Here is a 63,697-nt window from a genome sequence, read left to right on the forward strand (position 1 = left end):
GATGCTCTCCACATAAGGCTTGGCTCTCCAACAAGGCCCCTCTCTTTTCAAGAAATTAACACAATTAGGGTGGAGCGAATAAGCAAGAAACACTGGAAAGTGGAGCTGTGGAATGTGAGACACGGTTGCTAGGTGACAAAAGGGTGTGTTGGGCAGACGCAGTTCATCAGCCCCCCCAATAATAAACATTAGGTAGGCCTTCATTTTACCCCAGCTTAAGCATATATGAGTCAGACAAGAACAGACATGCGGGCCCTGTTATCATGTGTGTGTGTACTGCTACATGGAGACCTAAGTACATGTGTGGGGGAGGGCCCTTTTGTGTGTCTAAGACCCTGTTCACATTTAAGATTTAGATAAACAAACAATTAGCTACATAAATAACTACATAATTCCCACTGTCCGACTGCACATCTTAAATATTGAATAATTTAAGTATGACCTACTGCAAAAGAAGGGGAATGGTTCGTTGTTTATGCACCTGTCAACAAATACCTGGTCATAGTGAGGAAGATTGGAAACCCAGAACTCGGAACAGTCCTCAGAATAATTGATTTCCACATTCACCTTATTTTTAATGTCCTTCCTCGGTTATCTAATCTGAGAATCATAAACAAAGCTATGATAGGTTTTGACAGGCAGACTGCTTAGTGTGTGCCTGCCCTAATGCCACAAATTAGTTCTCTTGTTTTGTTGTTTTGAAGACTAAGAATAAAATCACATGGGGTTCAATTAATTCTCCTGTTACCTGAGATACCACATCAGCTGCCGTCCCTCTTGGCTTATTTACATAACTCACAGTATATCAGGTTGCAGTGCATAGGCTTGCTTCTCACAATACCGCACAACTCTCAGTGATTTGTGTAGGGGAAGATATAGAAGAGTAAGAATGGATATTTTTTCTGTTCTGGAAATCAACTTCCTTTCAGTCTTGATAGGTTTCTTGTGCATCATCTTGGTTTTGATAAATCGATGTAAACAGAGTTTAAACAGCAGGCTGCCCCCTGGTCCTTCTCCATTGCCCATAGTGGGGAACTTGTTTCAAATGGATGTAAAACAACCCTACAAGTATTATCTAGAGGTGAGTGTCTATCACAATTTTTTTGTATGAATGATTTGTTTGCATTTTTATTTATAATTTCAAGTTAAATATAGACCCATGTGTGAATCTTAATTTGAATTGTAATTATTTATTACAAACAATCGATAGACCCGTGTGTGATTCTTAATTTGAATTGTATTTATTTATTGCAATTGTTTTATTTTTAATAATTTGGCATGATTTCGTTTTATTTTCATTTTTAAAATCGTATGTTACATATTAATTAATAATCGAAAACATACATAATATAAACAAAGTAAGTAACAGTAAAAGTAATGAACACTACTAGAGCAAATGTTATTTTCAGACATTTACAAGGACAATACAATTATTTGTGTTAATTGTATGTGACGGTCTTGCAATATAGGAGAAACTTGGCAATGGTTAAAATGTTCGTAGAGACATAGGATCTGTATTGTATAAAATGCCAGCAGTGCAATCAATTAATATAAAACATTGTACTTAAACATTAATGTGTTTGTTATAAAGAGTTTGTAGTTTCCAAACTACAAAGACCGAATGTGTTTCGTGCTGTAAAAAGGGCTTATGTTTTCCAAAACCAGCACTTGTTTTGCAAGTACGCCATAGTAGATTATAAAAATCCAGTTAATATGCACACGACTGGATCACATTTCGATTGCAAGTACTGAACTGTAGCGACCTCTGGCGTTCATTGCTGTATAAATTAATCCGTCAAAACAAGTTAAGACAGTTTACACAACGCATCTTGAAACACTCACGACTAATTGAAGTACTGTAAGGCACAGTGCACCCAGTTTCGCACAGCAGCCACGTTACGGCACGGGGGATGTGTACAAGGGTGTCACTGCATGACATTAAGGTTAAGGTTTGTATGTAAGGTATGTAAAAAAATGTATGTAAAAAAAAAATAGTTTCCGAACGTTTAACATACACGTTTATAATGTGAAGTTGTAATGTGTAACCAATGTGAATTGTAAATTGTGTAAATGTACAACAATTTACAATATTTTAGTAGAATAAGCACGGTGTAACACCTTTGACTGAAGTTGTTCCACTGAAACTAAGTAGTAATAGGCCTATAACATTTATTTCAGAAATATACCAAAATGAAAAAATAAAATAATAATTTCAAATATAAAAAAATCTTTGATTTTTTTTGTAACTTTTTGAAATTGAAATAAAATATTCAAATATTTCAAAAATTAAAAACATCAAAAATGTAAAAAATCTAACAATTTTGAGTGTTTTAAATTCTTTTTTTTTTTTTGACATGTTTGAAAGTGTTTTGATTATTTTTTAAATTTGCTGAGTCCAGTTCTTATGTTTCTGATGTGCTTTTTCCACTTACATTTGTATGAAAAAGTTTGGGCAGCCCTGGCCAAATCATATTTTTTTCTTTTGTTGATTTTTTAAGTGAAAAGAAGTTAACATAATCTCTGCAGCAAACAAACTTAAACAACATATTTCTGCAAATGTTAATGCAGTTACTATTTATTTGCTGAATTTAACAGATAAAAAATATAAAACAGTAAATGTGGCATGTGTAAACGTTTGGGCAGCCTTCCAGTTGATCCACTAGTGTTATTGTTTTGTAAGGTCTCCAAACTTAATTGACTTGTTAGGCCTTAATCTAAGTCAGGTGATGCCAATTCCAGATCTTAATCAATTCTCTGACTCTTTGAACTTCTCAGGGTGTTGTGCTTTATACTCAACAATAACTATGGGCTCCTCTGAGCAGCTGACTGAGGATCAGAAAGTAAAGATTCTTACAAAGCAGAGGAAGGCTTTAAATATAACTAAACGCTTCCTGCTTGACATTTCCACTGTCTGAAATTCCATTAAGAAATTGACGTTAAGGGGAACTATTGAAGTCAAGACAAGGTCTGGAAGACCAAGAAAAATCTCAGATAGAACTGTTCGTAGACTGGTCAGGAATGCAAAGCAAAAACCCCATATCACTGCAAGGAGCTGCAGGAAGGTTTAGGAGTAGTGGTGGAGCATTGCATGCACAAATATGATCTGCATGGTAGAGTCACCAGAAGGAAACCTTACCTGTGATCTCATCAAAAAAGGCATCTGAAATATGCAACACAACACTTAGATGAGCTAGAGGCATTTTGGAACCAACTGAAAGTGAACCGAGTAAAAATTTAACTCTTTGGCCACAATCACCGAGGTATGTTTGGAGAAAAAAGGAGAAGCATTTGAAGAAAAGAACACCTTGCCAACTGTTAAGCATGGGAGTGGATCTATTATGCTTTGGGGTTGTGTGGCAGCCAGTGGCACAGGAAATATTGTACGGGTAAAGGGAAAAATGGATTCTACTAAATATCAACAAATCCTGGAAGCTAATGTCCCACAGTTATTGAAGAATCTGAAGCTGAAAAGAGGTTGGATATTACAACAATACAATAATACAAAACATGCCTCAAAATCAACCATGAACTAGATTTAAGGTTTTGGAAAGGCCAGTTTCAGACTTCTATTGGAAATCTATGGGTAGATCTCAAACACGCAGTGCATGCAAAACCTAAGAATATTTCTGAACTAGAAAGTTCACCTTAATTGAAGTCAATTCAGTAGAATTAAAGTAAATAGGTTGAAGGAAAGGTGATTTAGTCTAGGATGAGCAGGAATTCTGTTCCAGGTGGAGCCAGGTGGAGATAGTTAGGTGTGAATTGGTGGCAGGTAGACAAAAGGTACTTAAAGCAGCTGTGCTGTTTCTCTGTAACAAAAAGCCAAAGAGTTGACTACGGCACTGCCCAGGGGGTTTGCAAAATATTAAGGGGGAAAAAAAGAAAATCTCCAAAAACTTTGAGAACCCCATGACTAGGGAACAGAAACCAAGAGACTGGAAAACTGTAACATTTAGAAGCATGTGACCACTACATTGTCAAGTTTACAGAATTATTACCTTTTGATTTAATCTGTGAACGTTGTCGGCATGTTGAAATCCTAGAGATCAAAGTCTGTGATCTTGAGGCTCAGCTTGCTGATCAGCGCTGTATTCGTGATATGGAAGAATTAGTCAATCAGCCCATTACAGAGATGGTGTGCATGCCAAAACCTAGGAAGGTTGAGCCCTTAGAGCAGGAAAGTGTACAGAATTGCTATGTTACAGTTGGCCGTAAACGCAGAAAAGGGCGAACACACCACTTAGGAGAGACAACCCAAGAGCTAGAAATGCTCAACAGGTTCGAACTGCTGGACACCTAGTTGGACAGTGACATCTCAGAGAGTGATAGGAGGCAGTTGAACACCAGCGCACCACTGTGCCCACTCCCCCGCAGAACAAGGAGGTAGATTACACAGTGTGTTTTAGTGATACGGAGACCCGTATGGTATCTTGCCTGCCTGGTGCTCAGGTTGCAGATCTCCCTAAACTAGTAGACGGGCTACTGGCCAAAGCCGGGGGGAATCCACTGGTCATGGTCCACATTGGAACCAATGACACAGGAAAAGGTAGGGCAGAGGTTCTGCAACACACATTTTAAAGAGTTAGGAAAGAAACTAAAGAGAAGAACGTCCATGGTAGTTTTCTCTGAAATACTTCTGGTACCACGTGCCAGGCCAGGGAGACAGGCAGAGATTAGAAAGTTTAACACGTGGTTGAAATCCTGGTATAGGGAAGAGGGCATTAGATTTATGTGGCATTGGTCTTTCTTGTGGGATAGATGTAGACTGTCCGGTTTGTACAGGTCCCATCTAAACAGAAAGGGGCTAATGCATTTGGAGAGCATATGTGCAGAGTAATTGAGAATCTTTTAAACTAGGGACCAGGGGGGCAGGGAGCTCTGACAATGGGAGATGTTCCTCTAAGGAAAGAAAACCAAGGGAAACTGCTATTAGGAAAATCCTGAAATGTTTGTACCTCAATGCCAGGAGTATAAGGAACACGATGTTAGACCTAGAAGCCACAGTGCTAGTGTGTGACTATGATGTTGTAGGAGTGACAGAAACATGGCTAACGGAAAATGATGGGGATGAATACAAATTGAAAGGATACACACAGTTTAGGAGAGACAGGCATAATCGAAGAGGTGGTGGGGTAGCATTATATGTCAGAAATTACGGCAGAAGAACTCAAATTAGATCCTGATAACAAAATTGAATCATTGTGGGTTAAACATTTGAATAAAAGATCTGGAGGATTAGTGGTAGGGGTGTGTTACAGACCACCCAAATCAGATATTCAGAAAGATGTTGCATTGTACTGTGGAAGGAAATACATTCCTTTCTCACAATGTTTTACTTCATGTATACTTAAGAAAGGGTCAGGCCAGAATGTAGTTTTACCTCTGTTTGAGATTTATGATGTACATCTTGGAGACAATGTCAAACAGTGTGATTTAAGCGTCTACTCCCTAATTCATGTATTGACTAGTGAACTGTTACATATAATGATATATATTCTGCTTAGGTAGCTTTTAAGATAACAGTAATTACTTTTTAATTGTTACCAAATCTTTTGACTTCTGTGTGTAAAAAAGCCTCTGACCTTTTGAGTGCAGTCAGGGCAACTTTGTAATCTCCTTGATTCGTTGTTCCTCTCCACATTGCATGTAATAAAGGCATTACAAAGAATGCTCTAACCTGATTGAAGGCTGAGTCTCTTCCACAGTACAATGTAATCAGCACTGCATGTAGCAAGGGTGTGGCTGTTACAATGGGGAATTTCATATTGGGACTACAGAAGCAGAAATACAAATGGTTGAGATGGCAAATGACCAAGATAGTCAGAGGCACACTAGTTAGAGAACCAATGGCAAACTGTGATCACAATATGGTTAGCTTTGAAGCATACTTTAAAAAATCATGGACCAAGTCTAAAACAATGGTCTACAATTTTAGAAAAGCAAACCTTGAATGTATGAGGCGGCACTATGAAGAGTTAGACTGGGGCACAATGGTTATATTTTAAGAATATACTGCTTGAGGCTCAGGAGTAATTTTTAACAAAACTTAGCAAATTGAGGACCATAAAACATTGGCCAAAATGGTTTAATAGAAGTATGCAGAAAAATATCAAGAGAGAGAAAATGTTGTATAGCACATACAAAAGGGATAGAGACGAAACAAAATACAAATAATATATTGAACTGCAAAGAGATTTTAAGAGAGGGATCAGGAAAGCAAAGAGGGAAATAGAAAGAAACATAGCTCTTGGCGCTAAAACTAATGCAAAGAGCTTTTTTCAATATTACAACAGCAAGCGGTCAATAGAGGAAGTGAAACAGCTAAAGGGCAAAAATTGAAGTATCATGGAAAATGAACAAGATGTGGCAAATGTTCTAAATGAGTATTTCATAGAGGTCTTTACAAAAGAAAAATCGGATAACATGCCACAGGTTAACAATCAGTCCAGTCAAACCCTAAGAGAGATCAGGATAAATGAGGAGGAGGTACTAAAGTGATTAGCAGAATTAAAAACAAACAAATCACCTGGGCCAGATGGTATATTACCAACAGTACTTAAAGAAATTAGGGAAATTATATGTAGGCCGCTAACTAATATGTTCCAAATTACAACAATTTATTCTCTTGTTCCCCCAGATAAGCAGGAAATACGGCTCAGTGTTCACAGTGTGGCTAGGCAGTAAGCCAGTGGTGGTTCTCTCTGGTTATGAGACCATCAAAGATGCCTTGGTGAGCCAGGGGGAAGAATTTAGCGGTAGGGCCAACTACCCTGTTCTGATGAAGGTCACCAGAGGTTACGGTGAGTGTCCACTTTTACCGGGAACCCATGCAAAATAAATAACCTTTGGACTCCTGGGGAAAAAAAATGGTGTGCATCATGAAAACAGACAGGTCGTGGCACAGTGTTACAGTGTTTCTCCAAATTTTCCCCATCCTCAGGGTTGCTGGTGAGCAGTGGAGCGAGGTGGAAGGAGCTCAGGAGATTCTCAATCACAACTCTGAAGAACTTTGGCATGGGGCGGCGGAGTCTGGAAGAAAGGATCAAAGAAGAAGCCACGTATCTGATCGAAGCCCTTAGGAAACATGGAGGCATGTCTAGAGTTTCATTGATCAATTTATTTTTGTTTCAGTTCCAATCTGGATGCAAATTTTAACTGAAGACAACAAATGGATTTAAGTTTATTCCAAACTGAATGTTGCTGAAAGTGTAATGTTTGTCTGGCACAGACTGATTTCACAAAACATTTTAGTGTTCAAGGCTTATCTATCTTCAAGCATTTTTGCTCAATCTGAATCTTTTGCAAGAAAAACTAAAACTACCAGTTGTATACACACCCTTGCAGGCCCAATGAGGTTGAGGTTGTCTTGGGATTAATTATGTTCAAATGGATGTCACAGTCATTTTCATCGTTTTTGTGGAGATGACATTAAATATTTTATAGGGACACAACCCCACCAAAGAAAACAGCTTGACATTTTCTATTTCAGATTAATTGAGTGTTTTATTACAGTGTATTTTCATAGACAGCAAAATATCCTATTCTAAAACATGTTACAGTAAATGTCAAAACAATACTTCTATACTATTCATTTTATTGATTTATTATTAATTTGATAGACTGATTTAGCAATGTACAAGGCTTACAAGAGTATAATGTACAGTGAGGGAAAAAAGTATTTGATCCCCTGCTGATTTTGTACATTTGCCCACTGACAAAGAAATGATCAGTCTATAATTTTATGGTAGGTGTATTTTAACAGTGAGAGACAGAATAACAACAACAAAATCCAGAAAATGCATTTCAAAAAAGTTATAAATTGATTTGCATGTTAATGAGGGAAATAAGTATTTGACCCCTTCGACTTAGTACTTGGTGGCAAAACCCTTGTTGGCAATCACAGAGGTCAGACATTTCTTGTAGTTGGCCTCCAGGTTTGCACACATCTCAGGAGGGATTTTGTCCCACTCCTCTTTGCAGATCCTCTCCAAGTCATTAAGGTTTCGAGGCTGACGTTTGGCAACTCGAACCTTCAGCTCCCTCCACAGATTTTCTATGGGATTAAGGTCTGGAGACTGGCTAGGCCACTCCAGGACCTTAATGTGCTTCTTCTTGAGCCACTCCTTTGTTGCCTTGGCTGTGTGTTTTGGGTCATTGTCATGCTGGAATACCCATCCACGACCCATTTTCAATGCCCTGGCTGAGGGAAGGAGGTTCTCAACCAAGATTTGATGGTATATGGCCCCGTCCATCGTCCCTTTGATGCGGTGCAGTTGTCCTGTCCCCTTAGCAGAAAAACACCCCCAAAGCATAATGTTTCCACCTCCATGTTTGACGGTGGGGATGGTGTTCTTGGGGTCATAGGCAGCATTCCTCCTACTCCAAACACGGCGAGTTGAGTTGATGCCAAAAAGCTCGATTTTGGTCTCATCTGACCACAACACTTTCACCCAGTTCTCCTCTGAATCATTCAGATGTTCATTGGCAAACTTCAGACGGGCCTGTACATGTGCTTTCTTGAGCAGGGGGACCTTGCGGGCGCTGCAGGATTTCAGTCCTTCACGGCGTAGTGTGTTACCAATTGTTTTCTTGGTGACTATGGTCCCAGCTGCCTTGAGATCATTAACAAGATCCTCCCGTGTAGTTCTGTGCTGATTCCTCACCGTTCTCATGATCATTGAAACTCCACGAGGTGAGATCATGCATGGAGCCCCAGACCGAGGGAGACTGACAGTTATTTTGTGTTTCTTCCATTTGCGAATAATCGCACCAACTGTTGTCACCTTCTCACCAAGCTGCTTGGCGATGGTCTTGTAGCCCATTCCAGCCTTGTGTAGGTCTACAATCTTGTCCCTGACATCCTTGGACAGCTCTTTGGTCTTGGCCATGGTGGAGGGTTTGGAATCTGATTGATTGATTGCTTCTGTGGACAGGTGTCTTTTATACAGGTAACGAGCTGAGATTAGGAGGACTCCCTTTAAGAGAGTGCTTCTAATCTCAGCTCGTTACCTGTATAAAAGACACCTGGGAGCCAGAAATCTTGCTGATTGATAGGGAATCAAATACTTATTTCCCTCATTAACATGCAAATCAATTTATAACTTTTTTGAAATGCATTTTTCTGGATTTTTTTTTGTTATTCTGTCTCTCACTGTTACAATACACCTACCATTAAAATTATAGACTGATCATTTCTTTGTCAGTGGGAAAACATACAAAATCAGCAGGGGATCAAATACTTTTTTCCCTCACTGTATAATCTGTACCAAAGTGCATGCCCTTTACAATAAGCTTTTATAACTCTTGCTCATCTGTGTTCCGTTACAGATTCTGCTTTCAATCCTAAAGAGTTACTGTGCAATGCGGTCTCCAATATAATTTACTCCATTGTCTTTGGCCAGAGGCTAGACTACGATGACAATCAGTTCAAGTTTCTGTTGAGCGTCATTGACCACTATTTCCGTTTCCTGAGCAGCTCCAATGGACAGGTACATTTGCCTATTAAAGAGTACAGATTAACTAATACTAAAATTAAAATTAATGTCCCCTTAAGTAAAGAATTCCAAGGAATTACTGTGAACATTACATTTATAGTCCTTGAGATAAACCCCCACCCTCCTTCTATTTTTTTTTTTTTCCAGCTCTACAACATGTTTCCCTGGGTTTGCCAGCATCTCCCAGGTCCACATCACCAATTGTTTGAAGGGCACAGGAAACTCCGTGAGTATGTGAAAAAAGAGGCTGATCAACGACTGGAAAATCTTGACAGAGAGTCGCCAAGAGACTACATTGAAGCTTTCCTTGTTAGAATGGAAGAGGTAAGACAGGGATTCCCGCAGCTATATTCAGGCCACAATCAGTGCCACCTGGCCAAACAAAAGTGTGAATGTAATAAAAAATGTACTACTGCAGGGTTACAGAAATGAAAAAATAAATAAAGCGGAGAATAAAGTGTACAAGAACACTCACTCTCACTACCCAGCCAACTGTCAGAAAACAATACAGTAATTCATATAGAAATGTTATGAACTCTACCATTTTGTGATTGGTACACTACAATCAGTCAAGAACATCAATGACATCCTTTTTTTAATTCTGAACATGAAATCCTGAATATTTAATACTGAATATGTGGTTTGTTATTCAGTAGTCTGATCAAATAAAATTTTGTTTAAAACTGAACATGTTTGTGTATTTGGGTTTAAAATATAATCTGTGCCTAGTGACTTCTGTTTGAATAATCCACCTTTTTGGTAATTCTATAGGGCCTCTTATGCTTCACATGGTTTAAGGCCTCAGTATGTCATAATAGGCCCTGGTCAAAGGTTTTGTTTACCCCGTTCTGTCACAGTTCCCTAGCCCTGACCCTCTTTCCCCACTAGAGGCCACCAATGTTCCCTTGCCTTATCCTGCTCCCTTCACTGCTTTCCTTTTTTCACTCTGTCAATTAGCATTCTCTCCCGGATCAATACTGAGCCTTGTTTCATTTTGCTTAACCATGTATTTGACCTTTTGCTACCCTCTCTCGTTTACCCCTTTTTGGATCTCCCTACTAGCCTGTTCGCCTGATCGATTGACCTTGGACTGTCCTTGTTAACTCTCTCTCGTTTTGCCCTTATCGGATTATCTGCTCCATATCTAAGCCTGCACTTGGATCCTTTCCTTTGGTGCTTGAGGACGTCACACGTTCACACCAATGTACTCTGTCCACTGTCAACAGCCTTAAACAGCATTTCAAATATACAAATATACCAGCATTTATTTTTGATTCCATGTTTTCACAGGAGAAAGGCCAACCTCACAGTGAGTTTGTCTACGAGAATCTGGTGAGCAGTGTGTGGAATCTTTTCTCAGCGGGAACAGAAACCACCTCATCCACACTGAGACACGGCCTGCTGCTCATGCAGAAGTATCCTCATGTTCAAGGTGGGCCACCTTCGTACTGCTGTTTCCAGCAATAAGCAAGCAAACAAGAAAGTGCCCTAGAAGCCTGATGAGAGAACCAGCAGAATTTCAAGATGTGTCAAATGTATATACATGAAGTCTGATTGTTTTAATCTTTGGAATTCAGAGAGGATTCAGAGGGAGATCGATGATGTGATCGGTTCCTCACGGAGCCCGTCAGTCCAGGACAGACAGAACATGCCGTACACCGACGCTGTCATTCACGAGGTCCAGCGATCTATGGACCTCACTCCCACGGCTGTCCCCCATAAAATGATGCGAGACACAGAGTTCAAAGGCTACTGCATTCCTAAGGTGAGCAACAGACCTGTATGTAAACCCAAATATAAAAAGTTTTGGAAACATTTATCTCTGTGTGATTAAGCAGATGTTTTGGTAAATTCAGTACATTCAGGATCATTTGGAATTTGCATCTAAATAAGCCAGAAGACCAGAGTTTCCCGAGCTGACCAAGTGACTTGTACTTGCTTCATCAAACACTCACTAACAGTGCTTCCAGGCTTTAGAATTGGTGCTATTTGAGTTAAGCGAGACAACTAATTGGTCAAGGGTTTCCAGAATCAGGGATGGAGACTTCTGTTTCCAGTTTCCATAACAGGTGTCTGACCAGCACATTAACAGACTGCATGACTTTACCACAGGATACGATGGTCCTTCCTCTTCTGTCCTCTGTGTTGTCCGACCCCAAGCTGTGGAAGAACCCGCACACCTTTGACCCCGAGAACTTTCTGGCTGAGGATGGAAGCTTTAGGAAGTCCGATGCTTTTTTAGCATTCGGACTGGGTAGGTTTTTGTATGATTTCAATTCTCTGAATTGTACCCAATGTATGCACTCATTTTTACACACTCTTAGCAAAATCAAATATTTTATGGCCACAAACTTCAGCATTGTGAGCAACTTGAGCATTACACGTTTAATATACAGTGAGGGAAAAAAGTATTTGATCCCCTGCTGATTTTGTACGTTTGCCCACTAACAAAGAAATTATCAGTCTATAATTTTAATGGTAGGTGTATTTTAACAGTGAGAGACAGAATAACAACAACAAAATCCAGAAAACCGCATTTCAAAAAAGTTATAAATTGATTTGCATGTTAATGAGGGAAATAAGTATTTGATCCCTTCGACTTAGTACTTGGTGGCAAAACCCTTGTTGGCAATCACAGAGGTCAGACTTTTCTTATAGTTGGCCACCAGGTTTGCACACATCTCAGGAGGGATTTTATCCCACTCCTCTTTGCAGATCCTCTCCAAGTCATTAAGGTTTCGAGGCTGACGTTTGGCAACTCGAACCTTCAGCTCCCTCCACAGATTTTCTATGGGATTAAGGTCTGGAGACTGGCTAGGCCACTCCAGGACCTTAATGTGCTTCTTCTTGAGCCACTCCTTTGTTGCCTTGGCTGTGTGTTTTGGGTCATTGTCATGCTGGAATACCCATCCACGACCCATTTTCAATGCCCTGGCTGAGGGAAGGAGGTTCTCAACCAAGATTTGACGGTACATGGCCCCGTCCATCGTCCCTTTGATGCGGTGCAGTTGTCCTGTCCCCTTAGCAGAAAAACACGCCCAAAGCATAATGTTTCCACCTCCATGTTTGACGGTGGGGATGGTGTTCTTGGGGTCATAGGCAGCATTCCTCCTCCTCCAAACACGGCGAGTTGAGTTGATGCCAAAAAGCTCGATTTTTGGTCTCATCTGACCACAACACTTTCACCCAGTTCTCCTCTGAATCATTCAGATGTTCACTGGCAAACTTCAGACGGGCCTGTACATGTGCTTTCTTGAGCAAGGGGACCTTGTGTGTGCTGCAGGATTTCAGTCCTTCACGGCGTAGTGTGTTACCAATTGTTTTCTTGGTGACTATGGTCCCAGCTGCCTTGAGATCATTAACAAGATCCTCCCGTGTAGTTCTGGGCTGATTCCTCACCGTTCTCATGATCATTGAAACTCCACGAGGTGAGATCTTGCATGGAGCCCCAGACCGAGGGAGACTGACAGTTATTTTGTGTTTCTTCCATTTGCGAATAATCGCACCAACTGTTGTCACCTTCTCACCAAGCTGCTTGGCGATGATCTTGTAGCCCATTCCAGCCTTGTGTAGGTCTACAATCTTGTCCCTGACATCCTTGGACAGCTCTTTGGTCTTGGCCATGGTGGAGAGTTTGGAATCTGATTGATTGATTGCTTCTGTGGACAGGTGTCTTTTATACAGGTAACGAGCTGAGATTAGGAGGACTCCCTTTAAGAGAGTGCTTCTAATCTCAGCTCGTTACCTGTATAAAAGACACCTGGGAGCCAGAAATCTTGGTGATTGATAGGGGATCAAATACTTATTTCACTCATTAACATGCAAATCAATGTATAACTTTTTTGAAATGCGTTTTTCTGGATTTTTTTGTTGTTATTCTGTCTCTCACTGTTAAAATACACCTACCATTAAAATTATAGACTGATCATTTCTGTCAGTGGGCAAAAGTACAAAATCAGCAGGCGATCAAATACTTTTTTCCCTCACTGTATATTATCACAACTCATTATAACCATAAACTACAGCAACTATTATTTTTGTATTGTTCTGTCAATTGTTTAAAGTGTTTTACAATAAGTTATGTACCTAAAATATAATGTCTGCCTGGCCAAAAATCTGTGCCACCTCTCAAAACAAATTTGTGAACGGTGAAAAAAGTAAAAACAAAAACAAGCAAACAAAAAAACCTTCACCCCCTATCAACAAATATGGAACATACCACCATGCCCATGGAAATTTCTGTGGGGAACTCTGAATTCACTTGTTGTAGCTAACCTTTCTTGAAAGATAGCATAACATTATACCATAACATTCTGACACATCATTTATCCTTATAATGTATTGATCTTATAGTACAACATAACTTACTACATATCAACTTTTTTATATCATTCGTTTGTAAGTTGTGCATGCACAGCTTAGAGGGAATATTGGTAATAATGTTGACTAAAATAAAGAGAAAAAATATACTGACATGAGAGACTTTACAGATGAATAAAAAATACATTCTGAACTCTCCCCCCCCACCCCATGTACCCAGGCCCAGATTATCAAACTTGATATCAAGTTTAAGAGGCACCATAGCATTAACAAAAAGTGTATTAAGTATGTGTGAACAAAACATAAAGAAGATAGAATTATCAAAGCTTTACATTTCCATATATAGATATGGTAAAAGGTAAAACGAAAATTGAATCCTAAAACTTGCAATAATGTGAGGATCAGAGTGGTAGCTTAATTAGTTTATGCTTAAATCCAGCACTGCATGTACCCTCTCTTTCCTGTGGATCCAGGGAAGCGTGTCTGTCTCGGGGAGGGCCTGGCTCGAATGGAGCTGTTCCTGTTCTTCACATCCCTCCTCCAGAGGTTCACCTTTTCATCCACACAGCCCCTGGAAGAGATCAACATCAGCCCTGAATGCTGCAGCTTTGGCAAGATCCCACGCAGCTACTACTGCCATGTAAAGCTCAGATCTTAGTTTGAAACACAAACAGAAATGTTTATTTCACAATCAATTCCTGCTACCAAATTCTCTCTTACAGTTTTTCTCGATTGCTTGAATACTGTTGTCAATTCAAAAGTCGGTTTTTTAAATTGGTTGCATTTTAGAACCCTGTCAATTGTAGCCAAACTCACATTGTTGATGTTTCTCAATGTGCCCTGATCTGCAATTACTGCTGCATGGATTTAAGAATATAAGAACATATGAAAGTTTACAAACGAGAGGAGGCCATTCGACCCATTGTGCTTGTTTGGTGTCCATTAATAACTGAGTGATCCAAGGATCCTATCCAGTCTATTTTTAAATGTTCCCAAATTTTCAGCATCTACCACATTATTGGGGAGTTTGTTCCAGATTGTGACTACTCTCTGTGTAAAGAAGTATCTTCTATTTTCCATTTTGAATGCCTTGAAGCCCAATTTCCATTTGTGTCCCCTGTCTTTTCTTTTGTAAAAACCTCTGTAAAATACTCATTTAGAACATTTGCCACATCTTGTTCCTTTTCCAATATATTTCAATTTTTGCCCTTTATCTGTTTCACTTCCTCCTTTATTGACCTCTTGCTGTTGTATTATTGAAAAAAGCTCTTTGCATTAGTTTTAGCTCCAATAGCTGTGTTTCTTTCTATTTCCCTCTTTGCTTTCCTGATCCAGTTCTTAAGATCTCTTTGCAGTTCAACATATCCTTTGCATTTTTTTTAAATCTCTATCCCTTTTGTATGCGCTATACAACATTTTCTTTCGCTTGATGATTTTTTGCATACTTCTATTAAACCATTTTGGTCAATGTTTTTTGATCCTCAATTTGCTAAGTTTTGGTACAAATTGCTCCTGAGCCTCAAGCAGTATATTCTATATCCACTGTGCTCCAGTCTACCTCTTCTAAGTGCCGCCTCATACCTTCAAGGTTTGCTTTTCTGAAATTGTAGACCATTGTTTTAGACTTGGTCCTTGTTTTTGGAAATAATTCCTCAAAGCTAACCATATTGTGATCACAGTTTGCCATTGGTTCTCTAACTAGTGTACCTCTGACTCTATCCTGGTCATTTGAAAAGATCAAGTCAATGGATGCACTCTCCCTGGTTGGTTCCCTGACAAATTGAGTTAGAAAGCAGTCATTTACCATCTCAACCATTTCTATTTCTGCTTCTGTAGTCCCAACTGGGCTTTCCCAGTCTATGTTTGGGAAATTGAAATCCCCCATTATAACAGCCACATCCTTGCTACATGCAGTCCTGATTACACTGTACAATGCAACATCTTGCTGAATATCTGAGTTGGGTGGTCTGTAACACACTCCTACCACTAATCCTCCACATCTCTTGTCCAAAAGTTTCACCCACAAAGATTCTGTTCTGTTACTGGGATGTAATATGAGTTATTCTGCCTCAATGTCATTTTTCACATATAATGCTACCCCACCCCCTCTTCGATTCTGCCTGTCTCTCAAACTGTGAGTATCCTTCCAACTTGTATTCATCCCCATCATTTCTGTAAGCCATGTTTCCATCACTCCTACAACATCATAATCACATGCCAGCACTGTGGCTTCCAATTCCAACATCTTGTTCCTTATACTCCTGGCATTGAGGTATAAACATTTCAGGACTTTCCTAATAGCAGGTTCCCTTGGTTTCTTTCCTTAGAGGAACATCTCCCATTGTCAGAGCTCCCTGCCCCCCTGGTCCCTAGTTTAAATGATTCTCAATTTCTCTGCACATACGCTCTTCCAATGCATTACTTCTGTTTAGATGTAGACTGTCCGGTTTGCACAGGTCCCATCTATCCCAGAAGAAAGACCAATGCCACATAAACCTAAACCCCTCTTCCTTACACCAAGCTTTCAACCACGTGTTAAACTTTCTAATCTCTGCCTGTCTCCCTGGCCTGGCACGTGGTACCAGAAGTATTTCAGAGAAAACTACCATGGATGTTCTTCTCTTAGTTCTTTCCTATCTCTTTAAATTTGTGTTGCAGAACCTCTGCCCTACCTTTTCCTATGTCATTGGTTCCAATGTGGACCATGACCAGTGGATTCCCCCCGGCTTTGGCCAGTAGCCCATCTACTAGTTTAGGGAGATCTGCAACCTGAGCACCAGGCAGGCCAGATACCATGCGGGTCTCCTTATCACTAGAACACATTGTGTGATCTACGCCTCTAAGAATTGAGTCTCCTACTATAACTATCTCCCTCTTCTGGATTTTACAAAGTATGATTGCATTGTTTGCCACAACCATATTTAAAGTGTATGCTTACTTTTTATGACCTTCCTCGGTTATCTCATCTAATCATAAGCTAAGTAACGGTAGGTTTAAAATATAGGGGGAAGAATATAGAGTGTGTGCCTGCTATGATGCCGAAAATAGGGTTTCTTGTTTTGAAGCCTTAGAATAAAATAATTCGGGGTTCAATTATTTATCCTGTTATCTCAACCACCACCTGGCTTATTTTCATGAATCGCAATATATCAGGTTACAGTACATACTTCTCACAATACTGCGCACCTCTCAGTAATCTGTGATGAATATACAGAAGAGTTTAAGAATGTTTTTTTTTTCTGTTCTGGAGAACAACATCCTTTCAGTCTTGATGGGCTTCTTGTGCATCGTTTTGATTTTGAAGAAGTGGGGTAAACAGAGTTTACACAGCAGGATGCATATATATATATATATATATATATATATATATATTGTGATGGAACGGGGCTCCGTCCCTTTAAGGAATGTCTGCCCAAGGTAGAAAACTACATGTCCCAGGAGCCCCTGCAGTAGAGACAGGAAGGGGCGGGGGCTCTTGTGTATATAAGGGAGCAGGCAGAGAGAATCAGGGCAGTTGGTGGGAGGTTGCAGCCAGGGAAAGTCTGGGGAAAGCTGGGGAAAAGCCTAAGAGGAGCTACTAGAACCTGTTGCAAGTGCCACACTTCACAGAAGGATATGTACCACCAAGAAGAAAGTCAGGTAGGCCTGGACAAGGCTAGGCATTTATTTTGTTTTGTTCAATTGAGTGTGTATTCCATTTTGGTTTGCATTAAACTTACCTGGGCAGAAGAGTCCTTTCCACAAAGCCCTTGTCTGGACTGCTCATTCTTAACTCGCCCACTTACTGGTCTGTTATATAATTTCAGTTACTTAATAACATTAACTTGTTGTGATTGTCATTGATAAATTAAAAATACAATGTATTTTACATTAATAACAAAACTGAAACAATACAAAATATGTATAGTTGCTGTTTAGACATTCACTATTCAGTCATCGAAGATGTTTGCTGTATTTACTTTATTATCTGATATAGCGAAAGCTACAAGATTACACCATGAAGACATTAATGGCAGGAGAACATGAACATTCACTGAAGTTTCAGAGAAACTGAACAGCTACTTCAACCTGGAATGTTGTGAAAGAACAGCCCATTTCACCAGCCAGCACACGGGCTGTGCAGGGTTGCCACCCGTCCCGTATAATACGCAGAGGTGGAAAGAGTACTGAAAAATCCTACTCGAGTAGAAGTACTGTTAATTTGATGAAATTTTACTAAAGTAGAAGTAAAAGTACTGGTTTAAAAAAAATACTCGGAGTACAAATTACATACTTCCTTTTAACAAAGTGTGTGTGTGATTTTTAAAGGAAAAAACCTGAATAAATTAGTGGAGGAACATAAGGTAAGAAGATGCCTCCAAAAAGGTGTACTGCATGTTACAATTGAGCAATTAACATCTTATCATGCTCTGCGGCATGTATACAAATGCTGAACAGGCCAAGCTGACCTTGATTTTTGGATCAAGATGGCAAGAGGAAAGGATCTAAGTTTCTTTGAAAGAGGCATCATTATTGGGGCACAAATGGCAGGAGCTTCAGTCACAGACGCTCAACTGGATAGTGTTCTCGACAAGTTGGTGAGTGCATGTGTGGGACACCAAGAGAACGGTACAGGCCTGACTGCTTGACCCCTACAGAGGGGGGTCCGGAGCCTCTTATGCTGGCGGGGGCATTTTCCTGGCATGGTTTAGGTCCACTTGTCCCCTTAGAGCAGTGGTTCCCAACCCTGGTCCTGGAGGACCCCATACCCTGCTGGTTTTTGTTCCAACTAAGCTCTCAATTATTTAATTGAACCTTAATTGAAGGAAAAATCTGCTTAGATATGACTTGGGTAATAAAAGGGTTGTTTAAAATAGTGAAAAGGCTCTGATTTAGGACATTAGTTCAATTAAGTAATCAAGAGCTTGGAGATATGCAGAGAGATGTAACCATAAAGTAGTGGTTTTATTGATTTTAAAAATGTATTATTTCTAAATGCCTGTAGCTGATATTTAAATACAAATAAAATTGCAACACCACTACCTAGAACACCTAAGTGTTGATATAACTTTACTATTAGTTTATTTCGGACAGACTAAAACAATGGGTATTCCATTTTGTCATTTGACTATAATGGGTAGTGGAATGCCCATAGACTACAATGGGGAAAACGGAAGGATGGCCTATATCTTCAAATCCCACACGGAAATCCTGACTACACTTTCTTTAAAATAACCTCGGATAAAAAATTGAATAACAGCTGTTTTCTATGGAATGACAGGCCTGGGATACTGAAAACAACACAAATAGGATTGACTGCCTATTAATCAACACTCGCCTAAAGGATTATTAGGAACACCATACAAATACTGTGTTTGACCCCCTTTCACCTTCAGAACTGCCTTAATTCTATGTGGCATTGATTCAACAAGGTGCTGAAAGCATTCTTTAGAAATGTTGGCCCATATTGATAGGATAGCATCTTGCAGTTGATGGAGATTTGTGGGATGCACATCCAGGGCACGAAGCTCCCGTTCCACCACATCCCAAAGATGCTCTATTGGGTTGAGATCTGGTGACTGTGGGGGCCAGTTTAGTACAGTGAACTCATTGTCATGTTCAAGAAACCAATTTGAAATGATTCGACCTTTGTGACATGGTGCATTATCCTGCTGGAAGTAGCCATCAGAGGATGGGTACATGGTGGTCATAAAGGGATGGACATGGTCAGAAACAATGCTCAGGTAGGCTGTGGCATTTAAACGATGCCCAATTGGCACTAAGGGGCCTAAAGTGTGCCAAGAAAACATCCCCCACACCATTACACCACCACCACCAGCCTGCACAGTGGTAACAAGGCATGATGGATCCATGTTCTCATTCTGTTTATGCCAAATTCTGACTCTACCATCTGAATGTCTCAACAGAAATCGAGACTCATCAGACCAGGCAACATTTTTCCAGTCTTCAACTGTCCAATTTTGGTGAGCTTGTGCAAATTGTAGCCTCTTTTTCCTATTTATAGTGGAGATGAGTGGTACCCGGTGGGGTCTTCTGCTGTTGTAGCCCATCCGCCTCAAGGTTGTACGTGTTGTGGCTTCACAAATGCTTTGCTGCATACCTCGGTTGTAACGAGTGGTTATTTCAGTCAAAGTTGCTCTTCTATCAGCTTGAATCAGTCGGCCCATTCTCCTCTGACCTCTAGCATCAACAAGGCATTTTCGCCCACAGGACTGCCGCATACTGGATGTTTTTCCCTTTTCACACCATTCTTTGTAAACCCTAGAAATGGTTGTGCGTGAAAATCCCAGTAACTGAGCAGATTGTGAAATACTCAGACCGGCCTGTCTGGCACCAACAACCATGCCACGCTCAAAATTGCTTAAATCACCTTTCTTTCCCATTCAGACATTCAGTTTGGAGTTCAGGAGATTGTCTTGACCAGGACCACACCCCTAAATGCATTGAAGCAACTGCCATGTGATTGGTTGGTTAGATAATTGCATTAATGAGAAATTGAACAGGTGTTCCTAATAATCCTTTAGGTGAGTGTATATTGCATTAGTTTACATAGTTGTCCATTTACACAGAATTTTCAGATAAGGTTGAACTTGCAGTGTACATCAATGTAGATGACGCATGCATACATACCGATCAGCCATAACATTATGACCACCTGCCTAATATTGTGTAGGTCCCCCTTTTGCTGCCAAAACAGTCCTGACCTGTCAAGGCATAGACTCCACTAGACCTCTGAAGGTGTGCTGTGGTATCTAGCACCGAGAAGTTCGCAGCAGATCCTTTAAGTCCTGTAAGTTGCGAGGTGGGGCCTCCATGGATCGGACTTGTTTGTCCAGCACATCCCACAGATGATCGATTGGATTGAGATCTGTGGAATTTGAACTCGTGATTCATCAGACCAGGCCACCACCTTCCATTGCTCTGGGGTCCAGTTCTGATGTTCACTGTCGGCAGTGGACAGGGGTCAGCATGGGCACCCTGACTGGTCTGCAGCTACGCAGCCCCATATGCAACAAACTGCGATGCACTGTGTGTTCTGACACCTTTCTATCCGAACCAGCATTAACTTTTTCAGCAATTTGAGTTACAGTAGCTCGTCTGTTGGATCAGACTACATGGGCCAGCCTTCGCTCCCCACGTGCATCAATGAGCCTTGGTTGCCCATGACCCTGTTGCCGGTTCACCGCTTTTCCTTCCTTGGACCATGTTTGATGTGTACTGACCACTGCAGACCGGGAACACCCCACAAGAGCTGCAGTTTTGGAGATGCTCTGACCCAGTCGTCTAGCCATCACAATTTGGCCCTTGTCAAAGTCGCTCTGATCCTTACGCTTGCCCATTTTTCCTGCTTCTAAGACATCAACTTTGAGGACAAAATGTTCACTTGCTGCCTAATATATCCCACCCACTGACAAGTGCCATGATCACGAGATTATCAGTGTTGTTCACTTGTCAGTGGTCATAATGTTATGGCTGATTGGTGTGTGTGTGTATATGTGTGTATAATATATTCTATAGTCATTCCAGGCCTGTCATTCCACTTTTAATTTTTAGATTAGGTTTTTAGGATTCCTGTGTGGGATTTGGAGATCTAGACCGTCCTTCCGTTTTACCCATTGTAGTCTATGGGCATTCCGTTTTGTCATTCATTTTAATCTGTCCCTTTATTTTACAGAAACATCTCTTTACAAGCAGCAAATTGCTATTAAGTAGGGGTTTGTAATGTGTGATATTGTCTGATATTTCGCCAACACTGCTGAATGATGTATTCATTGTGAACGTTTACCATTTCAGAGATTTATGTGGAAGTGATGCCATTTTCATGAGACAATGCTGAGACTGGGGCAGTGCTGTGTAACACATTCGGGTTTATTTTCAGATAATGCTGACCGATTGTTTTATGCCTTTCAATAATTGAAGTGATTCTGAAACTGTAGCGAGCTTCATTTCAGCACAACTTCTTGGTTAATGTATATAGGCTACCCACTACACTGAAATTTGCATAATGCATTTAAAACTCTGAAGTTTGCTCTCCGTATCTCTCTTTTCGAAGTGTATTGTGGTTTCCTCCCAATTCCACCCAGTCCAAAGACATGAGTTTTCAGGTTAGTTGGTCACCCATGTGTCGTGGTGTAGCGGGCTGAACACTACTATGGAGGTGTTCAATTAATGTGGTTCAAATACCAAGTTGGGTGTTTCAAATTAGTTGGTTATATATGTATGTATTGTTATTACTATAATACTAATGCTTTTCCTGTTATTTTTCTTTACAACAGTGGGGTTAAGTCTACTGCGGTCCGGACCACATGGACCGAGTGGTCTGAATCACCGCACAGTGGTCCCTTTCAATATGCATTAAATTGTTTTTGCATGACTTTATACACTTGTAACTGTTACATATGTATCGGTTTCAGTCCACTGTATGTTTTTCACTTTGATTACTTTGATTAAAAACACCTATATCACATTTGCACATTGTGTTCTCCCCGTGCAGTTCGTGTGGTGTGTTTTCAATTAAAAAAAAAAAAAAAAAAAAAAGGGTATTTAAAGCCCCTGTGTCGCCAGTTAAGGGGTAGCCACTCCTTTGATGTGGACTCCTTCAATAAAACTGAATGTATTGACACAGCACTGTCCCAGTCTCCGCATTGTCTCATGAAATTGACATCACTTCCGCTTTCTCTGATAGCAAGAGATAACCAGAGGGGCTTTTTTTCCTCGTGTGGCAGCAATACGCTTCCATACTATATCCATTTTGGTATATGATGCATACATTTTGGTATATGAATTATTTTTTCTGCTATATGATATATCCACTTTGGTATATGACTTCATTTTTCTGTTAATTTTGAATTGAATGGCCCCTCATAATAAAATGAGCATATCATTTTGTTGAGGGTTTTCAGTTCATGAACATGATTAAACTTCCCAGCAAGTTAATGGGATGTTTTATCCAGTAATGTGAGATCTGGAGCTGAAGAGAGGAGAGGTTATTTAAGTATTCTATGTTAAATGCTATTCACAACACCCATATTAAACTATCCAGCATAACTTACTGTAGCGTTATGTTGGGTGTATTTTGATAAGAGCATTTCCTTAACTCATCGGTGTGTGAACTGGTTTATATCAAAGTGACAGTCTTGGGAGGATGGCACCGAGAATAGGCCAAATCATTTGGAATCCCTGCTGTGAGATGTTTGGGGAAGGGGGCCTGTAGGTAATAAAAACTCTTTGAAATGGACAAGAGACGAAATCCCGACACAGAGCTATGAACCCGGGCGAACTGGCATTTCCAAAAGATGGCATGGATTGACATCAGTCATAAATCAAGATCCCCTCCAATAGGACACTGGGGGCTGAAACCGAAATCCAATCTCAAGAACCAATCACCTATTGATCTGACAGGCGTATCAACGGCAGCACATGGCATCTCTTTTTCTCTCTCTCTCACCTGAACCAGTAACTCGCTGCCACAGCTCAACCTGTAGCTCTGTTGCCAGAACCAGAAGTCTTTGCCGGCAACAAAAGAGTTAAACTGGGAGAAGGAGATTGAGCCGTACGAATAATTCTTTAATGAACTTTAGAAACTGCGCCTGCCCGCCTGTACCCATCTGATCAGCGGAGTTTTACAGCTGGATAATTGACTAAGTCGACTGAATACGAAAGTGTTCAGTCATTTAAATAGCTATTGAGTCTTAAGAAACTTGACCCTTGGAACCAAACAGGGCCCTGCTTTCCTCAAAGACTTTGTCTTAAAGTAACTATGGTGGAAACCCTGCTTACAAAGAAGATTTTGTGCACAACCTTGGAGCCTTCAAACCAGTGGAATCTGTTTGGAAAAGACTCTACATTCGTGAAACCCCAACTTCCAGGTGCATCGACTGAGTGGAAGTTCTTGGACAAAGCCGAACCGGACTGCCTTTGTTCCAAACCACACGGACCTCGTGCCGTGTGCTGTTATCTGAGCCCGAAGCCAGAGAGGCCTCTCTGCGACGAAGTTCAGATGAGTTCATCATTCATGACATTTGAGAAATCAATTAGAAATGTTAATCTGTGATTCATAACTCTAGAATGTGTAATATCATTTAGTTTTGCTTAAATATAAATGTGTTGCATTAAACTGTTTTGTTGACAATTTTAGAAATAAAATCTGTCAACGCTGAGAAATATATTCTCATTCCTGTTTAACTGTTTAGTCTGAAATTAACGCACGTTAATAGACATTAGATGCCTATCCTTAATCATTGAATAATAATCAGTTAAGGGAAATTGTGGTAACAAGTAATGATAGGATCTTTCTCGGCACCTAAACGTAAATGAGACTGATATATATAAACGAGAAGTTACCTGACATAAATACTAACCTGCGTAGTTATTTAATGTCTGACTAACAATACTAATGAGAGACTCGCCTTCGTATTACTAACTGTTATTGTAGTCAATGTGTTTATAACCTTTTTTGTTTAACGATTTGTGTATTATCATACGCGATCCCATGGTCTTTGATTTGGTCACGGAAGTGATTTGTCTTTGATTTGTTGATCTAGAGTTGAATTTTAATTAGTTTTTCCCTTTTGTATAATTAGTGTAGTGCTACATTTAGTCTTTGTTTTTAATAAATTTGACAATTTATATCTTTGGAATTGGTGTCTGCGTCCAATTATTACAGAAATTGAGTTCTACAAGATTCCAGGATTCGTGATAAGGTGATACTATAAATTCACTTCTTTAATTGAAATTTATAAGTGTACCTTACGCTACACCTTCAAATGGCTGCAAAATGTTCAACAAGCCCCACTTAAATACATATAAAGTGCATAAAAAAAAAGTTATATTTGTATTATTCTCCTTGGAGTACAATTAACACATGCTGAAAATCATACTTTAATATTACCCAGCTATTTGATCATTTGAAAGAAGGCAAATTGGAATAATGCAAGTGTAAAGCGTTTTATTTGTATTGTATTGTATTGTATTGTATTGTATTTGTATTGCATCGTTACTGTTGACCATTGCAACCACAAGGAAAATACGGGCTTCCAGCAGGTCCAGGGGGAGGAGTCTCACCTCTGTTATCACTAACGTTCATGGAGCCTCAGAGAAGATGGGTGGGCCTCCGGACTGACCACTCAGATGAAAAATTCTGGGCTGAGGAGATGGGGTATGGATTCTAGTCTCCCAGCTCTAAGTCAGAGGGCCTTCTGGGTACCAGGTACCTGCCCTCTCCTTCCCCATGAAAGCAGGGATGGCTCCAGAGGAAGCAGCAACCACTATGAGGCCAAGCATCAGATCCAGATCTTCTCCCGGTCCATCCCTGCCTATAGGAATGTGGTCATCTTTGGGCAGCAGGAGAGCCCTGGCTCTGTTCAGGGGGACCCTCATAACGTATCAACCGGGAACCCAGCTGGCCTTGCAGCCCACACTGAGGAAATGGAAGTAGCAGCCTTCTATTCAGCAAATGCAGAGGCAAGATACATGCAAGGCTCCAGGGCTGGACTGAGATTTCGGGTTCAGTTTCCTGCTCTTTAATAAGAACCAAAAAAATAGGTCAGCTACTTAGTCCTGATTGGAATGCTTTTAAAATGTATTTTTGTAGTTTATTAGCCAACCTTTTCCAAATGTTTTCTGGAACAATTAAATTTGCTTATTACATTTACTGCATTTTTAAAGAGTAAAATGTATAATATTGTATTTATATTATATTACATTTTATGATATTAATCAATTACTACTCCTGCTTTCCATTCCCTTCAGGAGGAAGCCCAGTATAAGCTTTGAGAGTCAGAGGGCTGATCCCACTATGGTTGTCAGTGGCTGCCTGATGGTAACTGGAGCACTGGCTCAGAAGCTGCTCTTATGATTTGAGGTGCAAGCTTGCAGCCGCAGCCGCAGCAGCAGCCTGGAGAACCTGGAGAGGACCTTGGAGGGCAAACAGGAGAGGAGTGACAGCCAACACAGAGCCTAGTTCTCAATGAAGCACTGTTTGCAAGCTCACTGATTTACCCTTTCACTAGCAGTCCTTTGAACAAAAACACAATGCATATGAATAGACATATACAACGAATATCCCTATTCAACTAATGAGTGAAAACACAAATCCAGACAATGTTCTTTTATTTTGCAATTAACTTAATCCTTAATGATTTATTCTTAGTTTAATCGTCTCTTTAAAATCATGCAAACCAATGCTATTGCTATAACAGCAGTTTTCAAACTCCTTATACAAAATTCACATGGATCCACAATTTTACCATTATTGTGTGTTGAGGTCTGTTGGCACTCGAAAGATGTTGTGAGATCAATACTTGTCAGCAAGTGTTTTTTCTTTTCTTTTCTTTTCAAACAATCACACAAGTCAAATTTAGCCTAAATTCTGAATACGTTTAAAGTTTCAAACCTTCCTTATTAGAAATAACACTGCAAAGGAAGTTACAAATATTACAAATATGTATTATATGCAATATGAAAATACATATTTTCAGCTACTTGAAAAAAACAAGAGACTGTTCACTGTTTGGAAGTTTCCATGTTAGCTGTATAAAGCACTATGGGAGTGACAAATCTAATCAGAATGAAGAAAGGAAAGGAGCACAGTTCCTCTTCCAAAATACTGTCAATGGATCATAGTTCCCAATGATGATTTTCCAGAGTAATGCACAAGAAACAATGAAGACCGGCCATTACCACTTGTAACAGGAGCTAGAAAATACAAAATACCTACTTACCCTGAGTATATTTAAAAACAAAATCAACTATTCATAACAGAAAAATAAGAATGCTTTTTTGTAGAAGTTTGAGGTTTGTTCCTGAGCTCGATCAGTGGAATAAAAAGCAGTTCCCTTTTATCTCCCAAGCACCAGCAATGAACAGATCAAAAAATAAATGCCCTGTTCACACTGGGAGTTTAGAATATCAATGATGTATGTAACAGAGACATAGACCCCTCATTTGAGTGGAGGCTTCGGTACAAACAGTAAGCTGTGCACTGATAAAGGCAGTCTCTGTTTCCCTTTAGTGCTTAAAATGGTTTTCCATACAGGTGGAACATGTAAAACCAGATGTGGGAATTTTCAGCTGCTACATATTGTCTGTGTAAATTAGTATGTCTTTACATTTTTTAAACAATTTAACCACTGATTATCATTACATGATGATTATACTGTTGATATTATTACTATGATGATGATTTATTGTTATTAGTAGTAGTATAGAAATCTCTAAATGTGTCCGTTCCCCACAGTAGCATAAATATAAAACAGTTTTCTATCTTTGATGGTAAAAGCCCGTTGGATGGATGCTCAATTTCAACAAGATTCAATACCCATGAAAATAATTCCCAAAATGTGCTGTCAAAAGTAGAGCTTGCCCATTGCATACTCAATCTTCTGAGGTTTTAGGTTTGTCCCACTGGGCTACAGAACCGGATGGTGATCTGGAACGCAGTCCTTGCTCTACTGGGTTTCTGGTCTTTGGACTGGGCTGTGGGCCGTTACTTGACTTGGCAGATCTGCTTGATGTCTATGAGCTCGTTGAGCTGGGTGGTGTACTGGGAATCCCAGTCCCTCTCAAACACGGCCTGTAGCTGCTCCTGCACTGTCGTCTCCTCTGACTGGGCTGCGGTCTGATTTACCACCAGCGCAGACCCTGCCGTGTGGAGGAAGTAATCTCCAGACCAGTTTGATGTTCCTGAGGAGGAGGGTAGAACTCAGTATTAAGAACCAGCCTACTCACACACACATACACACACATTATTTATCCATTTGATGAAGTAGCCACTTACCAATATAAGCCACCTTGTCTGTGACCATGTACTTGTTGTGGTTGACTCGGGCATAAGGGATGTGTCTCTGACGTGGGTTGGCAGGCACCACAAACAGTTTCTGTTGGGCCAAAAACACAGGAGGATGTCAGGAATCGAAACAAAATGAATGAATCAATCTATACATAAAAAGGCACTATATGGGAAATAAAGACAGACAACAAGTGTTGATGGGCTGGGTCAAGAGAGAGGGTGTGTGGTTGGGAAAGCAAGCTCACCACTTGAATGTCCAGTTTGCTCTTGGTGTCTCTGACTGCCGCCAGGGAGCGCAGGAAGGGAAACATAGAGGGCTCGGAGCTGGCCCAACAACTGATGAGGAGCCTGACCCTGATGCGTCGCTCGTACGCCACTCTGCGTAGTTGGCCATCAATGTCGGACCAGTACCTGGAGGTAGGGGAAGAGGGGAGACCCAAAGAGGTTGGTGATCACTAACAATGACAACTCATCTTCCCCAGTGCTCAATCACACAGACTCACAGAGCCACACCACAGTCTGATGAAAACGTCCGGAAAGAGGTTTACCAAAAGGACAGTTAAGGGGGTGGAAATGTGAACGTCTATTCAATTGCGGGTACCACCTTTGTTTTGCTACCTTCACCCTTCAATGCAAACATTAATGTTGAGAGATTCCTACATGATTCAGTTCAGAGGTGGTCACTACATGGCTTATTATTATTATTAGTTTCCAATTTGAGTCCTAAAACCTATAAGATAACTTGGTCCCTATGACATAGATTGTAAAACCCAGTGGTTAGTATTCCAGGTACCTTCGGGGCTGGGAGAACTCCATGGTGGGCAGGTAGTTCATGACAGCTATATGGATGAAACTCTGGGCATCATTGATGACACTCAGAATGGCCTGCAGGTCCTGAGTTCGCCCATCTGCGCACAGGGCAGGAGGGGCACTCTGAAACACAAAGTAGGAAAATTGATCATCAATTCTACCCCGAGCGCAGAGGTGGAACTGCTGAACATTGCAAGCACAGAACATTGTAAAGATCACACTTAAATCGTGCATTTTATAAAGACTGTAGGCTAAACCAAATCAAAACTTTGACCTACCTGGGATTCGTAAAGTAAAAACCTGTACCCTAGTGCGTTTTTATGTATTGTTAGAAGCCACTTTCACCTACTAATAAATCAAAAGGCGATAGGGTACAAGTCTGTGATTTACATTTCGTGGCTCAAAGTTTTGATTTGGTCTAGCATTCAGAAGCATTTAATTATAAACTTCAAAGCAGGCAGTGTGTTTGGCAAAGGCAATGATTTAAGGAACATTTGGAGCAAATGCTAAAAAAAAAAAAAATCCCTGCACTGGAATCCCACAATGTAGAGTCTGTATTTATCCAATTGCTTTCTTCATAATGAATGGGTACACGTCGACAAATACTCAATAATTGTCTTATATTCTGATACTGACACATTTGCAATAGCAGGAAGAGAAAATAGTGTTTCATCACCAAAATGTGGCTTCCTGTCACTTTCACGCCCTCCTCAAGTTGATTCGTTTAACCAGATATTCTACCAGAAACATATTTCAATAACTGCACATTATGTTCATCTACAGTGAGGGAAAAAAAGTATTTGATCCCCTGCTGATTTTGTTCGTTTGCCCACTGACAAAGAAATGATCAGTCTATAATTTTAATGGTAGGTGTATTTTAACAGTGAGTGACAGAATAACAAAAAAATCCAGAAAAACGCATTTCAAAAAAGTTATACATTGATTTGCATGTTAATGAGGGAAATAAGTATTTGATCCCCTATCAATCACCAAGATTTCTGGCTCCCAGGTGTCTTTTATACAGGTAACGAGCTGAGATTAGAAGCACTCTCTTAAAGGGAGTCCTCCTAATCTCAGCTCGTTACCTGTATAAAAGACACCTGTCCACAGAAGCAATCAATCAATCAGATTCCAAACCCTCCACCATGGCCAAGACCAAAGAGCTGTCCAAGGATGTCAGGGACAAGATTGTAGACCTACACAAGGCTGGAATGGGCTACAAGACCATCGCCAAGCAGCTTGGTGAGAAGGTGACAACAGTTGGTGCAATTATTCGCAAATGGAAGAAACACAAAATAACTGTCAGCCTCCCTCGGTCTGGGGCTCCATGCAAGATCTCACCTCGTGAAGTTTCAATGATCATGAGAACGGTGAGGAATCAGACCAGAACTACACGGGAGGATCTTGTTAATGATCTCAAGGCAGCTGGGACCATAGTCACCAAGAAACCAATTGGTAACACACTACGCCGTGAAGGACTGAAATCCTGCAGCGCCCGCAAGGTCCGCCTGCTCAAGAAAGCACATGTACAGGCCCGTCTGAAGTTTGCCAACATCTGAATGATTCAGAGGAGAACTGGGTGAAAGTGTTGTGGTCAGATGAGACCAAAATCAAGCTCTTTGGCATCAACTCAACTCGCCGTGTTTGGAGGAGGAGGAATGACCCCAAGAACACCATCCCCACCGTCAAACATGGAGGTGGAAACATTATGCTTTGGGGGTGTTTTTCTGCTAAGGGGACAGGACAACTGCACCGCATCAAAGGGACGATGGACGGGGCCATGTACCGTCAAATCTTGGGTGAGAACCTCCTTCCCTCAGCCAGGGCATTGAAAATGGGTCGGACCCAAAACACACAGCCAAGGCAACAAAGGAGTGGCTCAAGAAGAAGCACATTAAGGTCCTGGAGTGGCCTAGCCAGTCTCCAGACCTTCATCCCATAGAACATCTGTGGAGGGAGCTGAAGGTTAGAGTTGCCAAACGTCAGCCTCGAAACCTTAATGACTTGGAGAGGATCTGCAAAGAGGAGTGGGACAAAATCCCTCCTGAGATGTGTGCAAACCTGGTGGCCAACTACAAGAAACGTCTGACCTCTGTGATTGCCAGCAAGGGTTTTGCCACCAAGTACTAAGTCAAAGGGATCAAATACTTATTTCCCTCATTAACATGCAAATCAATTTATAACTTTTTTGAAATGCGTTTTTCTGGATTTTTTTGTTGTTATTCTGTCTCTCACTGTTAAAATACACCTACCATTAAAATTATAGACTGATCATTTCTTTGTCAGTGGGCAAACGTACAAAATCAGCAGGGGATCAAATACTTTTTTCCCTCAAATATGTTCTGCAGATTGCTCTATTGTTGAATTAGTGAGGTTACATTAAATGATCCACATTCTCCCTCTTTGAAAGTTTTCAATTAAAAAACGAGATCCAGATTTTTAAAATTTTAAAAAATGTAATGAGTGGAAAAAATAACAATTACCGAGAGGTAGACATCTGAGGAGGTTCCGTTAAGCCCTACTTTCATGGGGGTGTCCTTATTGTAGGACGTGGAGAAGCTGCTTGGCCACTGGGAGGGGATGGTGGCCTCAGGCTGCCCTAGATACCAGTAGGCTTCAAAGATCTTGTCCAGGTCCTGAGCCAGGCAGCTGCAGTTGTACATGGCTACCCCCAGCTCCTTCACCTGCACACAGGATTCACAAGAGCATTAAAGCCCACCCACAAACACTTATTTCGGTTTCTCTACACACTGCAGACAATCCTACTATACTTTGGACACAAATAATATACCTGTAGTACCACAGCTAGATACATCTCCGTTTTTACAGGATGCAGGTTCTTGTCCAAAAGGCAACGCCAGGCATGAGAGAGTTCAAGCCAACTGGTTGATTATATATCCAGTACATTTGCTTGGAGCTGATGCTACAAACGCATGCATAGGTCTGTATTTGCAGGTGAGTGCTACACTTGAGTAGTGGGTAATGTAAGATATGCTAGAGTACAGCATATTTCTCTCATGTTTAATCATTTAATTTCCCTATATGGTAGGGACTCATGTTACCAGCTGGAGTTCATTGGGTTTATGTCAACTTATGACCTTGAGCCTAAACACAAAAGAGGCCCATTGCCTGAAGTGCCAACTCAGCAAACCAACTAGCCCGAAATGACCTGATTCATTCTGAGCTCACGGTATAGAGGTGTACTAATACGACTGGTTGGGTTAATCCCTTTAAGTCTACAACCGAACAAAGAATCCGGGAGGTGTAAAGGTGAGAGATAAAGTCTAGTGCTAAAGAATGGCACCTGAAATTGACCTCAACTGGCTATAATCTGCAGAGAGGAATAGCCCGTTATCTCCTTTTCTGTGACTCAACAGAAGCTTTATATTGCATATTTTACTAATATAATCAAATTATATTATGTTCACATTAAATCTCTTCCAAGTAAATGATTTTTGCACACTTATTGAGATGATGGTGTGAGTGTACCCTGGTACGGTAACTGAAGTTAAACTGTAATGCAGACTGGCTGGAAATCATACGTGTGCAAATTCCTCTTCCAGTAAGGTTAGTCTCCCCATTCTTAAGGTATCCCTGGGGATGAAAGGTGCTATATAAATCCAAGATACACTGATCAGCCATAACATTATGATCACCTGCCTAATATTGTGTAGGTCCCCCTTTTGCTGCCAAAACAGCCCTGACCCGTCGTGGCATGGACTCCACCTCTGAAGGTGTGCTGTGGTATCTGGCACCAAGACATTAGCAGCAGGTCCTTTAAGTCCTGTAAGTTGCAAGGTGGGGCATCCATGGATCGGACTTGTTTGTCCAGCACATCCCACAGATGCTCAATTGGATTGAGATCTGGGGAAATTGGAGGCCAAGTCAACACCTTGAACTCGTGATTCATCAGACCAGGCCACCTTCTTCCATTGCTCCATTGCTCTTCTGATGCTTCGTGCCCATTGTAGGAGCTTTCGGCAGTGGACAGGGGTCAGCATGGGCACCCTGACTGGTCTGCGGCTACGCAGCACCATACGCAACAAACTGCGATGCACTGTGTGTTCTGACACCTTTCTATCACTTTTTCAGCAATCTGAGCTATAGAAGCTCGTCTGTTGGATCGGACCACACGGGCCAGCCTTCGCTCCGCATGTGCATCAATGAGCCTTGGCCACCCATGACCCTGTCGTCGGTTCACCGCTTTTCCTTCCTTGGACCACGTTTGATAGGTACTGACCACTGCAGACCGGGAACACCCCACAAGAGCTGCAGTTTTGGAGATGCTCTGACCGTCGTCTATCCATCACAATTTGGCCCTTGTCAAAGTCGCTCAGATCCTTACGCTTGCCCATTTTTCCTGCTTCTAACACATCAACTTTCACTTGCTGCCTAATATATCCCACCCACTGACAGGTGCCATGATAACGAGATTATCAGTGTTATTCACTTCACCTGTCAGTGGTCATAATGTTATGGCTGATCGGTGTATTACTGTTATGGTTGAAAACGGGCTGATGGCATTGGACAGGTGACAGCGGGGAATTGTATTCACCTGTGTCAGTGATCTCCAGTCCATGTTGGCGCTCCCAATGTAGAAATGCTTCTTATCCACCACCCAGAATTTGGTATGCAGAATCCCAGTCGTCAGTTTCTTCATGTTCACTTTGCGCACGTCAGCACCTGCAAGACGTCCGCACGAAAATGACGCTCACTCAAGGTTGTTTAGGTCGAGCAGGACTGTGGCTTTGGTGTTTACTTTTTCCATGTAATATTGGAGACTTGGTTCGACAGGGAAATGGCACCTTCACTGTAACCTTGACCTTAGCCCAAATTAACAATTATTTCCCCTGAACAACAGAGCCCAAATCTAGCCAACCTAACAATGTGAACATACACCCAAATCTGTAACTGCATCTGCATCTGCAATCATTAAACCCACTAGAAACACAAAGCCATAGCTCAGTGGTTTTCAGCCCTGGTGCTTGTATTCTTCGGCACTTCATTAAATTATAATTTCCTAAATGGACCTTTCAAATTTAAATTAATGCCAGTGGTTAACTGATTAAAGATAGGTCAGTGGTTTATTTAATTTACAGAGTACTCAGCTGGATCAAATCAAAAGGCATGAGGATACTTGTGGGGTTGACAACCTCTGCCTAATCCTTATGGAAGTAAATAGTTGACTTGGACATGTAACTCTAACCTGAAGTGTTATAAGATGCGTTACCTGCATTCATGAGTGCCTGAAGGTCATCCTGTGACTGGTGTTCCTGGGGAGTGTTTACAGCAACACGCACCGACACAGAGCTCTTGGCCAGTTCTAGCAGCTCCTGTAGGATCCTTTCTCCCTAACCACCATCACAACAACAGCAAAATCAGGTGAGAATACTAAGGGCTCGTTCACACTAGAGGTTTGTTTCGTATTCAGTACAGTTCAGTTCGTTTGGGGATGAGTGTGAAAAACAAATTTCGATTGGCAAACAAACCAAACTGAAACGAGTGGAGACCACCGAAAGAGGTGGTCTCGTCTGTTTGGCAAAGAAATTAGATTTGGTTCGCTTGAAAAACTTGAATGCGACACTGGAAGGTCTTGGTTCTTTTGCAATCAGGAAACAAACTCCTGCTTTCACCCAATAACGTGTAGTTCTGAATGTCCAGCAGTACCAGCAAGTTAAGATAACATGCACGTTTATATGTATCTGTTCATTCACATATTGTTAATGGTAACATCAGTAATCTTAACATAATTGGATATTGGGGTATATTCATCAAGGGTGTAACACCCAAGGTATTCCTGTCATTTTTTTCAAAATGAAAAAATTATGTTTCATGTGTTATGCAAAGTAGCACTATATTTTTAAAGTTATGGCACTAGCAGTAAAATATTCCTAGACGGATATTTAGGGGATGTTGCACTACTGTTGTATATTTTTAGGCAAAACATTCATCATGCAGCACTGATTACAATATTCACAAGTATAGTAGCCTATTGTTGTATTCAATAACTGCATACAGTACGTTTAACAGTTGGATGCATTCACTATTCATTCTGCACACCGTAACGCACCCATAGGCCTATTATATGGTTGGTCAAATGTGTTTGGTGAACTAATGTATGTAGTTACTGTATTACCATATATATTTGTTTTTGTACAGGTTATGCTGCCATTTCTTATATGCACTAATCATGGTAAAATGTAAATATCCTGTGTTTTATCAATATAAAACGAAAGTAGCTCACTTGATTATTGCAATATGCACACAAGTGATCCGAGTTCTGCGAAAACACGGAAGTGAACCGTGAAATTCAGCACGAACAAACAAACTCAGCACTTTTGTACACAAGATAAGTGTGAACAGCATTTGTGAACAGTGTTACACAGCAAACAAACTGAACCAAGTTTGTTTGAAACAAACTCAAATGTGAATAGGGGGTAAAACCCCATGCATGCATGGCTAGCTCTCTTCCTGAAGACCTGCAGGGTTTCTATTTTTCACTCTAATTGAATAGTTGTGTAATTAATCATTAGTCCCATTTTGTGAGGAAATAGTTAGGCAGTGAATCCCCCTCAGGATAGTGCTTCATAATATGCAAAAATATGTCACAAACCTTAACAATTTATACATAGACAATCCAGATGTGATTTCTGCACTTCAATCAAAATGTTTTGTGATCCTGCTTGAGGCACAACAGCTATGATGGATTGTTTATTCTGACAGCTCTCCTGATTAGTTTTAGATAGTGACATCAAGACATGATTAATGCATCCCCACTTCCCCTTCCCCATTCTCCAGAAAAGCATTTCAGCACATTTTCACCTCTTCTGCTGAGGGCTCCTGGGTGCCTGTGTCATTGTTGGTGAGGGTCCAATAGAAAGAAGCGATGTCGAGGCTGCTCTGGGCCTCACCAATCAGGTTCATCCAGGCCTGGTAGATGGAGGGGTTGGTAGTGCTGGAGTTGAATTCCACTCCTTCCGGAATGCTCTCCACCAGCACAATCCTGTGGGAGAGAAGTCACATGACCTCAGATGAACCATTTCCTTATTTCCAGTGTGTCATTATATGCTGTGCTTTTGAGCAGTATTTCATTTTCTCCCTTTTGTTATCTGATCAAACTTTTAACTGCCTAGTCATCATCTAGTTTTAAGAACTAGTCACTAGTCAACTAGAACTTATTCTACCCTTTCAAAGCACTAGTTAACTTCTGTTCTATGCCTAGATGTGGTCACATGTCACCACACACTGACTGACAAATTGCTTTCAATTCAGCTTTGTCACACAGCAAGGGATTATGGGATCATGTTAAATAAAATGTAACTGTTCAGTTCTTGATAAGACCCTGCGCATGTTTTAGATAGTTTTGAGGATTAACAAATATATCAGATGTAGTGATGATAAGATGCATGCAAGTCCAACCACCCTGGTGTGAAGGTAATGTGAAACAGATTGATGTCTACAGATAGAAAGACAGAGACAGACCAGGCAAGTACACAGGGAGATCAGAGAAGTTAGAAGGGTGTATGTGTGTCGATAATCTTCGCCTACCTGCAGGAGTCTGTGCAGGACTGGTCCTTGGACAATGACACGGCATGACTGTGACTCTCCCACAAGGAGGTCAGCACAGGGAACAGCAGTAACTGGACGAACATCAAAACCAGCAGCACACTGGCCAGCCCAATGGACAGTAGGACACACCTGTAATACTGCACACAAACACCAGGGAGCGCTATAGGGTTGCAATGTCAAAACAACACATTTTGAAATGCGTAAATACAGTGAGGGAAAAAGTATTTGATCCCCTGCTGATTTTGTACGTTTTCCCACTGACAAAGAAATGATCAGTCTATAATTTTAATGGTAGGTGTATTTTAACAGTGAGAGACAGAATAACAAAAAAAAAAAAAAAAAAACGCATTTCAAAAAAGTTATAAATTGATTTGCATGTTAATGAGGGAAATAAGTATTTGATCCCCTATCAATCACCAAGATTTCTGGTTCCCAGGTGTCTTTTATACAGGTAATGAGCTGAGAATAGGAGCACTCTCTTAAAGGGAGTGCTCCTAATCTCAGCTCGTTACCTGTATAAAAGACACCTGTCCACAGAAGCAATCAATCAATCAGATTCCAAACTCTCCACCATGGCCAAGACCAAAGAGCTGTCCAAGGATGTCAGGGACAAGATTGTAGACCTACACAAGGCTGGAATGGGCTACAAGGTGACAACAGTTGGTGCGATTATTCACAAATGGATGAAACACAAAATAACTGTCAGTCTCCCTCGGTCTGGGGCTCCATGCAAGATCTCACCTCGTGGAGTTTCAATGATCATGAGAACGGTGAGGAATCAGCCCAGAACTACACGGGAGGATCTTGTTAATGATCTCAAGGCAGCTGGGAACATAGTCACCAAGAAAACAATTGGTAACACACTACGCCATGAAGGACTGAAATCCTGCAGCGCCCCCGCAAGGTCCCCCTGCTCAAGAAAGCACATGTACAGGCCCATCTGAAGTTTGCCAATGAACATCTGAATGATTCAGAGAAGAACTGGGTGAAAGTGTTGTGGTCAGATGAGACCAAAATCGAGCTCTTTGGCATCAACTCAACTCGCTGTGTTTGGAGGAGGAGGAATGACCCCAAGAACACCATCCCCACTGTCAATCATGGAGGTGGAAACATTATGCTTTGGGGGTGTTTTTCTGCTAAGGGGACAGGACAACTGCACCGCATCAAAGGGACGATAGACGGGGCCATGTACCGTCAAATCTTGGGTGAAAACCTCCTTCCCTCAGCTCGGTACATTGAAAATGGGTCGTGGATGGGTATTCCAGCATGACAATGACCCAAAACACACAGCCAAGGCAACAAAGGAGTGGCTCAAGAAGAAGCACATTAAGGTCCTGGAGTGGCCTAGCCAGTCTCCAGACCTTCATCCCATAGAACATCTGTGGAGGGAGCTGAAGGTTAGAGTTGCCAAACGTCAGCCTCGAAACCTTATTGACTTGGAGAGGATCTGCATAGAGGAGTGGGACAAAATCCCTCCTGAGATGTGTGCAAACCTGGTGGCCAACTACAAGAAACGTCTGACCTCTGTGATTGCCAACAAGGGTTTTGCCACCAAGTACTAAGTCGAAGGGGTCAAATACTTATTTCCCTCATTAACATGCAAATCAATTTATAACTTTTTTGAAATGCATTTTTCTGGATTTTTTTGTTGTTATTCTGTCTCTCACTGCTAAAATACACCTAAAAATTATAGACTGATCATTTCTTTGTCAGTGGGCAAATGTACAAAATCAGCAGGCAATCAAATACTTTTTTCCCTCACTGTTCAGATCCCTGAAGCTGGGTCTTTCCTTTGTCTGTATATCTAAAGTGACTATAACATACAGTGCATCCTGAAAGTATTCACAGCGCTTCACTTTTTCCACATTTTGTTATGTTAAAGCCTTATTCCAAAATGGATTAAACTCATTATTTTCCTCAAAATTCTACAAACAATACCCCATAATGACAACGTGAAAGAAGTTTGTTTGAAATCTATGCAAATTTATTTAAAATAAAAAACAAAAAAAGCACATGTACATAACTTTTCACAGCCTTTGGCATGACACTCAAAATTGAGCTCAGGTGCATCCTGTTTCCACTGATCATCCTGTGGTAAATTCAGTTGATTGGACATGATTTGGAAAGGCACACATCTGTCTATATAAGGTCCCACAGTTAACAGTATATGTCAGAGCACAAACCAAGCCATGAAGTCCAAGGAATTGTCTGTAGACCTCCGAGACAGGATTGTACCGAGGCACAGATCTGGGGAAGGGTACAGAAAAGTTCACAGTGGCCTCCATCATCCGTAAATGGAAGAAGTTTGGAACCACCAGGACTCTTCCTAGAGCTGGCCGCCCGGCCAAACTGAGCAATCGGGGGAGAAGGGCCTTAGTCAGCGAGGTGACCAAGAACCCGATGGTCACTCTGACAGAGCTCCAGCGTGTCTCTGTGGAGAGAGGAGAACCTTCCAGAAGAACAACCATCTCTGCAGCACTCCACCAATCAGGCCTCTATGGTAGAGTGGCCAGACGGAAGCCACTCCTCAGTAAAAGGCACATGGCAGCCCACCTGGAGTTTGCCAAAAGGCACCTGAAGGACTCTCAGACCATGAGAAACAAAGATTGAACTCTTTGGCCTGAATGGCAAGCGTCATGTCTGGAGGAAACCAGGCACCGGTCTTTACCTGGCCAATACCATCCCTACAGTGAAGCTTGGTGGTGGCAGCATCATGCTGTGGGGATGTTTTTCAGCGGCAGGAACTTGGAGACTAGTCAGGATCGAGGGAAAGATGAATGCAGCAATGTACAGAGACATCCTGGATGAATGAAAACCTGCTCCAGAGCACTCTGGACCTCAGACTGGGGCGAAGGTTCATCTTCCAACAGGACAACGACCCTATGCATACAGCCAAGATAACAAAGGAGTGGCTACAGGACAACTCTGTGAATGACCTTGAGTGGCCCAGCCAGAGCCCAGACTTGAAACCCAATTGAACATCTCTGGAGAGATCTGAAAATGGCTGTGCACCGACGCTCCCCATCCAACCTGATGGAGCTTGAGAGATCCTGCAAAGAAGAATGGTAGAAACTGCCCAAAAATAGGTGTGCCAAGCTTGTAGCATCATACTCAAAAAGACTTGAGGCTGTAATTGGTGCCAAAGGTGCTTCAACAAAGTATTGAGCAAAGGCTGTGAATACTTATGTACATGTGCTTTTTTTGTTTTTTATTTTTAATAAATTTGCAAAGATTTCAAACAAACTTCTTTCACGTTGTCATTATGGGGTATTGTTTGTAGAATTTTGAGGAAAATAATTAGTTTAATCCATTTTGGAATAAGGCTGTAACATAACAAAATGTGGAAAAAGTGAAGCGCTGTGAATACTTTCCGGATACACTGTATGGTGCCCAATTTTTGTGAAAAGGTTATAATACACACTACATCCCTTCATTCATGTTACATACCGTCAGTGCTTTGCTGTGAGACTGCATTTCCTCTCTAGGTATCTTCAAGGAAACCAGCTGGAAATGAAGAGCTTTGGCTTAGAAATCCACATCTGCCCATGCAATTTAATTAATTTATCCATTTATGCTCTAAAAAAAACATTCTGTTACAAATAAGCTCCAGTTCCCTTAACACTTACCTGATTGTAAGGTACGCTGGGACTCATTTTTGTCTTCATTTCTCCCGCTTTAATAGGGGTCTTCATAATGTAGGGCTATAGGGTGTACAGCTGTAGATAATGAAACAAAATCACTGTATGTATTCCTGAAACCAACATTTCAAACATTGGTGTGTAGGTGTGCATGAGGGCGGGGGGGTGGGAGGAGTTATGTAGTAAATGTTTCCGAGATGTTTGGTTTCTGAGAACATGATTGCAATTTAGTTTCTGAAATCTTATTCAGATCAAATAATAAATACTTTAAATATTTATATAACATCTATTTTCTGATCTTTAAATATGTAAATTAAGTGATTTCGTAACATCAGTCATGCTTTAATGAACAACAAATCTGTAACTTACCTTATTTCCATATTATACGGATAGTGCTACACTAAGACATCTTTGAATTGCAAGATCGTCCAGGTTCCAATCCCAGTCCGATTTTAAACTATCTGACATACTACTAGCCTTGCGTTACTAGCACTCGTATTGTTATTTTGATTTCCCCTATGCTCCCTTTCCCTTGGCCCTTGACTGTGACTTAACATCGTCTGCACTCATCAGCTTTTACAATCCAGGATGTAAGACCCCATACACCAATTAGCCATAACATTATGTAGAATTGAGATCTGGGGAATTTGGAGGCCAAGTCAAACCATTCCTGAACCATTTTTGCTTTGTGGCAGGGCGCATTATCCTGCTGAAAGAGGCCAATGCCATCAAGGAGTACCATTTCCATGAAAGGGTGTACATGGTCTGCAACAATGCTTAGGTAGGTGGTACGTGTCAAGGTAACATCCACATGAATGGCAGGACTCAAGGTTTCCCAGCAGAACATTGCCCAAATCATCACACTGCCTTCTTCCCATAGTGCATCCTGGTGCCATGTGTTCTCCAGGTAAGCGACACACACGCACACGGCCATCCAAGTGATGTAAAAGAAAACTTGATTCAACAGACCAGGCCACCTTCTTCCATTGCTCCATGGTCCAGTTCTGATGCTCACGTGCTCATTGTAAGCGCATTCGGCAGTGGACAGGGGTCAGCATGGGCACCCTGACTGGTCTGCGGCTACGCAGCCCCATATGCAACAAACTGCGATGCACTGTGTGTTCTGACACCTTTCTATCAGAACCAGCATTAACTTTTTCAGCAATTTGAGCTACAGTAGCTTGTCTGTTGGATCGGACCACACGGGCCAGCCTTCGCTCCCCACGTGCATCAATGAGCCTTGGCCGCCAATGACCCTGTTGCCAGTTCACCGTTTTTCCTTCCTTGGACCACTTTTGATAGGTACTGACCACTGCAGACCGGGGACACCCCACAAGAGCTGCAGTTTTGGAGATGCTCTGACCCAGTCGTCTAGCCATCACAATTTGGCCCTTGTCAAAGTGGCTCAGATCCTTACACTTGCCCATTTTTCCTGCTTCTAACACATCAACTTTGAGGACAAAATGCTCACTTGCTGCTTAATATATCCCACCCACTGACAGGTGCCATGATAAGGAGATTATCAGTGTTATTCACTTCACCTGTCAGTGGTCATAATGTTATGGCTGATCGGTGTATATTGTATACACTTGTGCAAATTGGAATTTGTAAAATGTATTATGCTTTGAATTGCACTGTATTATGTAAATTGGAATTTGTACCTGCACACGTGTAAAACGTGGACAAAAAGAATGGAAGGTGAATGGATAATCATATGGCCGACTGCAGCTGACAATTCGAAAATCCATTGTCTTCCTTTTCAGAGCAAGAGCTGTGCATGTGTGACACTTTACCTCTCCACAATAGGGAATGTGCTAGGCCTCAACACTAGAAAAAAATGGTAGCTGAGGATGGGAGGGGTGCGGTGGTTGCCGCATAGGGGCTTTTTACAGGAAATCTTTATACAGAGGGTTGAGCTAAAAAAAACACACACCCCTGTGGTGAATTACAATAGGCTGACTCTAGTGAGATACATTTGTTCAATTTTATAAAAATAATCCCCCCAAAAAGCATCCTAAGGACAACCATCCAACTCATACAGTAACAGTAAGGTTCAGAATGTTGAAACAAGCATAAGAGATTACTTTAAATTAGTATATTTTTTGTATTTGATTATTTGTCCACAATATGAACAGAAAGGACTTTTCAGTGTTCTCTTTCTCGAACACAAACACCAGCAAGGTTATTTACGAAACCCAGAAAGAGGAAACATAGCTGTTAATCTACACTACATGTTTACAAAATGCAAAGAATTGAGACTAGGCAATCGGTCCTCTTTGCAGTTTTAGAAAGATTGTCAATTTGTGACTTTTTTAGTCTGAGGGGGGACCCTATGTGTTCCCCAATGTGAAATGTGAAAAAGCGAAGTCATTGGTTTGACACTCAATACAGAGGCTGAAGAAGAACTAAACACATCGTGATTTTAATTTGATACTAACAACAATCATAGGGATGGCCCAGAAAAAAGGAGGACTGGAGATTTTTTTCCCCTTTGTTATTGTTTTGGAAGGACATTTAATATATTTCTCCCTCACCCCTATCCACTCCTGCTTTTATTTCACTGAAAAACACAAACAAGTTAACGAAAGCTGGAAAATAATGTTTGCTGTATTACAGGGTTGCTTTGAAGCATTCTTTTATCAAAAGACCCTGATTGTAAAATAGCATGAGAAGAGAGGAACATGTTATGTGATCTAATCTAATTGGGGGAGGAGGGGAAGAGGGGGTGGTGCATGGGATGAGTCTTGCAAAGTTGCTTTAAACAAAGAAATGTCTATGCAGTAGACCTGTTTCTTCAAACGCAAGCATAATTAAGTTTACGTTACATTTACAAGAGCCTGATATCAGCCGGATGGCACAGACTCAGAAACTAAAGTGAAAGAGACGCATACCAACACATACTCGAATAAGCTATCAAGCAAACTCTGTCACTGGCCTCTTTTAGGTAGAAAACCTCTTAAAAAAACATGTTCATGGAACTAAAATCCATTTTTGTATGTAGCATTTTAGAGATTTAAATCAACAACACAAATCTACTTAATCTACCTTGCAAAAAGCATCATATCAATATTTTTAGTTGGCAGTTTCTGATTAAAATAATATTAAACAAACAAACCAAAAAAATTAAATTGTAGACCTATGCCAAGCCTATATTTCACTACAAAATTAAAAACCCCACTGTACCTCTTCCATAATAGTCAGAATTGCTGTGCTGCACTGCTCTGGGCACTAACAGCGCATCTCAAGATATATTCAGTTCTGCTGAGGAGGGCAAGAATGGAAGTTTACAGCCCCAGACCCCCCCCCCCCAGCACAGTCACAGAAACCAGTCATTACGAAATTCATGTCACAGCAGCATCTCGTGACCCACTGCACCCTCAGCCTCTATAACAGTACTATGTCAATCCCTGCTGCAATGGAGATCTAAAAGGAGAAGTACAGGGAATCCTTAAAAAATAAAATAAATAAATAAAACATTCTACAAATGTCGAGGATTATCAGGAAATTCAATAGGTTTTAAGACAATTGGCCTAATTGTCTTAAGTTCCCACCAAGTCTTGCTGAAGACGTCCATGGCCGACGTCCACTAAAGAGCAATTCTTCTCGGAAGGGCTTTCCTTCTCTTTGCGAATATGCATAATAATAGTACCATCCTGAGACACTCTAACTTCAAGGAGATATCCAACACTACACTTTACAAAGTGGTAGACTGATTGCCATCAATTTAAATTAAGAGAAGTGGGTCATGTGGTATGGGACAGTCACAGAGCGCAAACATTTTTCATCAGTGTTTACCATCAGAAAGTGAACCGATAAGGGCTGTTCCTTTTACAACTGAACAAACCATACAGCAGTTTTTTTAATTTGAACCCCTTTATCATACAAATACCACCCAAGTAAGGGAAATGCATTCAATGTGTCCTACAAGACAGCCAAAAAGTCCTTGATCAGTCCCCCTGCCCTGCTGTTTTTTGTTCCAACCAATTTTTAATTACATAATTGAACATTGTTAGTTCAATTAAGCAATTAAGATCTCAGTTGGAACAAAAAAACCTCCAGGACCGGTTTGGGAATCCCTGTAGTATGGGACATCTGAATATCAATTAGCCATCATGTGATTTCAAATATAACACAAACACTGCATTAATTAACAGTGTCGACAGCTCAAGCCCTTGCCATTGCTTGATGATGAACACTATTTTTCACTGCAATGCATGTTATCAATTTTACAGTAGAGCTTGACATTGAAAGATTTCACAGTGGATTGCAAGTAGCTAATAACTGTGTCATGTCATGCTTCGTTCTGGTATACTTCAAGAATGGGGCCAAAGCCTGCAACCCTAAGTGTGTCTAAAATATAATGTACACAACTTCATGCCCACTCACCCACCAAAACAAACCCTAAATTTAAATGTTACGGATCTACATTGGGAAGAGGCATAAAACACTAGCACCCAATCAGGCTACTTCAACCATAGGACTGTCAAATGTCAAAGGACTGGCTGTACAATGGGTCGAATGGCCTTGTCTCGTACAATGTTCTTATATAACTCAATACTGCATTGGCCTTTAACTGCAGAAGTGGGACTGGGAGTGAACAAGTACAGCCCGACGTGCAGGGTAGGGGTGCTGTGGGGAAGTCTAAACTTGAGTAATGCATGCCCTGTGGTTTCAGCATATTTTCAAAACATATCTATGTCTCTGTCCTCTCCAGAGGAAGAAGGAAGAAACAATGCTAAAACAACAGTTTCCAGTTTCCCTAGATCACATGTACCCAGTTACTGTAATGTGTCTGTTCATGTGCTATTATTTACCCATTTCACTCAGCCTGTCAGCTCACTGTATGTATTGGAAGCACTGCTTACCAGTCCTGGTTCTGGAGTCGTTTTCCTGAAGTTGTAGTCAGACTAGGGATGCAGTGGAGAGAGGCTGACACCATCGCCTAAACACAAATGTGTCACATGGATCAAATATTTCACACAGAGTTGAACAGACGATTGTTGACATCTGCATTCCCTCATCATTAAACAACACACAGAAGGAACTCATTATGACATGAAATACATATAATTGTCCTGAATGAGCACCCCAGGCACGGACACACAGCTCTGACTCAGGTTAGCTGCCAACTTTCTATCTTCTCACGACTGCCAGTCATTAAAGCAGAAAACCGCCGACGCAGAAGCACTACTGACGAGCGCAGGTTGTCCTTGTTTCCCTGTTAGTCACTGTGTCTCACAAACTCAAATTTCCTAGAAAACCACGACGTGCAGAAACAAGCGCAGACTCCGTACCTGCACAGCTCTGTGGATGCAGCCACTCGTCCAGCCAGCTTCTAATTGTAATCACCCGTATGTATATATATATATATTAAACTCATTGATACATTTGCTAACTCGACTAAACAAAGACGCAAATTTGATGCGTCGACACCGAATGAAGTTGCCCTCGATGTGCAGCAGTTACAGTGCGTGACGTCATGAGCTTGGTCATGTGACATTACCACACCAAAAAAACAAAAACAAAGTGCAAGCACGCAGCCTATAGACTCGAACTTAAAGCGACAGCGGCCTGCAAAACAAATCACGAATAAAGAAATAAAATGACATATATAGTTACAACATATCGGTAATTAAATAGCATCTACATTTTCATGTTGCATTTCATGAAACACTCATATTGACGTAATTAAAAAATACTATATCAAAATAACGTGGATTTAAAATTGTTCTTGTTACTTTTTAGTGGAAAATGGAAAAATTATATATATAAAAAAAAAAAAAACATTTACTGTCCTGGCAAGGTTGGTGGAAAGAGAACATTAATAGATGGGCTACATAGTTTTGTAAGCTAAGTTTCGTACATAAAAATAACTTTATATCTTTTACATCAAATAACGATTTACTTATTTACGGTTTCACGTATTTCTCCCGCACTGTTATATATAATACAACTTTATATCTTTTACATTAAAATAACTACCCTTCGGAACATCAGAATTATTATTATTATTATTATTATTATTATTATTATTATTATTATTGTCGTTAATATATGTGTATTATTAAGTGAGAACTATTATCAAAATGACGCTGTTAATACATACTTTCCTTATTGACTAACTAAGTTATTTAGCAACATGGGCAGTTTCTTGCAACGTCAGCGCCCAGCTCCTCCTCCCTTACTTAGTACCAAGTCTAACGTCCTGGATGACGTTGCATTTATGTGGATGTCCAGCAGAGGGCGGTGTTGCATCACTGAAAGATTCAAATCCTGCCTCCTGCTCAGTCACTGCTCACCTCCGACGCCTTCTCAACACACCTAGCAGACGTTTATATATTCCCTTCTGAACAATATATAACACAACTTTACAATTTAAACACGCATTTACATGCTCCTGCTAACGCTGCTTATTAAATCTGTATTAGTATAAATTCCATGCTTATTCCATCTGTGCTATTCGTAATTGCACCAGTATTAATTGCACTGCACATCGCACCAGTGCAATTATTGCCAGTTTCTGTTCTTACTAGAACAACCACAAAACTTTACCTTTATTGAATCACCCTATATGTTGATCTTGATCTCACTTAAACTTGCTCTTGTATTAAGACTGAAATTGTATATTGTATTGTCTTGGCCTTACATTTCTTGACGTTTCTTGAAATGTGTATGTTTTGTTAGAACTTTAAGCCGCCCTGGATAAGGGCGCCTTCTAATACATACATACATACATACATACATACATAAAGCTTTATCCTACAAGAGGCTGTGAGGACACTTGCGTTTTAAGGGCCTCTACCTGGCTGACCCGAATGTAAAGGTCAGTGACTTGGATTTTTTCTCTTCTTCTTTATCTTTTCTTTCGACCATATCGCCTTAACTGATGCGTGATCAGTTAACGTCAAAATATCATTCTTCACCCACTTAAGTCCTAACAGTGTGCTTACCCTGTACAAACACTCGCCATGGAAACCCAGCACACCCAGCCCCATGGAGACGCACCACACTTTCAAACACGCCATTCATGTGCCGCTTAGCCCGAGGTGGCCTTGCTGCTACATCCCAGAGCACAAGGGTCTATTATTGGTCTGATCTTTATTAAATAGCGTATTACATATGGAAAATAGTTTGGAATTGTGCACCAAGATTTCACCATGTTTTGTTACATGCCAATAGGCTATACTTCATAATCATCATCATCATCATCATCATCATCATCATCATAATAATAATGTAAAAATTTGTCATAGAGACATTGGGGCGTTTTATTCTATTTTCTCAGGTTAATCTTTATTTAAACACCCCTTACATTAGCACGCCTCTGGATGTATTGTGCATGGGATGGGATAATGAAGGCGACTTTGGGGAGGGATTAGGGACAGACTGGCAGTTGCTGTGAGAGCCCTAAGGAGTCAGGAACCGTAGTTGGTGAACCAGGATGCTGGTCAGGTGCTATTGTGCTGCTACAAACAGCGGCTGTCATTCACTGGAAAACCACACACCTGCTCCCGGGAATGGGAACCGGCCCAGCCTTTCTCTCCCGGCGCACTTAACCCTTCCTTGAGGGTGTCAAATATAAGACAAACGGAACTCATGCCGTATCCTTGTGAGGTTCTTCTAAACCTTGTCGCCTAAGTTCAATTGTATAAAGGTGTCAGCTAAATAAATCATTGTGTTATTATTATTATTATTATTATTATTATTATTATTATTATTATTATTATCGTTTAAAATAACATTATGCGTGTTGTCACATGCAGATTAATAATAACTGCATGCATTACTTTAGTCTTGGCTCTCAGAGTGATCAGCTGTTTGCAGTCGTATGGCTAAATGGTATAGGAGCGACTGCATGTTTCTTAATCTATTTGATTGGTAAAGTTCTTTGTTGTAAAATACATTCATTTTCCCATTTGTATTACCCGTGTTTGCCGAGTTTACGTTTACCATAAATTGTGATGTTCAAAAAGATTACCTTTAACATAATAAAGACACTAAAAGTAGCAAAAGCAGCCCAAAAACAGCCACAAACGTCATACATTATTATTATTATTATTATTATTATTATTATTATTATTATTATTATTATTATTATTATCATTATCAATAATAATAATAATGATGAGAATAATAATTTAACTGACACGAAGGTGAGATAGATAATACAGCTACATTAAAAATGTAGTCTACATTTACAAAACATTAACACATAAACATAATATAATATTACCCTTCAGTGGTATACATTGTAACTTTAATAACGTTTCAAAAAGATTTCGCTACATGCGTGATAATATTATTTCGTTTTGGGATTACACCGCTTTATTTATCATCTGGAAACAACAACCTTCAATACGTATTAAGACAACATTTTAATAGCACTGTGGTTTTGAAAAAAATAACAGAAACCAGATCAAATCAACATCACGTATAATTGTTTGTCAACTTGGTAATCCTATATTTTGCTCTCTTACGCAGTTTTCCGGGGTGTATATTTCTGGAGCCTGAGGCACCAGGGCCACTTTCAGTCGCTGATTTTCTTAAGTAAAGTTTGGAGTTTGCGCTGGCGGACACCCTGCTCACACCCAGCTCTGCCCCTCTGGCACATTGACCGGGGAGCCACCTGGGTCTCACACTACTGGTAACGGCCCAGCTCTGCCGAGAAGGACCAGACACACCCCTGCAGCAGGGCGAAACAAAGAGCCTGTTTAATTAATCAGATCCTTGTTGGCCCTGTATCCGGGATTTCAAGTCACGAATAAGGCTGTCTGGCTGTTGGCAACGAACCATGTGATTTCCACCTGTCCGTTTACAGCCTCGTAAAACTTTATGTACACCAAGCGCATCTGTGACAGGGGAGTTAGAAGTTGGATAATACTAAAGACATTATGTATTGGGCTCTACTCAGACCCATTGACAGTCCCTATGTCTTACCCTTATTAAATCCATTTTACTATAAAAGTTAGACTTTAGATGGAGTTCCAAGGCTACTTTATAATACTTTATAACATTCACTTTTGTTGCAGCCTGTCTGGCAAAATATGTTCACGCCTCAGAATGATATTGCAGCTTATATTTTACTATGACAGTTTTACTTACAGTTGTATTAGAGCATTTTCTAGGAGTTGCTTTATTTGGGAAAAATAACTACTGTCTGCAACAGCACATTGTAACATTCATTATCACAGCTTATATAAGAAGAATTGCAAACAAACGCTACATTCTATCATTCTACCACAGGTAAATAAAAAATGTCTTTAGTAAAATATCTTTGTGTCTGGTTGATATTTGTATCTGTATTTTTGTTATCTGTAATTACACTCTTTATGTGTTGTTTTTTAAACTGTTTGTCCTAACAATGTACATATTCAACTTTGCTTAAATGTCCTCACACTTACAGTTTATATTTTATACTACCAGACCTGCAATGCAAGTTTGTAGGCTGAGAGGTACTAACAGAGAGCAAGGGGAATCTCATGCAGACCTTCAAAGACCTTGCTTGTTAGGTAAGGTGGTGTCTCACTGAATCACTGACCTTTCTGCAGGTGGGTCAAACTGTAGCTTGGGCTGAGGTCACCAGGGGCACTTAGCATTTTATGAGTCTGAAGGAGATAAAGAAATGGAGCGATGTCATGTCATTTACTGCAGAATTGCTTTTATAGGTTCCAGAACAGATGTTGGGATTGGAGACCAAATTGGGGAGTGCCTTTCAATATGACAGGTTAATTTAACAGGGGCAGATTCTGAAGAAACCCAAGGAAGACTATGATTCAAGCACATTATCTGATAAGTAAATGCTTTTCATGGCAGTATAGCATTTTTCCAGGAAGGTTGTTGTTTTATGGCTTTTAAATATTCCATCACCATACTGTTTGGGATGGGTGGATGTTTTAGATATTTTTTTCCAACAGATTGCTAGTGTATCAGAACACAGATGGCATCTGCACTGGTACTTTGAAGTGAGGGTGGCACCTTTTCCTTTCAATTTTGTAATTTGTAAGTAACTTAGAAGTGGCAGAAGTGACTTACATGGTTTAACAAGCACTGACATACAGTCTTCTACATAAACACAATATGACAAGGAAAATAACATCACTGATAGGTTAGTTTACACATTGCAGTGTACAAAGAGAATATTAGGGAAGATTAAACTGGCATGTAATCTAAACAAATGGGTTTTAAAGAAGCAGTGAAAGTGTGTAGCTCTCAAGCACGGGCAGTTCATGACACCACTTTGTAGAAAAAAAGCCAAATGAGGACTGCATGAGAGGAACACATATAAAAGATTTTAATTTTTTCTGCATAATGTCATCTCACATTTTCTCTTGGGGGAAACTCCCAATCTTCACTCTAGTAAAGTACAGTCAATATCACCCATCCTTAAATTTCACCTTTACCTCATTTACATTTAGATCCCTACAAAAGTGTAACTTATGATATTTAAATGAAACAGTCTCCAGATTTAATATTTTGAGAGAGAGAGAAAGGTATATTCCAGGTGATGACTGGAGAAGCAGTGTATGAGGAAGTAAGTTGCTGTGGAAAGGGTGCTTGTTGATGGCAACAAGAATTTCTGTTTTGCATTTTAAAAGGAAGTTTGACATTGGAATGTGTCACTTTACTGTCTTATCATCTTTCCAAGTTTTGTCGAGTTCCCAGTGTAAAACTTGTATTTAATGTTACAATCTCTTAAATTACAGAAGGCATTTTTCACCTTTCAACACATTGCAGCTTCTGCTATTTTTTGTTACTCTAGTCTTCTCAGAATGCATGATATGTGCATGATTATATAATTTAAAAATGTTCAAGGTTGAAGTATTTTATTACATTCTGGAGCCTCTTAATTTAAAGCAGAACAAAACAAAATTTTGCCTGCCCCCCACTATGAATTAAGGAGTTGCAGTACTGAATTCATCCACAAGGTGCCAGTAGCTCAGTCAAAGCCCTTCTAGTCCTTCTATGTTGCCCAACATGTCTTCATAGATTCAGGAACTTATGCTAGTTAATACTTAACTTAACATCACAGGAAATAATGTAAGGCAATAAAATATGATGTCGGTTTTCTTATTTATTTGTCAGACAAAGGAAGACTCCAGAGATTTTGGAGAATTTGTAATACGCTTTCACAAATCATACCTTCCAAGAGTGTGGTTTCTTAAAAGGCACCCCAAGATCAGTACGCACTGAAGCCTGGTGTGTGCTCTGAGCTCCTTGAAGATAGGAGCATCCTATTGTGCTGTTTCATGTTTTAGGACGTCATGTTTTAGGCAATCCTAGTTTATTTCAATACAAAAAGTAGATTGTCTTTATGGTGCAAACACAGAACCGGGGGACAGGGGACCAAGGACAGTTACTCCTACCATCCATTTATACTCTGAACAACAATAAATATCAACAAGGAGTCTGTTATCAAATGAATTCAACATCTATGGCAACAATGCATTCCAATTCCAACCTCCACAGCTAAAGGAGTATGAATGATGTACATATGTTATTAGCATTACTTTTCCTTTCCTGAACACGCTGTACTAGCTGTGGCCACCAACAGCACCCTATTGTATAATGTTTAGTGTGTACTGAAGCATGACGAAGACAGAAAAACAGCCAAGGAGGATCAAAAGCAGCAGCAAGGTTTCTTGAGGTCTGACAATCTGTAAAAACGACTATCGCTATGTGCAAACAATCAGATGTAGCCATCTCGAAGAGGTGAGCTCTCACCTGTTTAAAAGATTAATTTTATGGCTCTTTATTGTCATGATCGGAGTTTTACAGGGGGTGGGGGAAGGTGCACTACTGCATTACATACTACAATGAAGCTAGGCCAAATGAAATACAAAGGGGAGAGCTGAAGGTTCTTGGGAAAGTCTGACAAAACCTTTTTTCGGAATATTATAGAAACAAGAGCCGTAGAGAGGAATCACAAAGGCGAGTGCTTTCAATAATGCTCCCTGTCATTCGTCAATCCGTCTTTCCCGACCACAGAGACATTAGGCCTTTGCTTTATAGACAGTTAGGTGCTCACCCAAATCCGAAGATCAGATCCTAAGCCTGCTATCAAGGCCCAGTGCTGGGAGGAGGCAGGGGTAGTTATTACCTGAGGATTACAAGTTCCTCTTCTGTATCCTACTTGATGGGGATGTCACCTCAGCAAAATCCTCGCCACGTTGTTGAGGTTTTGGCTGAGGATGCTCTATAATGCGTGTTAACAAGGTGTTGTTATTTCCATCTTGGCTTTTGACACCACATCCACGCCCAGTTTCTGGGTTTGCTGTCAATTACTGAAAGAGAAGATTATCTGCTCAAAACCTTCCTTCAATAGGCTGTTTGTCTAGGTAATTAAATCGTCCTCAACCTTTCTGATGTATTTATCTATCCTTTAACACCAACTGCTCTGGGCTCTACAGTAATGAAGTCACAACTATCAAATACCTGGCAATTGTAGTCTCTGCTGGTATGAAGTCATGCCAAACTGACCCCACAGACCCCCCCTCATGCCCTCATGCCCCCCCCCAGACCGATTCTTCATATAAGCAAATAAGCATGGAGGGGGTCCACATCAAAAGAGAAACAGGTTAGACCTATAGTGTATTGTAGCATACCACAGTTTAAATCACTGGAAAGTTTTGAGATTGTGATCGTGCTTTAAGCTGCCTGGTTCCTTTAATGTACAAATGAAAAAGAGGTAAAAAAAGAAAAGAAAAAGAAAGGGATGAAGAGGTTCTTCTTTAGTTAAAAAAACAAACAGTTTCAAACGTTTGTATCATATGTTCATACCCTCTGTACATTGTGTTCAACGACTGTGCACTTTCCCCAACTCGCAGTTTTACAGCATGTGAGTCATTGACTGCATATTGAGAACCAGCCTTAAGGATTGTTTTAACTGGCGCATATCCTTTTAATTCTCTCTCTCTCTCTCTCTCTCTTGCTCTCTCCAGGTCTTACTTCTCTGCTAGAGCCGGCTTCTTATTATCTCTCAATGATAGCGCTGCATTTATCCTAGTGGGACTGCCACACACTCATCATTGACCCACTGCTATCATATGTAGGCCAGGACTGACTTAAACAGTAAGCTGTGAGTTTGCATGCCCTCTCTTTTGCAGGTTTGACAATGTTATCCCTGATTTCCTGCACACTTTATGACCCTAATCGCTGCACCTTAAATGCTATTAAAAGCACAGAGGGCATGTACTTTCTATTCTCTACTCTAATATTTGTCTTGACGTCTTATCTCACTCATGTGATATTTCCTAAATAATAATAATAATAATAACAACATTTTAATGTTATGGTGAAAAGAAAAGATAGGGTCTTTCATGCCTTCCTCTATATTTTAAATCCTTAAGCTGTACGATCTCTTGTTTCTTGTCCAACCCAAGTTCTTGATTAAAAAACTGAACTTTTTTGGAGGGCCTAATTCAATCCTTTTCCCATGTCTTAATGTGTTGATTTAAAGACACCTTCCTCAATAGCAGCAATCTTGGATAGAAGCTGCGCACCACTGCGCACCACCTCCGAAGACCATTTCACCCTCGAAAGACATCAAACTACAGAATATATGCACTGTTGAGAGGATTTATACAGTATGGAGGCATTCAAAGGACTATATGCCTCCCCACAATCCGATATCTCTCTCGAGCAGCGCATCTGTAATCAGCCTGAGAAGAGCCCTCATCTAAAAAAAAAGCCTATTGTAAGACAAATCTAACAACAGAGTGGTGAGGGGACAGCAGAGGGAATTACACAGCAAATCCTGGACGAAAACCTTTAGTGCAAAGGACTGAGCGTTTCATTAGCTTGAACAGCTAAGAGCTCCTGCTAAGCCAAAAGATTTGGGCTGATTGTGTGGGCTAATGTGTGGCAGGACCACAAGAGGGTCTGGGAGGGGGCACTGTGTGGGGAGTGGGTTTGCATGATGTTTGCTTGTCCCGCCTGTTGTTTCAGTGCTGCCTGCTCAGCTCAGCTATAACAGAAAGCCAATCTCCTCGATTTACAGTGCTTCAAGTTGCTTCCAAATCAAGAAACTACAACAATAATAATAATAATAATAATAATAATAATAATAATAATAATAATAATAATAATAATAATAATAATAATAATAATCACAATACACCTGCTTTGAAACAAATTAATTTAGGGCCCAAGATGCAAACATGTACTGTCTTATCCCAGTGCATCTGTGCCATAACTCTGAACCCCACAGTACAGGCCCCACAGATACTGGAAACATCGGATGAAGAGGTTGGGAGTGTGCCAAGCCAGAGAGACAGGGGCCCGGAAATTCTTGGTGGGTGCTGCTGGGTACTGGGTGAACATTAGCGGATGAGTTAGACTTGGTGACCCTGAGGCTGTGGGTGGATGAAGAGCTCAGGGAACAGTTTGTTCAAAGAGGTGAAGGTTGCCAGATAAAGACTTTTGGAGAGAATTGGTAGGTCATAGTGGAGGCAGTTAATTTATTACCCAGATTTACTTAAAATATAGAGGCTGAGCGGGAAGGGGAGGGCAGACTCAGACCCTGCCCATATATATTTGTAGCCAATCACAATGTTGGTACAACTGACCTTTTTTTCTCCTTTTGACCATGTTGGCATGCACCATCCCCACACGCCTTCATGAACGTTTACCACAGTAAATCTTCTTGGGCAATTTACCCTAATCCCTTTCTCCATTTACACCAGCCAGTTTGATCTTGATCTTTAGTGAATTCATGATATACTATCAGAGGAAGGATTACATTTCTATGTGATGCAAACTCAGTAGTCTTAGCAAGTCAGAGTAAGTGTCTGCTAAATCGGCTAGCTGGCATTCAATCAATAACACCTGGGCCCAAGTGGTCTCTTTCTTCCCATGTCCGTGGGAGCAAATGGCAAAGAAATCAAGCTTCGCTGAGGTGCACAAGAGCACATGGACACTGTCACCTGGGGCACAGTGGCTTTTTGACCCACAGGAGTGAGGTCAGAGATACTCTTGGTGTGCAACTCTTGCAAATCCTGCCTGGCTGGCCCTTATCAACTCCTGGCTTGGTCCCTTTGTGGGGTTGAGTTAACCATTGTGTGAGCTGGTCAATCAAGGGTTACAGGTATGCAATGCAACAGGGAGGCTGGTCTAAAGGGAGCCCTAACTCTTTTTTAGTCTGCCTCGCTGTCTCTGTCTCCGTCTCTCTCTCTCTCTCTCCCCCCCTCTCTCTTTTCGTCTGCTGCCTTATCTTTTCCTGTCCTTGGCCCCACACCTGTTACAGCAAGCTGTAGAGCAAGAGAAGCTATTCATTAACCAGTACTTCCTTTAATGCACTCAACGTCAACCCTCTGCCAGAGATAGGGAAGGGCAGAGAGGTTGAAACGTCAAGTGATTGGGGCATCAACGAATTGGCATATCATGTTTTTTCTTTCTTGTTTTTGTTTTTATTGGCCTTCCAAGCATGTGGAACGAAAGCACAAAAGAAGCAAAGTTAGAAGTGCATGCAGTTGCGTAAATAAAAAGTTAAAAAAAAAAAAAACTGGAAGTGGAGACACTGAGAGGATGGCAGCATACCTGAATTTTTGTCCTGAACAAGAATGGATCGATGTGTTGTTGTTGTTGTGTGTGTACATAGATATTTCCTCCACATGATAAGACCATCTGGTGAGTCAAGCTCAACTCTGGGTCTTATCTGGAAGAACTGGAAAACAAAAGGTCACATACTTCCCCACTATTTCATTTGATTTCTTCATTTATAGTAAGAACCCCCCAATTACATTATCCCCCCCATTTTCCTGCTCCAATTAATAATCTTGGCTCTACAATTATTCTCCATGATAAAGCATGTGTCAGCTAATGGGCATTTTTTCACACAGTATGTTTGGCCAGATTGCCTAAAGTCCAGCGATCGCATGCAATCAGAGGGGGTTGATACAGATGGAAGAGCTATAGCACCCTGAACTGAGCAGCCACAGGAGGTGCTTGTGTGCAGCAAACAGCATTTGTCTCCTCCAATTTTTGGCCCATCCACCGGCACTTGGCCAAAGACAGCAATGGCACAGGCTGGATTACAAACCAGGTAATCTAGCCTATAAAACACCCACCTGTTTTGTTACCAGATGTGCCACTCCATAGCCAACCAATGTCCTATTCCTGCATTTCAAGATGCCACATTATCCCGATGGCCCCTGGTAAAGCAAATGGGGTGTTTTCCCTTCCAAACTGCTTATGAGGTCATTACTTGTCCTTTAAAAAGTCTTGACCAATCATTAATAACACTGGTATGTGGCTCTTTTATCTGTTGGAAAATATCCAGACAGACCTGGAGACGGGGGGGTAGGGGTTGTTGAGTGGAGGACTAGACTAACTTTTATCAGCCCACATTAGATTTAGACTGGATATGGACGCAAGAATAGTCAGATAATTTAACCCCTTACAAGTCAAAGTAGACCTTGGGTTAGCCAGCTTTGAATTGAGAAAGAAGTGGATTGTTGCACCAGCACTGTCATGGATTTTCCTGTTTCAGTGTGTTCAATATCAATCCAGGCCCAAAGACTATTTTACAGTAAAATGTTTAAACCAGGGCAAAGGATAATTCTCAACTCTCCTTTGCTTTAATTTTGAAGTCAGCCCCCCCCCCCCCCCTCAATTATTACATGCTATTAGAAAACAAAACAACTATCATTCCTATTGTTTGGCTCTCCAATTATTATTTATTATCCTGATATTCAGTCAAGCTACTGTAGGTTTGGAGCCATAATTTGTGTCGAACCCAAGGGTCTAGTTCTGAAACCATTCAACCCTGCTGTAGGCTATTGTCTTGAAATACAAGACACAATCATGGTAAAGAGTCACAAATTCCCAAATTCACAAACTGGCACTTTATAAGTTTTGATTTTGAGGTATTTGGACTTGCCTTTTACAATTAGTGTGGCGAACCTTTAACAAATCTTAAAAATATGTTTTGCTAATAGGTTTCATATACATGAATGTATTTATAAAAAAACAACACAACCTTTAAAACTGAGTATTGTAGAAACAAGTGGAACCCAATTTAATAAACAATTACATGAGGAATTTACTCTTGAAAGACCTTCCTGATGTTTTCAGTGTTCCTTTTCCAGTTGAAAGTTGGGAACCTCAACACCAGCTGATTGTAAGGGGCTTGTTTAAACTCTTTGTGCCTGCAAAGACACAGCTCATTCCCAGGTCATAGTCATGATGGAATGAAGGAATTTATCTGTCAGTCAGGATTCCTGGCATCTACGTTCAATCTTTCCCTGTGTTTACCAGCACTTCAGAACTTGAGTTGATTCCCCCACTCCCTTCAACTCTCACTATTGATTTCTTGGAGTAGAGATTTACCTAAGTAAAGCAATCAACACACACGACACCAAAAAAACCCAAAAAAAACAGATCCATCATGGGGGCACCCTCTGCCTACCTTTAATAGCAAACACTCCAATGTATTACCTTCACTCACATGGATATCGAGAAAGAACTAATGCAGTAGGAGACTGGAGTTCTATACACTTTCTGCATTTATTTAAGGACATGACTAATTCCTCATTTTGAAAAATGAAATGCTTCTCAGGGATGTCTGTGCAAGGATTTTTCACTTCACTCTTCCTTAGTGAATATAAGTTAAGTTAAGAAGGTAATAGAATGTGCCTATATAAGCCCTTCAGAATATCACAATTTCTCTCTTAGATTAACTTGCAAGTGTGGAAAGTCTTAAACATTTACGAGATCTAGAAGATGGAAGCTATGTTTGTGGGGGACACTGTGGTACCGTTAAGGCCAATTCAGAAGACTCTAGATGCAAAGGTCCAATCAATCCCAAAGCACTTTATGACTTTATGAGTAGGTGTCTGTGAATTTGCCTCATAAATCTAAAACACATACACAATACTCACCTACATGTATATAGCCTTAGTCTGTCACAAATCATATTAAGGAAACCAACTCCCACTGTTGTAAATCCAAAGCAAAATAACTGCTTCATAGGGAAGTTTAAAATGTTTTGTGACATTGAACGTCTTTATTGTCTATTCTGGTTTTGTGGAAACATTCAACGGTGGTGAAGGGTTTATGAACACAACCCTGGTTGTCTTGTTTTGGATGCCAATAAAAAAAGTCTGTACTGATATTATGGTGATCATGTGTGGGTTATGGTTAGAGATATTGTGGATAGGGGACTTTAACCATGACAATATTAAAACTGCTTTCTGACATGCGATAACATAATTTTACATAGTCTGGTGGCTTTGGTTTTGCCCTTCAATTCATAGCCCTGACCAGCAGCAAGCCATTGATGTTTGGGCCAGGATGCAGGTGCAGGCTGGGGAGGTGATGGTGGATTCAACCACATGGGAAAAGATGTTATTTTGGGCATGTTTTAGCTAACCTTGCCATTCATTGAGTGATCTTTTTCTGTGGTAGCCAATGGCTTTAGTCTTTGTGTGTGTGTGTGTTTTAGTGAGTTATTTTAGTTAATTTATTTTAGGTTTTGGTTAGATCAGTTTATTAATTTTTTTTTTTTTTTCTTGGGGGCCAGCTGTGAAACCGTGGAGTGAAAGGTCCATGTAGTATGTTTGCAGTCCAGTAGAGAAATGGTTGTGTCACGAGCGGGGCATGACTGGCCTTAATCACTTATTATTTAATTATTATTTGTTGGTTCCTTCTTCACTAATTATTATTGAGTGCACTAAATTATCTTCTGTATGGTTTATCTTTGTTATTTCTACTTATTAATAACCTTGTTTTGGTTTCCTTTATTATTTATTCATTGCACTGCACTTTGAGACACAAGCATGTGCTGGAGGAAGGAGGTGGCGATTGGACAGTAAAGCAACAGATGCCGAGGACATGTACTGAAGGAAGAGCCGTGGAACCCGAATAACATTGGACCAGATATGTGAAGTTCAGAAGCCGTGGGAGAAAGACTTACCTGCCCAGCGTGGATAAGTACTTTGTTTCCCTGTAGATGGAAAAGGGATTGAGACAATAATAGATTTAAACACGACACTTAGTGCACTTTATTTCAAACACCATGGAAAGTGGTAAAGGACGGTAGGAGTCCTTTTGGAACCAGGACTGCAATTGCATTGTTTAACTATTGCTGTCCTCCCTCGCTCTCCTCTAGTGGCTGTCCCAGGATTTACAACCTATAATAGAGAAGGAAAGACATTCATATTTGCTTACTTTGCACGGAGACTGTTTTCCAAATACAACTGACCTGTATCTCTCCTGGAATCCGGGGAATCAGTGCTGAGCTGGTCTGAGCCTCTGCCTGGCCCAAAACCTACCGGCCCTGGAGGCATTGAAGAGAAATTGCGTCCCAGAGCAGGCATCTCACTTACCTGTAGGTGGTTCGTGGGGTGGCTGCTACCTGACATGACAGAAGTAAATTAACAGTATCCCTGGTTGTGAACTCCTTTCGCTGTATTTTAGGATCTCTGGGAGAGAGACGCCTCTAAATCTGTTGCTGCTTAATGTGAATGTTTACAGAATGGGAAGATTAGTTTTATATCGATAGCGTGTTTTATGATGTCCTCTTATTATTTCTTTATATTCTTTAGGTTAGGGTATTTTAGTCTTTTATGTGCCCTGAATATTAAAGGTGGGTTTCAGCTAGTGTATTAATGCCTGTTATCTTCCCTGATTGTGTGTAATTGCCACTTGTACAGCCTTTGTGGCCTGTGCATGTTACATCAAACCTGCTTAAATACAATATTGTTATTATTACTTACCTCCTGCTGTTGTGTCTTGGGGTTCGATCAAGCCTGCCCGGGGAGATAATTCGAAGGGGGTTGCGACTGTTGTTACGCTCAACAATCGAGGTGGCATAGCTGGTCACGTGTTTCAAACTGAGCCACCTGAGCTGTGACAGTTGCCCCACCACGTAACCAGATTGGGGTAATAAGATCAGCTTATGGAGGTGACTACTAATTGCTAAGAAAGGCACAAAGCAACACCTAACATTGTATGCAACCTCAGTACCATTGTCTAAGGACTTAACTCCTGCTCTCTCTCTCTCTGTCTCGGGTCAGGTTTGCAGGAGTAAATCTCGGGGCCCATTGTGTGAACGTGAGTGCCTGTAGATAACAGCTGTAAATCCCCCTTCTGTGTGGACAGAGTTTAGCGCCCAGGGGTCCCTCACACAGAGAAAATACCAATCCCGTTAGTGCTAAATGAGGTGTCTTGGGATCCGTTACAAAACAAGTTGGAGGGATCCCATTAAAAGCAACTGGGCACTTGTTTGACAAGAGTTTGTGTCGCAAAACGTCTCCATTCCATTCACCTGCGGCCCACAGCCAGTAGTCACTATGCAGAATTCAACCAAGACCCCCTTTCATGAACACAAGGATCTATACCCACGTATTCTAGGCTTTGCCAAAGAAGTGGCAGTGCTGGGAGAGGTGTGAAGAGGCATTACTCCACTCCTGGGTTTCGGGGTTGCTCATTTTATTATGGCACAATGCTTGCTCAATCACTATGGAATGCAATATCAGAACGTGCCCTGGTTTCAAGAAAAACTCAGGTTTGATAGGCTCGTGCTCTTTTCCCTGAGTTCTTAACCCCTCCCTCCTTCCCTTTCTCCCTCATTCTCTCGGTGTGGCACCACCCCAGCTCAGAGACGATAAGTCACTGATTAGCTGTCGCTCTTGTCCCATTAGTACAGGCCCGAGCTGTGCTCCTTTGTTGTTGCAGCTGCCTAGTTGCTCTTAAAAGCACCTTTACCTTAAAATGCATAAGCCTTATCTTCATAAAAGACCAGAAAGCCTGGCTGGTTGTAACATTTCCATTGCCTATCGTGTGCGGGAAGGGATTGCAAATCCCTGAGTTTTTCAGTGAACAGAAACTCCTTTATCAGACCAATAGACTTTGTGTTTTGCTTTTTTGCAATGCTACATTTCCATATACCCATTGTGCATAACAGGCACAGACAAAAAATGTGTCATCTAGTTAATGAAGTGATGAACAAAATCATGTTTTATACACCACACTTGTTTGTCACTGAGATTTTTTTCCAAGGATACGGAATACAAATTATTTCTAGTGAAGATTACAGTTGACTGATTAACTGATTTAACATTGGTGGTGGCAATACTGCAGTTGGATAGCCTGCCGCTCTATAGATATCTATGGACTGAAAGATATACATATTGACAACTTCTGTTGGAAGACAAAATAATTGACCCGGAATCTTTAGAATTCCACGCTACGCAGAGCCAGTACCTAATAAATAAATAAATAAAACCTGCCATGCTTAAAAGGAAAATTTTACTAAACAGTACATTTACAAAATTTTACTTAATTTAATTGTATCTATGAATAACTGTAATTCAAATTAACAATGCCAAAATATCAATACCTACATACCTACAATGTGTTATATACATTGACCACACATTTGCAATACAAATTCTTTGCTTGGGGTCTGAACTGAATAGTCCCTGCAGTTTTATAGTGCGCTTATCTGAAAACGTGCAGCAAACCCTGCAATTAAAGTCAGTAAAAGAGAGGAAGAGAAATGTAGCAATGTTTCTAACTAGGTTCTTTTATACATTGTATAATCAGCACACTGTGGATATTTAACAAATGAAAGTGGCATCAAAGGGTCCTTTACAGAAAAGAGGAACAAACAGATCCGAAATCCCAATCAAGACAGGATCCAAAACGTCTCTGAACAAAGTTAATAAATGCAATATTGGTTTGGTATTCATTGATACAAATGTGAACTGCCATTGAAGCATATCTCTTAATTTAGGTTTTACCACCAAAAACCTTTATGTGCCGTATGGGTCAGCCATACAGAGGGAGATGAAAAGACATAAGCGTCATCTTCAATCTGGCCATGTAGGTTTACATTTTGTGTTTTTAAATCAACAGCAACCTTGTAAAAAGAAGCCCCCATCTGGCGAGAGAAAGCTATGGTAAACAGCTCCAGTCAGTCAGTCTTTTATTTTCTTTTTTTCTAAAGATGAAATTAAAAAGAAAAATACACCAACATTGTAAGAATCACCTCAATAACCCCCACCCCCTCCCACCTGTTAGCATTTATTTTTAAGTATGGGTAAGGTGTTCTGGCCTTTTCAACTCCACAGCTCGCAACACTAACCCATGTATCAAAAGCCCACCAACTGCCCCTCTACCCCCCCCCCAATTTCCAACATCCAACACCACCACCCCCCCTCCCCTCCCCTCCTCCTCTCCCTTCTCCAGCACCCACCCACCATATTGAGCAAACAGTTCAAACAAACAGCAGTGTGTGCTTTAGATAGGTCCTCTCTGAAACACCCTCTTCTCAGCTGGCTAAAGCCCGGGCAATGAGCAAATAGCACAGACCGCTGAACAAAGGATATGAATAATCGAAGGGAAATGTCACCGTTTCATCATGCCCGCAGTAGGGAGCGGGTGGGGAGGGCAGAGGGGTGGGGGTGGTGGGGTGGGGGGTTAACCATTAACCATTAACCAAGAGTGCTCAATCACAGAAGGTCTGAATGAAGCTGCCAAAGCAGTACCAGGAAAAAAGAAAGAACAAAAATAAAGTGAATAAAAGAAAAAACAAAACTGAGTGAGGCAGGCTAACAAGTGACCGCATTTCTTTTTTCTTTTCTTATTCTTCTTGTTATCGCAAACCTCCTCACCTTCACTCCTGCCTTTCTCCTTAGTCACCTACCAGGTACAGTCGCCCAAGCTACCTACAGGAAAAACAGTACACACACCGCGACTAAACTTGCTCATTACCTTCTTCCTTATTTTTTTCTTATTTATTGGAATTATTATTATGATTATTATGATTATTATTGTTATTGTTTCTAGCATTGCAGAAATCATATGGGTTTTTTCTCTCTGCACTTTCGTAGCCTTAGTTGTGACCTAACACAGAGTGATAGTTAGGGTCTTCACTTTTTGAATCCTGTGTTAAGGACAGTAAGGAAGGCAGCTGGCAGGCAGGACAGAACCAGCTTTATACTAGAGAAATTAGGGGCGTTCTCAGGGCTGCTCAAGCCCAAAGTCCACCATGTAATATAGCTTCATACTAGTACACACACACACACACACACACACACACACACACACACACACACACACATATATATATATATATATATATATATATATATATATATATATATGCAGCTACATATATACATAATTGACAAAGAGCTGAGTGTTTGCAGCCTGCTGTCTGAAGGGACAAGGTATTTATTTAATAAAAGTGAACTGGGCGGAGATAGGTGGTGTGGTTGAGGGTGGTGGGGGTGAGCGGGTGTTGGGGGGTGCTGCGATGGCGGAATGGGCTGCGCATAAGCTGTCTAATTCATACAGCGGATGTTTTGAAGGAAGCCAGGTAAGGATGTGTTGCCGTTACTACACAGCTCCAATTGGGCTTAGAAAATCTTTTTTTTTAATATATATTTTTTCATGCACAGTTCCAAAATTCATTCACAGACGCAATACTTTTTCCCCAAGTTTTATATGGTCCTTCAAGAAACACCTGCTGGAAAGGCTCAAACACTCCCCCTATACACACACACACACACACACACAACTCACACAAAAACCCATAATTCTGCTCCTGTCTCAGAACATTCCCCTCTACGGCAATCCAGACATTTTTGCAAAAGTGTTGTTGTGGCATAAGATATCTCTTTTTAAAATCTGACTGTGGTAAAAGTACAGTGAAAGGAGACCAGAGCAAATGCATCATGGTTGTTCCATTTCTTCAGTCAGCCATTTTAAAGACCTACGCAATACTGATTCCCAAAACCTTCAATTTCCCTTCTTTCACCAAACCTGTCCCTGTGAGTCTCAAACATCCGCGGATCCCAGTTTTTCCACATTTGACTCGAGAACAACCATGACAGCAACACAACAGCAAAAACACAAAAGCTGCATTTCAAGTTAACGAGTTTCACCTCATCATAGCAAAGCTGTCTCCGTGCAAAGCGTTTTTTTTTTGGTATCTGAGAAAAACGGACTGTGTGTTTGTTTGGATTGGAGGCCAGTCGCGTGCTGCTCGTAGTCTAAGTATCGGAAAGTTGGAAAAATGGTCTCTCTCCTTGTCTTTAAGAGGAATCAAAGAACCTTCAAATTAAAGCTAAACA

At 40.8% G+C, this 63,697-nt stretch overlaps 2 protein-coding genes across 4 annotated transcripts; one reads left to right on the forward strand and one right to left on the reverse strand.

Annotated features, from left to right (window-relative positions):
• The first annotated feature begins 814 nt into the window (after window positions 1-814).
• LOC136749522 (cytochrome P450 2M1) lies at window positions 815-18,066 on the forward strand. Of its 2 annotated transcripts, none has more exons than XM_066703917.1 (9): window positions 815-1,081; window positions 6,638-6,800; window positions 6,941-7,090; window positions 9,328-9,488; window positions 9,642-9,818; window positions 10,785-10,926; window positions 11,072-11,259; window positions 11,607-11,748; window positions 14,288-18,066. In XM_066703917.1, the coding sequence occupies exons 1-9, from the start codon at window positions 890-892 to the stop codon at window positions 14,470-14,472; spliced, it is 1,500 nt and encodes a 499-aa protein (XP_066560014.1). In that variant the 5' UTR covers window positions 815-889; the 3' UTR covers window positions 14,473-18,066. The 2 variants fall into 2 exon arrangements, with proteins under 2 accessions (XP_066560014.1, XP_066560015.1); XM_066703918.1 differs by lacking the exon at window positions 815-1,081 and adding an exon at window positions 1,860-1,962.
• A 7,842-nt stretch (window positions 18,067-25,908) lies between these two features.
• pld3 (phospholipase D family member 3) lies at window positions 25,909-45,092 on the reverse strand. 2 transcript variants are annotated; one of them, XM_066703913.1, is made up of 13 exons: window positions 44,915-45,092; window positions 44,486-44,562; window positions 39,609-39,698; window positions 39,430-39,486; window positions 35,962-36,119; window positions 35,236-35,416; window positions 33,644-33,764; window positions 32,969-33,096; window positions 30,897-31,097; window positions 28,397-28,536; window positions 27,849-28,014; window positions 27,592-27,691; window positions 25,909-27,497 (listed from the first exon to the last, which is right to left on the reverse strand). In XM_066703913.1, exons 3-13 carry the CDS (start codon window positions 39,672-39,674, stop codon window positions 27,301-27,303), a joined length of 1,515 nt encoding a protein of 504 aa, XP_066560010.1. In that variant the 5' UTR covers window positions 39,675-39,698; window positions 44,486-44,562; window positions 44,915-45,092; the 3' UTR covers window positions 25,909-27,300. The 2 variants fall into 2 exon arrangements, with proteins under 2 accessions (XP_066560010.1, XP_066560009.1); XM_066703912.1 differs by having other exon boundaries at window positions 27,849-28,010; window positions 28,393-28,536.
• Window positions 45,093-63,697: the final 18,605 nt, after the last annotated feature.

This window comes from Amia ocellicauda, chromosome 5 (genome assembly GCF_036373705.1).
Source record: "Amia ocellicauda isolate fAmiCal2 chromosome 5, fAmiCal2.hap1, whole genome shotgun sequence".
In the NCBI taxonomy this organism is placed as follows: Eukaryota; Metazoa; Chordata; class Actinopteri; order Amiiformes; family Amiidae; genus Amia; species Amia ocellicauda.

Bases quoted from the DNA above. Each gene is read 5' to 3' on its own strand.
- LOC136749522 (XM_066703917.1), top strand. From the start codon at position 890: ATGGATATTTTTTCTGTTCTGGAAATCAACTTCCTTTCAGTCTTGATA. The intron at 7,091-9,327 runs GCATGTCTAGAG...GTTCCGTTACAG, and splicing joins AGCCCTTAGGAAACATGGAG to ATTCTGCTTTCAATCCTAAA. The intron at 9,489-9,641 runs GTACATTTGCCT...TTTTTTTTCCAG, and splicing joins TGAGCAGCTCCAATGGACAG to CTCTACAACATGTTTCCCTG.
- pld3 (XM_066703913.1), bottom strand. From the start codon at position 39,674: ATGAAGACCCCTATTAAAGCGGGAGAAATGAAGACAAAAATGAGTCCC. The intron at 36,120-39,429 runs GTATGTAACATG...GTTTGTGTGCAG, and splicing joins CTCACAGCAAAGCACTGACG to TATTACAGGTGTGTCCTACT. The intron at 35,417-35,961 runs GTAGGCGAAGAT...TCTCTCCCACAG, and splicing joins TCCTGCACAGACTCCTGCAG to GATTGTGCTGGTGGAGAGCA.